Here is a 72089-nt window from a genome sequence, read left to right on the forward strand (position 1 = left end):
CTAATTGGAAACAGGTGAGTGTCATGATTTGGTATAAAAGGAGCATCCCCAAAACGCTCAGCCGTTCACAAGCAAAGATGGGGTGAGGATCACCACTTTGTGAACAACTGCATGAAAAAATAGTCCAACGGTTTAAGAACAATGTTTCTCAATATTCAATTGCAAGGAATTTAGGGATTCCATCATCTGCAGTCCATAATATAATCAGAAGATTCAGAGAATCTGGAGAACTTTATACACGTAAGCAGCAAGGCCGAAAACCAACATTGAATGCTCGTGACCTTTGATCCCTCAGGCACCACTGCAGTAAAAACCGACATCATTGTGTAAAGGATCTTACCACGTTGGCTCAGGAACACTTCAGAAAACCATTGTCAGTTAACACAGTTCGTCACTGCATCTATAAGTGCAAGTTAAAACTCTACTATGCGAAGCCATACATCAACATCCAGAAATGCTGCCGCCGGGGTGTGTTAGTGCCCATGGCATGGACAACTTACACATCTGTGATGGCACCATCAATGCTGAAAGGTACATCCAGGTTTTGGAGCAACACATGCTGCCATCCAAGCAACGTCTTTTTCAGGGACGTCCCTGCTTATTTCAGCAAGACAATGCCAAGCCACATTCTGCACGTGTTCCAACAGCGTGGCTTCGTAGTAAAAGGGTGCGGGTACTAGACTGGTCTGCCTGCAGTCCAGACCTGTCGCCCATTAAAAATGTGTGGTGCATTATGAAGCGCAAAATACGACAACGGAGACCCCGGACTGTTGAACAACTGAAGTCGTACATCAAGCAAGAATGGGAAAGAATTCCACCTACAAAGCTTCAACAATTAGTGTCCTCAGTTCCCAAACGCTTGTTGAGTGTTGTTACCACTGTCCCAGCTTTTTTGAAACATGTTGCAGGCATCCATTTCAAAATGAGCAAATATTTGCACAAAAACAATAAAGTTTATCAGTTTGAACATTAAATATCTTGTCTTTGTGGTGTATTCAATTGAATATAGGTTGAAGAGGATTTGAAAATCAGTTTATTTACATTTAGTAAACCTAGTTACAGCGCTGTAACTAGGTTTAAGGATATGATTCCTTCTTTATGTTCTCTAATGCCATATACCAACACAGTGCAGAGTAGCTACCTAAACTCTGTAAGTGAGATAGAGTATCTCATCAATAGTTTTACATCCTCATTGAAGACAACTTTGGATGCTGTACCTCCTCTGAAAAAGAGAGCTTTAAATCAGAAGTGCCTGACTCCGTGGTATAACTCTCAAACTCGCAGCTTAAAGCAGATAACCCAGAAGTTGGAGAGGAAATGGCGTCTCACTAATTTAGAAGATCTTCACTTAGCCTGTTGCTCTATAAAAAAGCCCTCCGTAAAGCTAGGACATCTTATTACTCATCACTAATTGAAGAAAAAATAAGAACAACCCCAGGTTTCTTTTCAGCACTGTAGCCAGGCTGACAGAGTCAGAGCTCTATTGAGCCGAGTATTCCTTTAACTTTAACTAGTGATGACTTCATGACTTTCTTTGCTAATAAAATTTTAACTATTAGAGAAAAAATTACTCATAACCATCCCAAAGACGTATCGTTATCTTTGGCTGCTTTCAGTGATGCCGGTATTTGGTTAGACTCTTTCTCTCCGATTGTTCTGTCTGAGTTATTTTCATTAGTTACTTCCTCCAAACCATCAACATGTCTATTAGACCCCATTCCTACCAGGCTGCTCAAGGAAGCCCTACCATTAATTAATGCTTTGATCTTAAATATGATCAGTCTATCTTTATTAGTTGGCTATGCACCACAGGCTTTTAAGGTGACAGTAATTAAACCATTACTTAAAAAGCCATCACTTGACCAGCTATCTTAGCTAATTATAGGCCAATCTCCAACCTTCCTTTTCTCTCAAAAATTCTCGAAAGGGTAGTTATAAAACAACTAACTGATCATCTGCAGAGGAATGGTCTATTTGAAGAGTTTCAGTCAGGTTTTAGAATTCATCATAGTACAGAAACAGCATTAGTGAAGGTTACAAATGATCTTCTTATGGCCTCGGACAGTGGACTCATCTCTGTGCTTGTTCTGTTAGACCTCAGTGCTGCTTTTGATACTGTTGACCATAAAATTTTATTAGAGATTAGAGCATGCCATAGGTATTAAAGGCACTGTGCTGTGGTGGTTTGAATCATATTTATCTAATAGATTACAATTTGTTCATGTAAATGGGAAATCTTTTTCACAGACTAAGGTTAATTATGGAGTTCCACAAGGTTCTGTGCTAGGACCAATTTTATTCACTTTATACATGTTTCCCTTAAGCAGTATTATTAGACGGCATTGCTTAAATTTTCATTGTTACGCAGATGTTACCCAGCTTTATCTATCCATGAAGCCAGAGGACACACACCAATTAGCTAAACTGCAGGATTGTCTTACAGACATAAAGACATGGATGACCTCTAATTTCCTGCTTTTAAACTCAGATAAAACTGAAGTTATTGTACTTGGCCCCACAAATCTTAGAAACATGGTGTCTAACCAGATCCTTACTCTGGATGGCATTACCCTGACCTCTAGTAATACTGTGAGAAATCTTGGAGTCATTTTTGATCAGGATATGTCATTCAATGCACATATTAAACAAATATGTAGGACTGCTTTTTTGCATTTGCGCAATATCTCTAAAATTAGAAAGGTCTTGTCTCAGAGTGATGCTGAAAAACTAATTCATGCATTTATTTCCTCTAGGCTGGACTATTGTAATTCATTATTATCAGGTTGTCCTAAAAGTTCCCTGAAAAGCCTTCAGTTAATTCAAAATGCTGCAGCTAGAGTGCTAACAGGGACTAGGAGAGAGCATATCTCACCCATATTGGCCTCTCTTCATTGGCTTCCTGTTAATTCTAGAATAGAATTTAAAATTCTTCTTCTTACTTATAAGGTTTTGAATAATCAGGTCCCATCTTATCTTAGGGACCTCATAGTACCATATCACCCCAATAGAGCGCTTTGCTCTCAGACTGCAGGCTTACTTGTAGTTCCTAGGGTTTGTAAGAGTAGAATGGGAGGCAGAGCCTTCAGCTTTCAGGCTCCTCTCCTGTGGAACCAGCTCCCAATTCAGATCAGGGAGACAGACACCCTCTCTACTTTTAAGATTAGGCTTAAAACTTTCGTTTTTGCTAAAGCTTATAGTTAGGGCTGGATCAGGTGACCCTGAACCATCCCTTAGTTATGCTGCTATAGACTTAGACTGCTGGGGGGGTTCCCATGATGCACTGAGTGTTTGTTTCTTTCTCTTTTTGCTCTGTATGCACCACTCTGCATTTAATCATTAGTGATTGATCTCTGCTCCCCTCCACAGCATGTCTTTTTCCTGGTTCTCTCCCTCAGCCCCAACCAGTCCCAGCAGAAGACTGCCCCTCCCTGAGCCTGGTTCTGCTGGAGGTTTCTTCCTGTTAAAAGCGAGTTTTTCCTTCCCACTGTCGCCAAGTGCTTGCTCACAGGGGGTCGTTTTGACCGTTGGGATTTTTCCGTAATTATTGTATAGCTTTGCCTTACAATATAAAGCGCCTTGGGGCAACTGTTTGTTGTGATTTGGCGCTATATAAATAAAATTGATTTGATTTTACACAACATCCCAACTTCATTGGAATTGTGTGTGTTCGCTGTAGTTTGGTTAATCTTGGCATTTTCCTCAGTCTTGCTTGGCATCAACATAAACTTCAGGGTCTCTGCAAGCAAAAAAGAAACATGAGTGATTAAGTTTGTAGTATTTAAGCGTCAAACCTAGTGTTTTAAATGTTGTATTTTTTTTTTTTTTTGGGACACTATTATATAATTAGTATGTGTGTGTCTGATGTTTATATGTAAGATTTGAATGCCATCTAAATGCTGTTTTGAGTTCACAGCAGTTGCTGGTCTGTTTGTCTTGCTTGTCTAATAACCAGTATTGTTTTCCAAGGATTGTCCACCATATGATAAAGGCGCATTTCGAATTGAGATCAACTTCCCTGCGGAGTACCCCTTTAAGCCACCCAAAATTACTTTCAAGACTAAAATCTACCATCCAAACATTGATGAGAAGGGCCAGGTCTGCCTACCTATAATCAGTGCGGAATCCTGGAAGCCAGCCACGAAAACGTACCAAGGTGTGTGAGATCTGGTTTTGTGTTGGTGTCATATATTTAAAAAAATAAACAACTGCCGTATCTGTGGGTTTTAGATATTTCATTAATGTATTGACACTAGCATTCAAGCAGCCTAGGGGAAATGGTTTTGCTGCAGGCTACTTGGGGAAATGCAGAGAATTGAATCACATCACTGACAATCTTTCGCTCTCTTGCTTGCTTTAACTGACTCTCTCTCACTCACACATCACTTCAGTCTGTCAAGAGTTTGACAGTGTATACCTTTTGGTATATATTTTAGACAAACTGCTTTAACCATTTTAATTTTCAATTGGGGGCCAAATAGGGGTCAATGAAGAATTGCGCAGTGGTCAAAATTAAAAAATGTTCCAATCATATTGAAAGCTATACCACATTGTGTCTGATCATAACAATTCCAAAAAGGTGTAGTTTGGACTATCTGTGACTGAATGTTATGGGGTAAAAACAGCAAGAATGGTGACAAAGGCCAATTTCAGTTTGTACAGGAGTCAAAAGTTAGTTACTCCAATTTTGTTAAAAAGTGGTGCAAATTATTGGTTATTAGGGTTTCAAGAAGGAATAGTTTGCACCATGTGTCATGCTTAGTTATCATGTTACGGGGTAACATATGTCAAATGGCATATAATCCAATGGTCAGCGACATTGTTTGACCCTTACTTTACAGACCAAGCATTGAACACAGTCAAAACTATTCAACTCCATAATATTCAGTCACAGATAGTCCAAGCTATACCCTTTTGGAATCTTCATGATCAGACAAATAATGTGGTATAGCTTTCAACATGATTGGAGCATTTTTAAATTTTGACCCCTGTGTAATTCTTCAATTGACCCCTACCTGGCTGCCTATTGGAAATTTGGGTAGCTAATATGCTATTACAAAAGAGTAATTTCTAAGGTGTATGTGTGCCAATTTTGGTGCTTTTTTCCAGAAATGAACAATTGCTACAGTTCTCTGCTCCACTATGGTAGGAATTGGTTTCTTTGTATACAGAGCATCTGGAAAATTTTCACAATGCTTCATTTTTTCCACATTTTATGTTACAGCCTTATTCCAAAATGATGAAATTATTATTTTTTTCCCTTAAAATTCTACACACAATACCCCGTTATGACAATGTGAAAAAAGATTCATTTGAGATTTTTGCAAATTTATTAAAAATAAATTTAAAAATCACATGTCCATAAGTATTCACAGTCTTTGCCATGAAGCTCAAAATTGAGCTCAGGTGCCTCCTGTTTCCATTGATCATCCTTGAGATGTTTCTGCAGCTTAATTGGAGTCCACCTGGGGTAAATTCATTTGATTGGACATGATTTTGAAAGACACACACACCTGTCTACATATAAGGTCCCACAGTTGACAGTCGGAGCACAAACCAAGCATGAAGTTAAAGGAATTGTCTGTAGACCTCTGAGACAGGATTGTCTGGAGGCACAAATCTGGGGAAGGGAACAGAAACATTTCTGCTGCTTTGAAGGTCCCAATGAGCACAGTGGCCACCATCATCTGTAAATGGAAGAAGTTCAGATCCACCAGGACTCTTCCTAGAGTTGGACGCCCGTCTAAACTGAGCGATCGGGGGAGAAGGACCTTAGGGAGGTGACCAAGAACCTGATGGTCACTCTGTCAGAGCTGCATCATTCCTCTGTGGAGAGAGGAGAACCTTCCAGAAGGACAACCATCTCTGCAGCAATCCACCAATCAGGCCTGTATGGTAGAGTGGCCAGACAGAAGCCACTCCTTAGTAAAAGGCACATGGCAGCCCACCTGGAGTTTGACAAGACACCTGAAGGACTCTCAGACCAGGAGAAACAAAATTCTCAGGTACGATGAGACAAAGATTGAACTCTTTGGCGTCATGTTTGGAGGAAACCAGGCACCATCCCTACTGTGAAGCATGGTGGTGGCAGCATCATGCTGTGGGGATGTTTTTCAGCAGCAGGAACTGGGAGACTAGTCAGGATTGAGGGAAAGATGAATGCAGCAATGTACAGAGACATCCTGGATGAAAACCTGTTCCAGAGCGCTCTTGACGTCAGACTGGGGCGACGGTTCATCTTTCAGCAGGACAATGACCCTAAGCACACAGCAAAGATATCAAAGGAGTGGCTTCAGGACAACTCTGTGAATGACCTTGAGTGGCCCAGCCAGAGCCCAGACCTGAATTTGACTGAACATCAACATGGGGAGGTGATGGTCTCGTGTTTAAAGCGTTGGGCTATTTAATAGCTGTTAAAGTTCAGCGTTCTCGCCTGCTTTTTGTGATCTGTGCGTCTGCACATCACCACAGCTTCTCCATGTCAGGGGTTTTGTTTTGTTTTGTTGTTTTTTTTTTTTTTTGTGGCTCAGTTCATTCATATATTCTCATTTTTAAATATGTTTTTAAAGCTATTTGACCATTTATTTCATCTCATGATCTCATAAATTCAGCATACGACGCGCACATGGTGTGAACAGGATGGTAACGGCAGAATCACACCTTTAGAGAAAGTTCAGAGAGAAGTAAGGCAGCTTCACGTTTTTTTTTTTTTTGTTTTTTTTTTTTTACTTGTTCACTCGGGTTAAAATCCTCTCTGCTCCGCGCTCGCTGCGCACTGATGGTTGTCAGACTCTCCTGAATGGAAGCATGACACGTTAATCTCCCTCACGCACCCCCTCCCTCCCAGCCTGCAGCCTGTTGAGTCCGCGCGCAGTGTGTGCGCGCTGTTACATCCACAATATAGCAGCACAAACTCATCTTTCTTCATCAGTCGCATATTTAGAGAACATTTCTTTATATTGATACTTAAACTGAATAATATTTGGACACCGCTTGAGTTCCTCCGTCACTTTATTCCACATTTTAGGGTCACAAATGGAGATACAGAAACCTTTTCCTGGTCGCCCGAGCGCCAGCAGTTTTAAAATAACAAGCCCCGTAGATTATATTTACCCCTCTGTCCGAGAAAAATTCTTGAATTCTAAAGGGTAGTTGCTTGTTTTTCACTTTATACATTAATTGAACCGTCTTAAATGCAATCATATCATGGAGTTTTAATATTTTAGATTTAATGAACAATGGATTAGTCTGATCTCGATAACCTTCATTATGACTTGTTCTGCTCTTTTTTTTTTTGAAAAATGAATAATGGTTGCAATGTAGTTTTATAATTGTTGCCCCAAACTTCAGCACAGTAAGTCAGGTAGGGTGAAACCAATGAACAATACAGAGTATGTAGTGTTTTGGAATCAAGAACATGCTTTGCTTTATTTAATACTGCAATACATGTTGATAGTTTCTTATGAATACGTCCTTTCAGTTTCTAAATGCTAATTGTTGCAGATTTTCTCCTGAACAAAACAGGTTTGTCTCGTCTGCAAAGAGAACTGCTTAAAACAAACCCAAAACTTTGCATAAATCATTGATGTACAAAATAATTTTGGTCCCAACACAGAACCCTGGGGAAGCCCACAAATGATGTCCAGATATGAAGAACAGTAGTCCCTCAGTTTAACAAACTGTTTCCAGTTTTGTAAGTAACTTTTAATCCAGTTCAGAGCCATCCCTCTGATCCCATACAGTTCCATCTTTTGAAGTAATATGTTGTGTCAAAAGCCTTTCTTAGGTCAATAAATAAACCTATTACTATTTCCTTTTGGTCCACGTTTATTGATTTTTTCTGTTGAATTGAACAGTGCCAATGCAGTGGATCTTTTCGCTCTAAAACCATATCGACTTTCATCAAGCAAGTTGTGGTGTTCTATAAATTCTTCCAATCTGTTGTTATAAGGTTTTTCCAATATCTTTAAAAATTGTGACAATAGAGACACAGGCCTGTAATTAGTAAAAAGATGTTTGCTACCAGATTTAAATAAAGGTATCACTTTTGCCACTTACATACTGTTTGGAACAGTTACAGTTTGAAATAATTTATTAAAAATATGTGATAATGGTTTTGCGATTTCAGCAATTATTTGCTTTACTAAAGTCATCATCGTTATAATCTGTAGACTTTTTACTTTTATATTTACTAATTACATTAATAATTTCTAGAACAAGAAATATTGTGTGTGGGTTTCTATTAATTAATTGCTGATCTTCCCATGGGCTGTGTGGAATTTCAGCTGCCAGATCTGGCCCAACATTACCAAAAAATTATTGAAACTATTCACTACTTGGCTGATGTTATATTCATCTTTGTTGTTATAAGTAAAGTATATAGGCTAGTTACTTGATTTGGGTTTATTCTGAATCCATATTGCTGTTCACTAAGTATATGATGGTTAGCAATAAAATCATTTAGCTTCTTTGCAAATGCCTTTTCCAAAATTTTTGAAAATTGTGGCAACAGTGAGATTGGCCTGTAGATTGAAAAAACATGTTTGTCACCAGATTTGAACAGCAGAATCACTTTAGCTTTTTCATTTTAGAAGGAAATTTCCCAGTCATTAATGACAAATTACAAATATAAGTTAAAGGTTTAACAATACAGTTAATAATCTTTTTATCAAAAACATGTCAAAATTATAAATGTCAGTTGTTTTACCTTTTTAATTTATTAACTGCGTTAATTATTTCTTTCATCTGTTTCTTAAACATTGAATCCAAACTGTATTGATTGTTTTGCTGTTATCCAAGGAACACATTTTAGGGGATACAATTGAATTAGCTACATTTTTACCCACATTAACAAAATAATCATTGAAGTGGTCAACTATGGGTTTATGTTCCTTAATGATTGTGTCTGTAGCTGTGTAAAAATAAGCTGGATAGTCTTTAACAACTTTTGTTTTTGATGATTTCATTTCAAAGCTTCCAAGTGCCTGTAATATTTTTTTTTTCGATTAAAGCTGTATATTTTAAGACTGTAACATAACAAAATGTGGAAAAAGTGAAGTGTTAAGTACTTTATGGATGCACTAGAAGGAGGTAAATCTGCCTCCAAACACAAGATTTCAGAAAATGACCTTTGATTTTTATTTAGTTTTAATACTTAAAATGTTATTCCCACAAAGCACCATACAAAAATTTAGCCTTTTGCCTATTGGTTTTTCAGGTATTTCGCTGTAAAAACAGTGGGTACAGAAAAAGATACCAAGTTCAATAAGTCATTACTTTTGAATTATTCGTGCTACCTGCATGAAAGTTTCAGGAGTTGTTCTTAATTGCTGTGTGTCATTTACTACTATGAAAGAAGAGCTGCAGTTGCATATTTGTCAGGTAATAGCCTACAGAAAACCTAAAAATTATAATTGTGCTTTGGAACAGTTTTGGTCCTATGTATTTCCACATTGAAGCACATCAGATCTTTCAAATTTGTGTTATACTATTTTAAGTCTCTTGATGATTTCTGATACAAGGTTTTGTTTTGTTTTTTTCCTGCAGTGATCGAGAATCTCGTTGCTATAGTAAACACCCCTCAGCCTGAACATCCTCTGAGGGCAGACCTGGCGGAGGAATACGCTAAAGACCGTGCAAAATTCCTGAAGACTGCAGAGGAGCACACAAAGAAATACAGTGAAAAGCGACCTGTAGACTGACAGCACTGACCCAGTCTAAGATGCTGGCCTTTGCTTTCCGTTTTCCTCTTTAAAGACCCTGTTGTGACTCTATTCTGGCTCCAAATCACACACAGATGCCCCGTTCTCGTATATGATTCTTGCATCGTTTTAGCACACTCCCATTACTCATTAGCAGAGGCTTGACTTTAATTTACTTTGCCAAAAAAAAAAGCAGGACTTTTTGGTGAACAGGCACATTCTTGCCTCTTGGTGTCACCTTTTGGTTAACTTCTTTCTACAGTGTTTTTTTTTTTTTTTTAAGGTAAAGTAAGACTTGTCAGGTATGGCATCATGATCTCTCTATATAAAAATTAGAAACAAAAAACAAATTTGCTGTTCTGCTTAGATAAAATTTCACTTGCCTCTCTAAACTACTGGTAATGTTAAGCAAACGCAGGCCTGTTTTCAACATTTGCCTCATGCACAGCAGCTAATTCAGACTGTAAAATGCCCTTTCATTTTGCTTTTTCTTTTCTCTAACAATAACCTCGGGACTAACCTGTTTCACTCTATGGAAATTGAAGTTGGTTACATAAACCAGATGTACAAGAAACTGAAAAGAAATTTACGCAAATGAAACAATGTGTTCTTGGAAGTGTTTGCATACTTTGACTTCATTTTAACTATTGGAGAAAAAAATTACTCATAACCATCCCAAAGACGTATCGTTATCTTTGGCTGCTTTCAGTGATGCCGGTATTTGGTTAGACTCTTTCTCTCCGATTGTTCTGTCTGAGTTATTTTCATTAGTTACTTCATCCAAACCATCAACATGTTTATTAGACCCCATTCCTACCAGGCTGCTCAAGGAAGCCCTACCATTATTTAATGCTTCGATCTTAAATATGATCAATCTATCTTTATTAGTTGGCTATGTACCACAGGCTTTTAAGGTGGCAGTAATTAAACCATTACTTAAAAAGCCATCACTTGACCCAGCTATCTTAGCTAATTATAGGCCAATCTCCAACCTTCCTTTTCTCTCAAAAATTCTTGAAAGGGTAGTTGTAAAACAGCTAACTGATCATCTGCAGAGGAATGGTCTATTTGAAGAGTTTCAGTCAGGTTTTAGAATTCATCATAGTACAGAAACAGCTTTAGTGAAGGTTACAAATGATCATCTTATGGCCTCGGACAGTGGACTCATCTCTGCTTGTTCTGTTAGACCTCAGTGCTGCTTTTGATACTGTTGACCATAAAATTTTATTACAGAGATTAGAGCATGCCATAGGTATTAAAGGCACTGCGCTGCGGTGGTTTGAATCATATTTGTCTAATAGATTACAATTTGTTCATGTAAATGGGGAATCTTCTTCACAGACTAAAGTTAATTATGGAGTTCCTCAAGGTTCTGTGCTAGGACCAATTTTATTCACTTTATACATGCTTCCCTTAGGCAGTATTATTAGACGGTATTGCTTAAATTTTCATTGTTACGCAGATGATACCCAGCTTTATCTATCCATGAAGCCAGAGGACACACACCAATTAGCTAAACTGCAGGATTGTCTTACAGACATAAAGACATGGATGACCTCTAATTTCCTGCTTTTAAACTCAGATAAAACTGAAGTTATTGTACTTGGCCCCACAAATCTTAGAAACATGGTGTCTAACCAGATCCTTACTCTGGATGGCATTACCCTGACCTCTAGTAATACTGTGAGAAATCTTGGAGTCATTTTTGATCAGGATATGTCATTCAAAGCGCATAATCAACAAATATGTAGGACTGCTTTTTTGCATTTACGCAATATCTCTAAAATCAGAAAGGTCTTGTCTCAGAGTGATGCTGAAAAACTAATTCATGCATTTATTTCCTCTAGGCTGGACTATTGTAATTCATTATTATCAGGTTGTCCTAAAAGTTCCCTAAAAAGCCTTCAGTTAATTCAAAATGCTGCAGCTAGAGTACTGACGGGGACTAGAAGGAGAGAGCATATCTCACCCATATTGGCCTCTCTTCATTGGCTTCCTGTTAATTCTAGAATAGAATTTAAAATTCTTCTTCTTACTTATAAGGTTTTGAATAATCAGGTCCCATCTTATCTTAGGGACCTCGTAGTACCATATCACCCCAATAGAGCGCTTCGCTCTCAGACTGCAGGCTTACTTGTAGTTCCTAGGGTTTGTAAGAGTAGAATGGGAGGCAGAGCCTTCAGCTTTCAGGCTCCTCTCCTGTGGAACCAGCTCCCAATTCAGATCAGGGAGACAGACACCCTCTCTACTTTTAAGATTAGGCTTAAAACTTTCCTTTTTGCTAAAGCTTATACTTAGGGCTGGATCAGGTGACCCTGAACCATCCCTTAGTTATGCTGCTATAGACGTAGACTGCTGGGGGGTTCCCATGATGCACTGTTTCTTTCTCTTTTTGCTCTGTATGCACCACTCTGCATTTAATCATTAGTGATTGATCTCTGCTCCCCTCCACAGCATGTCTTTTTCCTGGTTCTCTCCCTCAGCCCCAACCAGTCCCAGCAGAAGACTGCCCCTCCCTGAGCCTGGTTCTGCTGGAGGTTTCTTCCTGTTAAAAGGGAGTTTTTCCTTCCCACTGTAGCCAAGTGCTTGCTCACAGGGGGTCGTTTTGACCGTTGGGGTTTTACATAATTATTGTATGGCCTTGCCTTACAATATAAAGCACCTTGGGGCAACTGTTTGTTGTGATTTGGCGCTATATAAAAAAAAATTGATTGATTGATTGCTGGTGGGGTGGTAGTAACATCATGTGCATGTGTCAGTAATGTACACAGTTCTGTGAAATGTTTGACCACTTGAGGTTTTGAACATTTTATTTATTCATGTCAACAATGGGAAAAATTAGATTGTTAAAAACTTCTTTATATTAAAATTTCTAAAATTATGCCCTTTAAACTGTGTGAAAACAAATCTCTACATGACACATTCAGAATATCAAAGCCAAAGTGATGGCGTGCGTAAGTGTACCACTTTGGTAGAACGTGGCAAGTCGGGGGATGAATACATGAATGCTTCCAAGTCACTGAATGTGCCTTGAACTTCATTTTCATCAGTTACTAAGAAATGCAAACGGGATGGTACTATTTGGTGAATTTGTCTGGAGTAGGCAGTTCTCAAAACGTGTGTCAGGAGGCGCCGCCCATGACAACTGAAAGTTCCGTAGGGTTCTGTTTGGCGAAACAACAGTGCAGCTTTTGCTTCATGTTGGAGTGGAACAGAGAATTTTCTTGAATATACAACCCCTGGCAAAAATGATGGAATCACCGGCCTCGGAGGATGTTCATTCAGTTGTTCAATTTTGTAGAAAAAAAGCAGATCACAGACATGACACAAAACTAAAGTCATTTCAAATGGCAACTTTCTGGCTTTAAGAAACACTATAAGAAATCAGGAAAAAAAAATTGTGGCAGTCAGTAACGGTTACTTTTTTAGACCAAGCAGAGGGAAAAAAATATGGAATCAATTCTGAGGAAAAAATGATGGAATCATGAAAAACAAAAGAACGCTCCAACACATCACTAGTATTTTGTTGCACCACCTCTGGCTTTTATAACAGCTTGCAGTCTCTGAGGCATGGACTTAATGAGTGACAAACAGTACTCTTCATCAATCTGGCTCCAACTTTCTCTGATTGCTGTTGCCAGATCAGCTTTGCAGGTTGGAGCCTTGTCATGGACCATTTTCTTCAACTTCCACCAAAGATTTTCAATTGGATTAAGATCCGGACTATTTGCAGGCCATGACATTGACCCTATATGTCTTTTTGCAAGGAATGTTTTCACAGTTTTTGCTCTATGGCAAGATGCATTATCATCTTGAAAAATTATTTCATCATCCCCAAACATCCTTTCAATTGATGGGATAAGAAAAGTGTCCAAAATATCAACGTAAACTTGTGCATTTATTGATGATGTAATGACAGCCATCTCCCCAGTGCCTTTACCTGACATGCAGCCCCATATCATCAATGACTGTGGAAATTTACATGTTCTCTTCAGGCAGTCATCTTTTTAAATCTCATTGGAACGGCACCAAACAAAAGTTCCAGCATCATCACCTTGCCCAATGCAGATTTGAGATTCATCACTGAATATGACTTTCATCCACAGTCCACGATTGCTTTTCCTTAGCCCATTGTAACCTTGTTTTTTTCTGTTTAGGTGTTAATGATGGCTTTCGTTTAGCTTTTCTGTATGTAAATCCCAATTTCCTTTAGGCAGTTTCTTACAGTTCAGTCACAGACGTTGACTCCAGTTTCCTCCCATTCGTTCCTCATTTGTTTTGTTGTGCATTTTCGATTTTTGAGACATATTGCTTTAAGTTTTCTGTCTTGACGCTTTGATGTCTTCCTGGGGTCTACCAGTATGTTTGCCTTTAACAACCTTCCCATGTTGTTTGTATTTGGTCCAGAGTTTAGACACAGCTGACTGTGAACAACCAACATCTTTTGCAACATTGCATGATGATTTACTCTCTTAAGAGTTTGATAATCCTCTCCTTTGTTTCAATTGACATCTCTCGTGTTGGAGCCATGATTCATGTCATTCCACTTGGTGCAACAGCTCTCCAAGGTGTGATCACTCCTTTTTTAGATGCAGATTAACGAGCAGATCTGATTTGATGCAGGTGTTAGTTTTAGGGATGAAAATTTACAGGGTGATTCCATAATTTTTTCCTCAGAATTGAGTGATTCCATATTTTTTTTTTCCTCTGCTTGGTCTAAAAAAGTAACTGTTACTGACTGCCATTATTTTTTTTTTCCTGATTTTTTTTTTTTATAGTGTTTCTTAAAGCCAGAAAGTTGCCATTTGAAATGACTCTAGTTTTGTGTCATGTCTATGATCTGCTTTTTTTTCTACAAAATTAAACAACTGAATGAACATCCTCCGAGGCCGGTGATTCCATAATTATTGCCAGGGGTTGTATTTGCAATATCCATTTATTTGATGGGAGACTCGAGCGTAGATTTGTTCTGTTTTCTTTAAAGGGCACAAAGTAATTTTAATATAAAGAAGTCTGGATTCTCTCTTTTAATTTATTTAGTTTGGGTCGCAAACCTTTTCATAAATAATCAATTTTTTTATATAGCGCCAAATCACAACAAACAGTTGCCCCAAGGCGCTTTATATTGTAAGGCAAGGCCATACAATAATTATGTAAAACCCCAACGGTCAAAACGACCCCCTGTGAGCAAGCACTTGGCTACAGTGGGAAGGAAAAACTCCCTTTTAACAGGAAGAATCCTCCAGCAGAACCAGGCTCAGGGAGGGGCAGTCTTCTGCTGGGACTGGTTGGGGCTGAGGGGAGAGAATCAAGAAAAAGACATGCTGTGGAGGGGAGCAGAGATCGATCACTAATGATTAAATGCAGGGTGGTGCATACAGAGCAAAAAGAGAAAGAAACAGTGCATCATGGGAACCCCCCAGCAGTCTACGTCTATAGCAGCATAACTAAGGGATGGTTCAGGGTCACCTGATCCAGCCCTAACTATAAGCTTTAGCAAAAAGGAAAGTTTTAAGCCTAATCTTAAAAGTAGAGAGGGTGTCTGTCTCCCTGATCTGAATTGGGAGCTGGTTCCACAGGAGAGGAGCCTGAAAGCTGAAGGCTCTGCCTCCCATTCTACTCTTACAAACCCTAGGAACTACAAGTAAGCCTGCAGTCTGAGAGCGAAGCGCTCTATTGGGGTGATATGGTACTACAATGTCCCTAAGATAAGATGGGACCTGATTATTCAAAACCTTATAAGTAAGAAGAAGAATTTTAAATTCTATTCTAGAATTAACAGGAAGCCAATGAAGAGAGGCCAATATGGGTGAGATATGCTCTCTCCTTCTAGTCCCCGTCAGTACTCTAGCTGCAGCATTTTGAATTAACTGAAGGCTTTTCAGGGAACTTTTAGGACAACCTGATAATAATGAATTACAATAGTCCAGCCTAGAGGAAATAAATGCATGAATTAGTTTTTCAGCATCACTCTGAGACAAGACCTTTCTGATTATAGAGATATTGCGTAAATGCAAAAAAGCAGTCCTACATATTTGTTTAATATGCACTTTGAATGACATATCCTGATCAAAAATGACTCCAAGATTTCTCACAGTATTACTAGAGGTCAGGGTAATGCCATCCAGAGTAAGGATCTGGTTAGACATCATGTTTCTAAGATTTGTGGGGCCAAGTACAATAACTTCAGTTTTATCTGAGTTTAAAAGCAGGAAATTAGAGGTCATCCATGTCTTTATGTCTGTAAGACAATCCTGCAGTTTAGCTAATTGGTGTGTGTCCTCTGGCTTCATGGATAGATAGAGCTGGGTATCATCTGCGTAACAATGAAAATTTAAGCAATACCGTCTAATAATACTGCCTAAGGGAGGCATGTATAAAGTGAATAAAATTGGTCCTAGCACAGAACCTTGTGGAACTCCATAATTAACTTTAGTCTGTGAAGAAGATTCCCCATTTACATGAACAAATTGTAATCTATTAGACAAATATGATTCAAACCACCGCAGTGCCTTTAATACCTATGGCATGCTCTAATCTCTGTAATAAAATTTTATGGTCAACAGTATCAAAAGCAGCACTGAGGTCTAACAGAACAATCACAGCGATGAGTCCACTGTCCGAGGCCATAAGATCATCATTTGTAACCTTCACTAATGCTGTTTCTGTACTATGATGAATTCTAAAACCTGACTGAAACTCTTCAAATAGACCATTCCTCTGCAGATGATCAGTTAGCTGTTTTACAACTACCCTTTCAAGAATTTTTGAGAGAAAAGGAAGATTGGAGATTGGCCTATAATTAGCTAAGATAGCTGGGTCAAGTGATGGCTTTTTAAGTAATGGTTTAATTACTGCCACCTTAAAAGCCTGTGGTACATAGCCAACTAACAAAGATAGATTGATCATATTCCATTTCCTCTCCAACTTACGGGTTATCTGCTTTAAGCTACGAGTTTGTGAGTTATACCACGGAGTCAGACACTTCTGATTTAAAGCTCTCTTTTTTAGAGGAGCTACAGCATCCAAAGTTGTCTTCAATGAGGATGTAAAACTATTGACGAGATACTCTATCTCACTTAGAGTTTCGGTAGCTACTCTGCACTGTGTTGGTATATGGCATTAGAGAACATAAAGAAGGAATCATATCCTTAAACCTAGTTACAGCGCTTTCTGAAAGACTTCTAGTGTAATGAAACTTATTCCCCACTGCTGGGTAGTCCATCAGAGTAAATGTAAATGTTATTAAGAAATGATCAGACAGAAGGGAGCTTTCAGGGAATACTGTTAAGTCTTCTATTTCCATACCATAAGTCAGAACAAGATCTAAGATATGATTAAAGTGGTGGGTGGACTCATTTACTTTTTGAGCAAAGCCAATAGAGTCTAATAATAGATTAAATGCAGTGTTGAGGCTGTCATTCTCAGCATCTGTGTGGATGTTAAAATCGCCCACTATAATTATCTTATCTGAGCTAAGCACTAAGTCAGACAAAAGGTCTGAAAATTCACAGAGAAACTCACAGTAACGACCAGGTGGACGATAGATAATAACAAATAAAACTGGTTCTTGGGACTTCCAATTTGGATGGACAAGACTAAGAGTCAAGCTTTCAAATGAATTAAAGCTCTGTCTGGGTTTTTGATTAATTAATAAGCTGGAATGGAAGATTGCTGCTAATCCTCCGCCCCGGCCCGTGCTACGAGCATTCTGACAGTTAGTGTGACTCGGGGGTGTTGACTCATTTAAACTAACATATTCATCCTGCTGTAACCAGGTTTCTGTAAGGCAGAATAAATCAATATGTTGATCAATTATATCATTTACTAACAGGGACTTAGAAGAGAGAGACCTAATGTTTAATAGACCACATTTAACTGTTTTAGTCTGTGGTGCAGTTGAAGGTGCTATATTATTTTTTCTTTTTGAATTTTTATGCTTAAATAGATTTTTGCTGGTTATTGGTAGTCTGGGAGCAGGCACCGTCTCTACGGGGATGGGGTAATGAGGGGATGGCAGGGGGAGAGAAGCTGCAGAGAGGTGTGTAAGACTACAATTCTGCTTCCTGGTCTCAACCCTGGATAGTCACGGTTTGGAGGATTTAAGAAAATTGGCCACATTTCTAGAAATGAGAGCTTCTCCATCTAAAGTGGGATGGATGCCGTCTCTCCTAACAAGACCAGGTTTTCCCCAGAAGCTTTGCCAATTATCTATGAAGCCCACCTCATTTTTTGGACACCACTCAGACAGCCAGCAATTCAAGGAGAACATGCGGCTAAACATGTCACTCCCGGTCTGATTGGGGAGGGGCCCAGAGAAAACTACAGAGTCCGACATTGTTTTTGCAAAGTTACACACCGATTCAATGTTAATTTTAGTGACCTCCGATTGGCGTAACTGGGTGTCATTACTGCCGACGTGAATTACAATCTTACCAAATTTACGCTTAGCCTTAGCCAGCAGTTTCAAATTTCCTTCAATGTCGCCTGCTCTGGCCCCCGGAAGACAATTGACTATGGTTGCTGGTGTCGCTAACTTCACATTTCTCAAAACAGAGTCGCCAATAACCAGAGTTTGATCCTCGGCGGGTGTGTCGTCGAGTGGGGAAAAACGGTTCGAGATGTGAACGGGTTGGCGGTGTATACGGGGCTTCTGTTTAGGGCTACACTTCCTCCTCACAGTCACCCAGTCGGCCTGCTTTCCCGGCTGCTCGGGATCTGCCAGAGTGAAACTAACGGCAGCTAAGCTACCTTGGTCTGCACCGACTACAGGGGCCTGGCTAGCTGTAGAATTTTCCACGGTGCGGAGCCGAGTCTCCAATTCGCCCAGCCTGGCCTCCAAAGCTACGAATAAGCTACACTTATTACAAGTACCGTTACTGCTAAAGGAGGCCGAGGAATAACTAAACATTTCACAACCCAGAGCAGAAAAGTGCGGGAGAGACAGGAGAAGCCGCCATGCTAAATCGGCTAAGAGCTAGTAGCTGCGCTAAGCTAGCGGATTCCTAAAAACACGCAAAGTGAATAATGTGTAAATAATTTAGAGGCGATTCAGCAGAAGGAGTGCTTTAGTTAAGGCACGTAAAGATTACACTGGAAAACAAATCGTAATCTGGATAACTAGATCAATCTAACTGCGCAGATTAAACAGCTAACAGATACAGAAAAACACAGCTGTGCTCCGGAACAGGAAGTGATCAGAGAAATGAATTGAATATTCATTTAGTTCATTTCAGAAGATCCAGTTTTTGTTTTTTTGTTTGTTTTTTTTGATGCCTTGTGTACTTAAGCAAGCAGTCAAGTCAATTAATTCATCGTATATAGCGCCAAATCACCACAGTCGCCTCAAGGCGCTTCACACAAAATAATTGGGGAAAAAAAAAAAACATGAATTAAAAGATTAAAAAATATATATATAAGTAAAAAGCGTAGTAACATACTATGCCAGTATCCTAGTCATACGATAGGGAAAAGGAGTGCTTCTCACTGTTTTATTGACGCAGGGAGATCATTCCACAGAACAGGGGCACGATAAGAGAAAGCTCTGTGACCTGCAGACTTCTTATTCACCCGAGGGACCCAAAGTAGTTCTGCATCCTGAGAACAGAGCCCGGGCCGGTACGTAAGGTTTAATTAGGTCAGCTAGGTAGGGAGGTGCCAGTCTGTGGACAAATTTATAGGTTAGTAGCAGAACCTTAAAATCTGATCTCACTGGAACAGGAAGCCAGTGAAGAGACACCAAAATGGGTATAATGTGGTCAAACTTTCTACTTTGTGTTAAAAGTCTGGCTGCAGCATTTTGAACCAATTGGAGAGCCCTAATGCTGGACTGTGGTAAACCAGAAAATAGAACATTGCAGTAGTCCAATCTAGAAGAGATAAACACATGAATCAGGGTCTCAACATCAGCTATAGACAGGATGGGCCGAATCTTCACTATATTTCACAGATGCAAGAAAGCAGTCCTCGTAATATCTAATGTGGAGGTCAAAGGACAATGTAGGATCAAAAATTACCCCGAGGTTCCTCACTTTCTCAGTGTGATGTTTGACACACGAGCCAAGGCTAAGCATTAGCTGGATCTCAAAACATCAGCAAACAGCATCTTATCCTGAGTTTCACCTGGAGTAATATAACATAGGGTCTTTTGGACCAATCACTCAGATTTTGAGCAGGCATTTCAAAAATTCTGGGACCTGGTAAGTTCTACTGTAATGTAAGTACAGGGTGTCTCAAAAATCACTTGACTCCCAATTCTGCAACGGCTAATCTGACTTCTGTTTGTTCATTTTTTTTCTCTCCAACCATCAAGATATATGTGAGGAATTTCTTATAATGTAGTTTGAGATTGATCCAATGAGAATGGCGCTTACAATCGAGCAAAAAGGCAAACTGATGGAATTCTACTTTGAGGCGTCTTGTGAATGACAAAACTTGTACAGATGAAATTAGAAACACCAGAGATAAAATTCCCTGAGATGTACTTCAAGATGACATATGACGTGTGCATAGATTTTTTTATTTTGGCCCCTTTTTTTGGCCGGGGCGCCTTGAATCATTAATATTTGATTCCACCTCCCTTGGTTTCAGTAACTGCATCAAACCTGGTTGGTTGGTCTTTACAACTGACAAATTAGTCTGGCCAATAAAAATCTGTGCTTGAATTCAGACCCCTTAGCTTTGTTTAAATTACACAGATTTGATCAAGATTATTCATCACCAGCTTTATGTCTAATACTACTTGGAGAAAAGAATTTCTTGATTTTATTTTATTTTTCTCTTTCTCTCCTATTTTTATTTTGGTAACACGTCAAAGAAATCCAGACTAAAGCAACCTTCTCAATGAAGTTTAGGAAGTCGCTGGACAAATGTGTGGTGATGTCTGGAAGATGGCATCCTGGTGCTTCCAGATGGTCTCTCAACCAGTCAGACAGGAAGCACCGACTTGGGCCTTTGTTTTCCTCCAAAGACAGAGCACGTCTTTCCAGAACTTGATTATTCATTAGTGTCATCAGGGGTGTCTTGAGCCAGAAACAAACTGCCTAAAGAGGTGTCTCACAAAATCTAGAATCTTGAGGGAAAAAGTTCAATGTTTTTTATTACTGAAAATTGTAAGCACAAAAAGTATCTTAAAAAAAACACAATATTTCATAAGATCAATTAAACATTTAATTTCCTAAGATCAATTTTAAAAAAAATCAATTTAAAGGGATTTATACAGAAATTTAGAACTTTTGGAAAGTGTTCATTTATGTGCTGAATATTTGGGGTTCCTTTTGAATGAATTCCTGGATCAGTGCGGCGTGGTCCTGCTGAAGTGTTAGAGATGTCCAGGTTGCTTTGATTGCAGCCTTCAGCTCATCTGTGTTGTTGCGTCTGATGAGCTTCCTCTTGACAATACCTCACAGAAAATCAGGAATCGTCTTTGGGGCCAATCAAATAAAATACTGCAACAGTCAGTCAACTAGCTACCAGTAGATTTGGCGCTGTGGACAGGTGCTGTGTAACCCCAATACCAGAAAGACGGTATGACCACGGATACCGGAGCCTGTGGGTTTTGGCCTCCTGGTTGGAGCACCTGCTTCTCATGCTGGTAGATGATGATTTTGTGTCCTGAGTGGAGCTACAAAGGAGAAAAATGCACAACACAGATGTTGAACCAAGTCCTGGAAAAGGAAATCAGCCTCTCCACAAAGGTTGGCAGGAGCTGGAAGAATGAAATGCTCTGAAATCTGGTAGGTGCCTGTTAATTTTGGACTTTATAAAACAATGGACCAAATCCAGCAGATGACATGGTACCTCAAGTCATAACTGACTGGAAACTTCACACTGGACTTGAAGCAACGTCTGGCTCCAGTTTTGGTAAAAAGTGATTAGAATTATTCATGGAGTCGACGGGCTTTTAAAAAGGAACAGTTTGCACCATCTGTCATGCTGGGATTCTGTGCCTCTCCACGCTTCCTCCAGACTCAGTTAACTTTCATCTGAAAAGAGGACTTTGGGCCACTGAGTCCAGTTCTCTCCTCAGCCCAGGTGCCTCGGACTCTGGTTCCGCAGCTTGATTCTTGGAATGGGACACTTGCAGCCCATTTCCTGGACACGTCTGTGCTGTGGCTCTTGATGCACCGACTCCAGCCAGCCTTCGTCTACTCTTTGTGAAGTTAACCCAAGTTTTTGAATCAGCTTTGCTTACAATGTAATCAACATTATGATCATCCCTGTTGCTTCTGCATTTTTTCTGACCACACTTTTCCCTTCCAGTCAACTGCACAATGCTCTGGAAACAGTGCTTTCACCAGTCATCTTTTGTGTCTGACGCTCCTTGTGGGTATCAAAGAGTCTTCTGGACATGATTGTGGTTGTGTGTACCAAACCGGAGAGATTCATGGTGTCCTACAGAAATGAATTTCCTATAATTAGTTATGGTAATATATTGTGAAATTTTTATGGTAAATGGACTGCATTTAGATAGCGCCTTTCCATCTGCATAAGATACTCAAAGCGCTTTACAAATAATGCCTCACATTCACCCCGATGTCAGGATGCTGCAATACAAGGTGCATACATACACTCAACAAAAATATAAACGCAACACTTTTGGTTTTGCTCCCATTTTGTATGAGATGAACTCAAAGATCTAAAACTTTTTCCACATACACAATATCACCATTTCCCTCAAATATTGTTCACAAACCAGTCTAAATCTGTGATAGTGAGCACTTCTCCTTTGCTGAGATAATCCATCCCACCTCACAGGTGTGCCATATCAAGATGCTGATTAGACACCATGATTAGTGCACAGGTGTGCCTTAGACTGCCCACAATAAAAGGCCACTCTGAAAGGTGCAGTTTTATCACACAGCACAATGCCACAGATGTCGCAAGATTTGAGGGAGCGTGCAATTGACATGCTGACAGCAGGAATGTCAACCAGAGCTGTTGCTCGTGTATTGAATGTTCATTTCTCTACCATAAGCCGTCTCCAAAGGCGTTTCAGAGAATTTGGCAGTACATCCAACCAGCCTCACAACCGCAGACCACGTGTAACCACACCAGCCCAGGACCTCCACATCCAGCATGTTCACCTCCAAGATCGTCTGTGACCAGCCACTCGGACAGCTGCTGGAACAATCGGTTTGCATAACCAAAGAATTTCTGCACAAACTGTCAGAAACCGTCTCAGGGAAGCTCATCTGCATGCTCGTCGTCCTCATCGGGGTCTCGACCTGACTCCAGTTCGTCGTCGTAACCGACTTGAGTGGGCAAATGCCCACATTTGCTGGTGTTTGGCACGTTGGAGAGGTGTTCTCTTCACAGATGATGCGAAGGAGATGTGTTGCACTGCATGAGGCAAATGGTTGTCACACCAGATACTGACTGGTATCCCCCCCCAATAAAACAAAACTACACCTTTCAGAGTGGCCTTTTATTGTGGACAGTCTAAGGCACACCTGTGCACTAATCATGGTGTCTAATCAGCATCTTGATATGGCACACCTGTGAGGTGGGATGGATTATCTCAGCAAAGGAGAAGTGCTCACTATCACAGATTTAGACTGGTTTGTGAACAATATTTGAGGGAAATGGTGATATTGTGTATGTGGAAAAAGTTTTAGATCGTTGAGTTAATCTCATACAAAATGGGAGCAAAACCAAAAGTGTTGCGTTTATATTTTTGTTGAGTATACATACACACACACACACTTGTATGTAAAAGTTTTGGCCCCCCCTGATGATTTTGATGATTTTCCTTTATAAATCATTGGTTGGTTGGCTCAGCAATTTCAGTTAAATATATAGCAGACAAACACTGATGTTTGAGAAGTGAAATTAAGTTTATAGGATTTACAGAAAATGTGCAATAATTCTTTAAACAAAATTAGGCAGGTGCATAAATTTGGGCCCCCCACAGAAAAAATACATCAATGTTTAGTAGATCCTCCTTTTGCAGAAATAACAGCTTCTAAACGCTTCCTATAGCTTCCAATGAGTCTGGATTCTGGTTGAAGGTATTTTGGACCATTCTTCTTTACAAAACATCTCAGGTTTGTTGGTTTCCGAGCATGAACAGACCACTTAAAATCACACCACAGATTTTCAATAATATTCAGTTCTTAGTAGATTTTGAGCAGTGTTTAGGGTCATCTTGTTGAAAGATCCAGTCCTGGGGAAACTTCAGCTTTGTCACGGATTCTTGATTCTTGAACATTGTTGTAGAACCACCTCCAAATTTTACTGTAGGTAGCAAGTGTTTTTCTTGGAATGCTGTTCTTTTTCAGCCATACATACCGTCCCTTGTTATGTCCAAATAACTCAATTTTAGTTTCATCAGTCCACAGCACCTTATTTCAAACTGAAGCTGGCTTGTCCAAATGTGCTTTAGCATAACTGAAGTGACTCTGTGTGTGGCGTGTATGCAGAAAAGGCTTCCTCTGCATTACAGCATCATACAGCATCTCTTTGTACAAAGTGCGCTGTATAGCTGAACGATGCACAGAGACACTATCTGCAGCAAGATCATGTTGTAGGTCTTTGGAGCAGGCCTGTGGGTTGACTATGACTGTTCTCACCATCCTTCGCTTCAGCTTATCTGAGATTTTTCTTGGCCTGCCACTTTGGGCCTTAACTAGTACTGTGCCTGTGGTCTTCCATTTCCTCACTATGTTCTTCACAGTGGAAACTGACAGCTGAAATCTCTGAGATAGCTTTTTGTATCCTTCCCCTAAACCATGATGTTGAACAGTCTTTTCGGGTCATTTGAGAGTTGTTTAGAGGCTCCCATGTTGCCACTCATTAGAAGAGATGCAAAGAGGGGAACATTTGCAAATGGCCACCTTAAATACCCTTTCTCATGATTGGATTCACCTGTGTAAGGAGGTCAAGGGTCAGTGAGCTTATCAAACCAATTTTGTGCTCCAATAATTAGTGCTAAATGTATTTAAATTAATAAAATGACATGGGTGCCCAAATTTATGCACCTGCCTAATTTTGTTTAAATAATTATTGCACACTTTCTGTAAATACTAGAAACTTCATTTCACTTCTCAAATATCATTGTAGTTGTCTGCTATATGATATATTTAAGGGTGATTCTTAGACTACGGGCACTTATGTCCTTTGATCATATTGTATGAAAAACAGAAAAAAGGGGAAATTTCACACTTTTATAGTTATCTTTACAATGAAAGTGTGTTAAGAAATTTGTTCTAGTAATCTATGATGACTTTTTCACCTTTTTTCAGCATCATTATATGCAAATATTGCCGTTTTGTGCTTGTCCCACACCCAGACTTTTGATCTTCAATGATAAAAATGAATGGTAAAGAAACGTTTTTTCTAATGTTTTAAAATATCTCTGAATAAAATATCAGTAAAATAATCAAAACATAATTGGGGTATTCAATGTCATACAACTGTTGTGATTTTTTTTAAACAAAATGTAGTTGTCCCACACTATTGCTGTAATTTCCACCACAACACTGTAATGTCCCTTTAAACAGTTTGTATGAAAGATTGTTTGGGTAGTTTCTATGGAGATAAACAGTGACATCAGAGCACATGTATATATCACCAAATCACAACAAACAGTTGCCCCAAGGCGCATTATATTGTAAGGCAATGGTGTGGTGGAAATTACATTTACAAGGCCAATAGTGCACATAGTTAAAGAATCACCCACAAACTGTCTTATCAGAAAAAAAAAAAAGATCTCAGAGAGAACTCTGTTGATGAGGCCTCCTGTGCCTCCAATTATACCAAAATCAGATCTCCTCTGCAAAACATATTCCTGATTTGGACATTACATTTAAGGGCATATCACAGCACTGCTGGAAATGGCTTCATGACAGACGGTGCAGCTTTCAGCGAGGTTCTATGACAACTGTTTCCAAACTAACAGACCATCAGCATTGAGGATTAGACCCACTAACCTACCCACAAGATCAACTCAGGTTATTTATACAGAATTCATCTAAAAATGTGACACATGGGCAACATCTGTAGTCGACAGCTGACTCACCTCATCATTAAACAGAGCTGTCACACTTTGGAGCCAGAACGCAGAACATGATTCTGTTTGATCCTGATCCATGAAGCAAACATCTGACACCTTGGACTCACACATATTTTGGGCCCCATTGCTTCTGACCCAGTCACTACCAAACAGGACCATCTGTCCGTCCTCAGCATAAGTCCAGTCCTGTCACTGCCAGAGTCTTGAAATTCACTGGGAACATTCTTGGGACACAGACTTTGGACAAGTTCAAAGATGGCTAACCTTGACCTATTTTAAGAGGTCAAAAGGTCACATTTTGTTTCATTCTGTTCTGTTTTTTTTTTTTTAAATCAGAGTAGCAGCACTGTGACGTCAGTGGCTGGTCTCACCAGCTGCAAACTCTGTGCAAATATAACCTCTTTGTCATATGTTATGCAAAAGTTAGGAAGAAGTCAACACTTCTAAAACTGAAAATGTTTTTGTAACCTGACAACACCTTTGCAGTCATTTACAAGACATCTTGCAGACATCACCGTGCACGCTAACTCCCCCAAACATGAAGCTAACTTCTGCTCTTGTCGAAAGCTCATGCATGTACACACGCAGGCCCTCCTGTAGACGCCGTTAACACGGAAATAATGTTTATGATTGATAGATAGAGGGGCTTTATTGAACATTGAAATTATAAGTAACAGTAAATATAAGTGATAGTAAATTGAATTGAAATTATAAGTAAGACTAGGATCTTAATAATTTATATAAATGCATAATTAATTATATATATACTTTGTACTGGGATACCAATTAAACAATTGCAAATTATAAAGAAGAGAATTTGCTCATATGGCCATGGTTATTTTTTCTTCTTTTAGTCAGTCAAAAGAGGCACCTCAAAAAAAAGTTTGTGAAAAAGTTCAGGTTTTTTGGCAGTTATTTCTGAGAATAAAAATTATTTATTGTAGACTAATTACTTAGGAACTGAATTTTCAAGTTTTTTTTTTTTTTTTTAATTCTGATAATTATGGCAGACAGATTAAATAAAGAAATAAATAAATCACATTATTAGAATATTTAATTTAAAGTTTGAGTAACTATTTATGCAGTATAACACCATGAATCTTTCACTGTGGCTCAGGTCATACAACCACAACCACAAAGAAGACTGGTGACTTGACAGTTGTCCAGAAATAAATTTGCAAAAAATAAATAAATAACTTTTTCATGTTGTCATTATGGGGTGTTGTGAGTAGAACGGTGGGATGAATTTATGTATTTATTTTTGAACTTTTTTATGTATTTTTTTTTATTTTTGAACAAGACTGTAACATAACAAAATGTGGACAACGTGAAGTGCTGTGAATACTCTCTGGATACACTGTACCCGTCCACTGGGTTTCAAGGAAATGTGTTGCCACCAAATGGTTGCTGGTGGTATTGCTACAAGAGGTGACTAGACAATGACAAGTTTTCTGGATGACTAATTTACACAATATGATGTAACAAATTGTTTAGAGTTTGTGATATGTTAATGACTGAATGTGTCACCTGAGCCGCCACTGCAGCAGCTGCCCTCCAGTGAGAATCATATTAGGAGCCGCCACTGGATCTCAGTGAGCTTCTTGAAAAATTTACAAATAACATTTCATAAATCATTAGATTTAGTCAAAGCTAATAGGTTCAAAGTTAATAAAGATGATTTCACAGTTTTAACTAAAATGATTCATGGAATTTTTACATTCAGGTTGTAACTTGAAGATTTCAAACAGAAAATGGTTTCATAAATGCTTAAAGATTATTTGTTTTGCGTAAAAAGAAAAAAAAAATTTTTTGCTATAATTTCATGTGTTTGAGGTTTCACATTGTGCTGATGGAAACTGGGCTACTGCTGGGTGAAGAAGAAGAAGAAGAAGGTGGAAGTGAGAGTCTGGACTTTGAATGTTGGCAGTATGACTGGAAAATGGAGAGAACTGGCTGATATGATGGAGAGGAGAAAGGTAGATATATTGTGTGTGTAAGAGACCAAGTGGAAAGGAAGTAAGAGCAGGAGCATCAGTGGTATTGTATAAGGAAGTCTGGAGTGGCAGAGAAGTATGTTAGGGTAGTGCAGGACATGTACAAGAATAGTGTGACAGCGGTGAGATGCGCAGTCGGAATGACAGACTCATTCAAGGTGGAGGTGGGATTACACCAAGGATCAGCTCTGAGTCCTTTCTTGTTTGCAGTGGTGATGGACAGGTTGACAGATGAGATCAGACAGGAGTCCCCATGGACTATGATGTTTGCAGATGACATTGTGATCTGTAGTGAGAGTAGAGAGCAAGTTGAGTCTAGTCTGGAGAAGTGGAGATATGCTTTGGAGAGAAGGGGAATGAAAGTCAGTAGAAGCAAGACTGAGTACATGTGTGTGAACGAGAGGGAGCCCAGTGGAATAGTGCAGTTACAAGGAGTAGAAGTGGTGAAAGTAGATGAGTTTAAATATTTGGGGTCAACTGTTCAAAGTAATGGAGAGTGTGGTAGAGAGGTGAAGAAGAGAGTGCAGGCAGGGTGGAGTGGGTGGAGAAAGGTGGCAGGAGTGATTTGTGACCGAAGAATATCAGCAAGAGTGAAGGAGAAAGTTTACAAAACAGTAGTGAGACCAGCTATGTTGGACGGTTTAGAGACGGTGGCACTAACAAAGCTGGAGGTGGCAGAACTGAAGATGTTGAGATTCTCTTTGGGAGTGACAAGAATGGACAAGATTAGGAGGTGAGACTGAGATGGTTTGGACATGTGCAGAGGAGGGACCCAGAAGGATGCTGAGGATGGAGCCATCAGGCAGGAGCAGAAGGAGGACAAAGAGGAGGTTCATGGATGTGCTGAGGGAGGACATGCAGGTGGTTTGAGAGACAGAAGAAGACACAGAGGACGGGGTGAGATGGAAATGACTGATCTGCTGTGGCGCCCCCTAACGGGAGCAGCTGAAAGAAAAAGAAGAGTTTTCACATTAAACATGATCAAAGTCCAACAATTTCTATGAGTGATCACAAAAATGATGTTGCTGTAATCAAAATGAAACCAGACAGAGTTCGTTTTAGACTTCTGTGACATATGTAACAGGAAAAACCTCCACACCCTCAAAATGTCTTAATTCTTCTTCAGATTATTCAAAGACAGCTAGTGAAAAAAAGAATCACATGCCAATCTAAATTCTGTTTGATTTATTTCCTGCACATTTTGGACAGAGATCTTCCTCCACGTGCAAAAGCTTCAGTGTAAATTCTTCACAGGTGAGTTTGGGCTTCCATTGAACCAGCTCTCTGCTTTCTCAGCCACATAATGTGTTCAGCTCTCTGATATATCTGCAGAGCACATTTTTAAAGTCTATTTTTTTTATTTTATCTTGGCCCTGCAGGGTGTGGGCATCTGGACCACAGAGGAGGAAGCTGAACCCTTATTTCCTAAACTGTGAAATGGGAGGTGGAACTTTGATATCTTGATTATTCTCCAGCTTCTTCTCACAGTCGATCAGGTAGTGAACCCCATCAATCAATAACTGGACCAGCTCCACCTGAACACACAATAAGAGACAAACAGGAGCCTCACGGGTCAAATAATGTGGAAGTGGATCTGAATGTGAGACAGACGTGAAACAGGTTCAGTATCAGGAGTCTTCTGTTCTCTGCTCCAAACAAAACACATGAGCAACTAGATATTTGACAAATCACCTCAGATTTGCCCAAACGGTCGTTGTTGGAAATGTCAAAGACGTCTCCTGTAGCAGCCGTGTCGACCCCCCCGGTGCCTCGCTTCTGCAGTCTCAGGTTTTCAAGGATTTTGGGAAATCGTGTGTCCTACATAGTGATTATATATCAGCAGACTTTATATGTAAAATAATGGATGTATGCTGTGTGTGTGTGTGTGTGTGTGTGTGTGTGTGCATGCGTTTGTCACCTTGCTGAGTTTTGGCAGGCGCACGTGCACACCCGCCCTAAGACCAGTGCCCAGGTTGGACGGGCAAGTCAGGATGTAGCCCAGACGTTCATTCCACATGAATTCCCAGCCCCGCTGCTGGATCAGGTGCTCCACCTTCAGCATAGGACATGAGTTCAGAGGTCACACGAGTCAGAACTCATTCAACACTCAATAAGCAGTTGGAAAAATCTAGGCAACTACTCAGGGCTCTAAAGTTCAGGTGATCCCACACAGGCACGCATTTCTCATTCCTAAATAAAAGTGTTTTATCCAAACTGTGATTCAGAAACACGTTTTAAAAACTTTCATTCCATCACAGTACTTTTGATCTATTTTTCTTGTGTTCTGGGGCCTTTTATGAAGCTGTAACTTGCAGTCTTCTGCACCTGGTTTAAAAATCAGCGTCCAGAAAATACAAACATCCAAATTCTCAACCACTACAAAAGTAAGTTTCTTTGGCTTCTCCTTTTTCGTTTGGGGCCACCAAAGCACCGCGCAACATCGAACAATAAAATAATACACAGAATAATAACAGAACTGTTCCGCTGGCAGCAGCATGCAGCAGGTTTAATGCTCCAGTTTTGTTGTGGTGGGAAGAAAAGGAATTTAGGCCTTTTTTAATTTATTTATTTATTTATTTTTAGGGTAAAAGATAAATGAGCCATGTTCCAAAATATAACACACACTGCATATGTGGAAGCAACATGGCACGACTATAATATTAAAATATGACAGCGCCACCGACTGGCAAAAAAGAAAAAGATCCTTACATTTTCTTTGACGTTTGTTTCATTGCAGGCAGCATGAACATTTGTTAAGTACTACAGTACAGATTTACAATCACAAATGTCATTTAAAATGTTACTATGCAAAAAGAAAGAAAGAAAAAAGCCTTATGTTAACCCTGACCAGAAGGGTTAACATAAGGCATCTGGGTTGGACAACACACAGTGGAAATGTGTATTGTGGTCAGGCAAATCTGACCACAAATCCAAAGATGAAAAGTACCATCCAGTCAGTTAGCAACAACAAGTCCAAAAGTCAGGGTCTGTCGTGGTCTGGGATTGTGTCAGTGTCCCAAGAACAAAGATAATTTATACTTCTGTAATGTCAGCATTAATCCAGAGAATTACAGAGCATCCAGAAAGTATTCACAGCCCTTCACTTTTTCCACATTTTATTATTCCACAATGTAGTAAATGCATTTTCCCTCAAAATTCAACTCACAACACCCCATAATGACAACACAAAAAAGCTTCTTTTTAAAATTTTGTAAATGTATTAATAATAACAAAACTAATTAATCACATGTCCATAAATATTCACAGCTTTTGCTCAATACTTTGTTGATGCACCTTTGGCAGCAATTCCAGCCTCAAGTCTTCTTGAATATGGTGCCACAAGCTTGGTGTAACTATCTTTGGGCAGTTTGGTTCATTCCTCTTTGCAGCACCTCTCAAGCTCCATCAGGTTGGATGTGGAGCGTCGGTGCACAGACATTTTCAGATCTCTCCAGAGATGTTCAATCAGATTCAGGTCTGGGCTCTGGCTGGGCCACTCAAGGACATTCACAGAGTTGTCCTGAAGACACTCCTTTGATATCTTGGCTGTGTGCTCAGGGTCATTGTCCTGCTGAAAGATGAACCGTCGCCCCAGTCTGAGGTCCAGAGCGCTCTGGAGCAGGTTTTCATCCAGGATGTCTCTGTACATTGCTGCATTCATCTTTCCCTCAATCCTGACTGGTCTCCCAGTTCCTGCTGCTGAAAAACATCCTCCAGTGAAGCATGATGCTGCCACCACCATGCTTCACTGTAGGGATGGTGCCTGGTTTCCTCCAAACATGACGCCAAAGAGTTCAGTCTTTGTCTCATCAGACCAGAGAATTTTGTTTCTCCTGGTCTGAGAGTCCTTCAGGTGTCTTTTGTCAAACTCCAGGTGGGCTGCCATGTGCCTTTTACTAACGAGTGGCTTCCGTCTGGCCACTCTACCATACAGGCCTGATTGGTGGGTTGCTGCAGAGATGGTTGTCCTTCTGGAAGCTGAGCTCAATTTTGAGCTCAGCTTAGGGGAGGTTGTGGTCTAGTGGTTAAGCATTGGGCTCGAGACCAGAGGATCCTAACTTCTGGATATGGCCCTAAATGTTTCAAATCTGCAGTGATTAAACCATTATTTAAGAAATCTAATCTTGACCCTAGTGTATTGAAAAACTATAGGCTGATATCAAGTCTATCATTTTGCTCTAAAATTCTGTAAAAGTGGTTTCACAACAGCTTGTGGAAATGCAGTCCATTTCATTTACCATTCATGGCAAAGACTGTGAATACTTATGTACACATAATAAATTTACAAAAATCTCAAAACCTTTTTTCACATTGTCATTATGGGGTACTGTGTGTAGAATTTTCAGGAAAAAAATGAATTTCATCCATTTTGGAATAAGGCTGCAACATAACAAAATGTGGAAAAAGTGAAGTGCTGTGAATACTTTCTGGATGCTCTGTATGTGCTTAACTCGAACACTTAGAAACCACTATGAATTAAACATAGTGGGAGGGCGGTGGGTCATTCAGTGATCAGATGTCAAGGCTGCACAGAAACATATATTATGTAACTCAGAATCACATGACATTAATTTGCAGGTGTCAAACATGCGTGGTCCTTCTTATTATTTGATGTTTTGCAGGAGCTGTTGCTGTGTCTTGGATCCACAGTACCTGTTTGAGTCCTCTGCAGAATCGCTCAAACACTCTCTTCATGTTGCCTCCTTTCTCCATGGAGATGACTCTGGTGTGGTCCTCCTCATTCACCCAGATCAGGAAGGTTTTCTCATTGTTGTGCCTGAACAGAACCAGAACCAGAACCAGATCCAGGAACTAAATAAAGTGGCAGTGACTCATGCACATTGCCCACTATTTATGTGCTGTTAGAATTTTGCTTTGCATTAACATAAACATAGTGCAGACATGCAAGAAGTGTCAGTGAGATCACAGAAATGGATGTCACACTCTGAAGAGTCACCCAGCAGGCGTGCAGGACAGTGGAATGGACCCTACCAGATACCCCGGGCATCTGGCCAGTCTCTGGCCATGAAGGCACAAGTCAACAGTGGAGAGACGGGCTTGTCGAACAAGAAGTGGTCCTAAAGGTGGGCAAGGACAAGCAAGGGAAAAAAAAAACTGAAAGAGGAAACAGAAGAAGAACTTAAAGTGGTCATGATGAAGAAAAGTTTGTATGGAGGAGAAAATATGTTTTGACTGAACTTCACACGACAAAAATCAACATTATAAGAGGGTTTGTCCAATAAATTCAAGACATGAAGGAAGACGGTTTTAAGAAATTCTGACATTGTGCCCTTCAAATGACTGCAGAGGTCATTGTTTCCCAATCCTGGTCTGTGGGACCCAAAGTATGGCACATTTTCCATTTGTTCTGATCAGTCAGTCAGGTGTGTTCATTAGCTGAACACACCTGACTGGGCTGATACTTAGGAACCCAAAGTACTTACAAACTTTGGGTTCCAAGGACCAAGATTGAGAAACATTGTCATATATTATTTATACATTACAAACACAGATGAGCAGCCATGTAAAACCATGGTTCCCAACCCGGGGTCTGAGCCTAAAGAGGGCATCAGTGGGGTCTGAGACTCTGAGGTTGTCAAAATTAGAAGATCATTTATTAAATAAAGACATAATAACACACTTACCTGACAATCAAAAATAATTAACCTTCAAGCAATCAAGCCATGTTAGCAACTAATATGGTCAGATAATTTTTATAGCATCAAGTATAGTAGAACCGGTGACGAGCAAATATGCCAACAGTTTAACACAAATCTCAATGAACCCGTCGGTAATCTTTTGTGACAATCATGAGCTATTTTCATCCTCACTCTGGGCATCAAGAATCCGTCTCAGTGTTTGTGCAGCTGTAAATCTTGCTATTCTAGGTTTGTTGGTGTTGCTGCAACACGGTAAAATATAATGATTAGAGTTGGCAAATTAGAAAACCATCTGACTCTATAACGTTGAAAATCTCGTAGATATTCCCAGGGCCATAAGTGACCTGCACAAGTTTGGATTATAGTTGCCACACAGATTGGCTGATCCTTGCAAAATTCTATGAACAAATAGATTGACAAATTCATAGTAGGAAACTTATTTCTGATTAAAACTAGAAAAATGGTGCAGAAAAATATACACCCAGTGTCATAAATGACCCCACTTGGTCACTTGAGGATTAAAATATCATTTTCTTTGGATGAACAAAAGAGAAAATTAGTAAAAAGAATTATAATAGCAGTTGTGCCCCCCCCCCCTCCCCCCCCCAAAAAACACATTCAGAATGAATCACTTTTTTCTTTTGGGGTTTTGTGGCAGCCCTGGGGGTGGGGGGGCTGAGGCTTTGTTTGGTGTGTGTATGTGTGTGTATATCCCGGTTGGGGGGGGTGGTGGTTTGAGAACCACTAATGTAACAAACAACAACAACAAACAAAAAGAGCAGTCAGAGATTTCTGACGTCTACCAATCCAGATCCAGATCACCTCCACAATTTAATGACGTCTTCTACGACCTAATCTGTATCTGTGCTGAAAATTTGATGAGAATCCATGAAGTGGTTGTGATCCTTCAAAGCCTATATAAAGTGAAACTTGATCCAGAATCCGGATCTGGATCACCTCCAAAATTCAGTGGAGTCTTCTTTGATCTAACATCTATCTGTGGTGAAAAGTTCGTCAAAATCCATGCAGCAGTTTTGATGTAGTCCTGCTAACAGACAGAGACTTGGTGGACGTAGTAAAAGTTCCACAGCACAGAGGAAAGTCTGCGTCTGATGCTTTGTTCTGACTACTTTTTGTTGAGTCTTGCTCATGTTCTGTTTTTAAGCTCAAACCCCCCCCATCACCCTGCCACACCCACCCACAGGTTGGCACCATAGACAGCGTCACTATGAAGCAGGTGCACGAGCAGCACGCCACCGTGCCGTTACCAGAAGAGCAAATGAGTGCACATCAGTCCAGGGTCCTGTTCCAGAGCCACCAGGCACCTGTTTTGGACTTTGTGCTGTGGAGCAGTTTTTCCCTTAATGGGAAAACGCTCCTGTGGGTTGGATCTGAGTGTGTGAACGAGGCACGTATGTGGCTGTAAAGATTTTGAGGAGTTGTGCATTTTCTCGCCTGCTGTTGCGCACATCAATGAGCTGCTGCTGCTCCATCTCCGTCATCTCTCCCAGGCTGTAGTAGTGTCCAGACAGGTCGCCCTCGAGGCCCGCCAGGGCCGTCACAACCACCCGCTCCACCTCACGACGCTCAGCCCTGGAACACGCCGGTGGGAGGCTCAGACCGCGGATACTGCGGCCGGTCCGGACACGAGATGACAAAACGTACTTCTCATCAAACACACCGCGTGCTATCTGAAGGTTGAGAAGACAAAATGTCATCCCATCATGTGGAGCGTCGGAGGGGATTCACACAGATGTTTCGGCACAAACAAGCCACCTTGGAGTCATCCAGGTCAGTGGGATGTGTCATGGTTCTGGGGTTGTAACCATTGTGCCTATCTTTGATGACTGGGTCAAAGAGGTCAGCAAACACCTGGAGGGACACCACAGTACACTTCAGCTTCACTCAGCGGAGCGTCAGAAAAATACGAGACCGATGACCTCACTTACTTCATAGCTCTCCTCATCACCGGCCACACAGCCCACTGTCTTGATGAAAGGGTGACCAGGGTTGTCTACCCCAGTTTGGATGCACTGGTCTAAGGTCCAGTTGTTGGGAGTGACTTTGTCCCTCAGTTTGGCATAAATGGCCGGAGTGAGAGCCGAGGCCATGCAGTTGTTGTGTTTTCTCACATCAGGATAATCAGAGCTGCAGGACGGATGGAAACACTACTGTCAAGTTATTTTGTTTTCAGGAAAAGCACATTTCCTCTCATTCCTGGAAAACGGAGCGTGTAGCTCAGTGGATAAGGAGGTGGCCTGCCAGCATGTAGACCTGCGGTCAAATCCTGCTCACGTTAGCCTTCTGTGTCCTTGCACAAGATACTTTTGGCCTGAAATACTGGGATCCCAGATCATGAGTGCTACAGTGCACCCAGAAAATATGAAGTCAAAGGAATTGTTTGTAGACCTCCAAGACAGGATTATTTGGAGGCACAAATCTGGGGAAGGGTAGAGAGACATTTTTGCTGCTTTGAAGGTCCCAGTGAACACAGTGGCCTCCATCATCCATAAATGGAAGAAGTTCAGATCCACCAGAACTCTTCCTAGAGCTGTACACCCGTCTAAACTGAGCAATCGGGGGAGAAGGACCTTAGTCAGAGAGGTGACCAAGAACCTGATGGTCACTCTGTCAGAGCTCCAACATTCCTCTGTGGAGAGAGGAGAACCTTCCAGAAGGACAACCATCTCTGCAGCAATCCACCAATCAGGCCTGTATGGTAGCATGGCCAGACGGAAGCCACTCCTTAGTAAAAGGTACATGGCAGCCCACCTGGAGTTTGACAAAAGGCACCTGAAGGACTCTCAGACCAGGAGAAACAAAATGGTCTGATGAGGCTGTTATTTCTGCCAAAGGTGCATCAACAAAGTACTGAGCAAAGGCTGTGAATATTTAAAACGTGATTTCTATTTTTTTATTTTAATAAATTTGCAATAATAATAATAATAATAAAAAAATCCATGTTGTCATTATGGGGTGTTGTGAGTAGAATTTTGGAATCTGGACATAATCACCAGCACCAGCAGGGCTCCAGGCCTTCATAGGAAAAGAGTGGGTCTTTTTTTGTGTTCTCATGCTACATAGTTTCCAAAAGATTGGAGTTGAAGTTATTTTTTTTTGCATATATCCTTAATTTGATTGACCCAAGGACAGTGGTGGGCACAGATAACCAAAAAATGAACTTCGATAACAGATAATCAGATAAGCGTTGGGACCAGGAGGCAGAGTTGTAGTCTTACACACCTCTCTGCAGCTTCTCTCCCCCTGCCATCCCCTCATTACCCCATCCCCGTAGAGACGGTGCCTGCTCCCAGACCACCAATAACCAGCAAAAATCTATTTAAGCATAAAAATTCAAAAAGAAAAAATAATATAGTACCTTCAATTGCACCACAGACTAAAACAGTTAAATGTGGTCTATTAAACATTAGGTCTCTCTCTTCTAAGTCCCTGTTGGTAAATGATATAATAATTGATCAACGTATTGATTTATTCTGCCTTACAGAAACCTGGTTACAGCAGGATGAATATGTTAGTTTAAATGAGTCAACACCCCCGAGTCACACTAACTGTCAGAATGCTCGTAGCACGGGCCGGGGCGGAGGATTAGCAGCAATCTTCCATTCCAGCTTATTAATTAATCAAAAACCCAGACAGAGCTTTAATTCATTTGAAAGCTTGTCTCTTAGTCTTGTCCATCCAAATTGGAAGTCCCAAAAACCAGTTTTATTTGTTATTATCTATCGTCCACCTGGTCGTTACTGTGAGTTTCTCTGTGAATTTTCAGACCTTTTGTCTGACTTAGTGCTTAGCTCAGATAAGATAATTATAGTGGGCGATTTTAACATCCACACAGATGCTGAGAATGACAGCCTCAACACTGCATTTAATCTATTATTAGACTCTATCGGCTTTGCTCAAAAAGTAAATGAGTCCACCCACCACTTTAATCATATTTTAGATCTTGTTCTGACTTATGGTATGGAAATAGAAGACTTAACAGTATTCCCTGAAAACTCCCTTCTGTCTGATCATTTCTTAATAACATTTACATTTACCCTGATGGTCTACCCAGCAGTGGGGAATAAGTTTCATTACACTAGAAGTCTTTCAGAAAGCGCTGTAACTAGGTTTAAGGATATGATTCCTTCGTTATGTTCTCTAATGTCATATACCAACACAGAGCAGAGTAGCTACCTAAACTCTGTAAGGGAGTTAGAGTATCTCGTCAATAGTTTTACATCCTCTTTGAAGACAACTTTGGATGCCGTAGCTCCTCTGAAAAAGAGAGCTTTAAATCAGAAGTGTCTGACTCGGTGGTATAACTCACAAACTCGTAGCTTAAAGCAGATAACCCGTAAGTTGGAGAGGAAATGGCGTCTCACTAATTTAGAAGATCTTCACTTAGCCTGGAAAAAGAGTTTGTTGCTCTATAAAAAAGCCCTCCGTAAAGCTAGGACATCTTTCTACTCTAAATAAGAACAACCCCAGGTTTCTTTTCAGCACTGTAGCCAGGCTGACAAAGAGTCAGAGCTCTATTGAGCTGAGTATTCCATTAACTTTAACTAGTAATGACTTCATGACTTTCTTTGCTAACAAAATTTTGACTATTAGAGAAAAAATTACTCATAACCATCCCAAAGATGTATCGTTATCTTTGGCTGCTTTCAGTGATGCCGGTATTTGGTTAGACTCTTTCTCTCCGATTGTTCTGAGTTATTTTCATTAGTTACTTCATCCAAACCATCAACATGCTTATTAGACCCCATTCCTGCCAGGCTGCTCAAGGAAGTCCTACCATTATTTAATGCTTCAATCTTAAATATGATCAATCTATCTTTGTTAGTTGGCTATGTACCACACGCCTTTAAGGTGGCAGTAATTAAACCATTACTTAAAAAGCCATCACTTGACCCAGCTATCTTAGCTAATTATAGGCCAATCTCCAACCTTCCTTTTCTCTCAAAGATTCTTGAAAGGGTAGTTGTAAAACAGCTAACTGATCACCTGCAGAGGAATGGTCTATTTGAAGAGTTTCAGTCAGGTTTTAGAATTCATCATAGTACAGAAACAGCATTAGTGAAGGTTACAAATGATCTTCTTATGGCTTCGGACAGTGGACTTATCTCTGTGCTTGTTCTGTTGGACCTCAGTGCTGCTTTTGATACTGTTGACCATAAAATTTTATTACAGAGATTAGAGCATGTCATAGGTATTAAAGGCACTGCGCTGCGGTGGTTTGAATCATATTTGCCTAATAGATTACAGTTTGTTCATGTAAATGGGGAATCTTCTTCACAGACTAAAGTTAATTATGGAGTTCCACAAGGTTCTGTGCTAGGACCAATTTTATTCACTTTATACATGCTTCCCTTAGGCAGTATTATTAGACGGTTGTTGGGTAGTTTCTCCTCCAAACATTCTTAAAACCTTTTATAAGACAAACAGAGTCAAGAAACACCAGTGAGACAGAAAGTCAAATTAATCACGCGCGGAGTGCAGTCCAGGCTGTACACCAAGGCTACACTAAAGTCTGGCCTGTTCTCCCGCTCTTTTTATTAGAGAGGCCCTCATCACATAAAAAAACTTGTCCTAAGGGTGGGGGAAGGATGACGCAAGACAAGTTTCTTCCCGTAACCTAAACACATACGTCAATAAGTGCAGCTGTAAGGAAAAACAGTTTCTTTCTTTTACTCTTATCGTCGAAGGTCAGCACATCTCGTTCGTCTGTTGCAGTTATCAGCTGTTGTGCATCTGCCTGGAGTGTCCTGGTCTTCACACTAAGCATCACATCACAACAGTCAAAACAACCTTCAGGTCTATTACTCCCAGTTCATGACTGACCCCGTCATGCTTCACTCCCAGTCGTTAGCGGCTACAAAAACAAGTTGTATAATAATAATAAGTACATCCAGCTCTTCATTCCCAGTTCAGATTGACCCCAGCATGCTAAAACAAGGTTGAATAACACGTACATTCTTAGGGTTACTTTTAAGACAGGTGCATAACAGCACAATAACGTTTTCATAAGAAAGAAGACAAGGGTACAAATGTTTAACAGTGATAACATATATATATATATATAAAATCCTTAACATTTCCCACCTGTTTATCGCCTGTTAAACATATAGTAGTAGTTATCACCTAACTTAGCACTTCTTTCTTGAGATTTTCACTAAGAGGTTCATCATGGTACGTAAAGCATCTATTTCAGTGTTTTGAGCTGCTACTATTTTTTCAGTTACATTCATGAACAGACCCAATCGATAATTCAGTGTTTCAATCATTAATGAATTTTTTTCTTTTTTTTTTTTTTTCCCCACTCCTATCCAGGGGAACAATGAATGTGCTATTTTATCTCCTACAGACCACAATTTTTGGTCCTTTGGTACATCCGAGCCCCACATGTGATCATGTGGTAACACATCTGGGTATATCAATCTCCTCCGTCTGGTGCTGCCATTCTTCTCTGTGGAGGTCCTTGGCACTACCACATATGTATGGTCAGTCACCTGGGTAGGTGCACACACACCACCCCAATTTGGTGGGAGACTCATGTACAGTCTGGAACCACAAAGCCAATAGATGTCATCATACACCGGAGTACCATTTACAGGTGGTAGCAAAAACTTACTAACATAAGCACATGATTCATCCGTTCCCCATGGACAGGAGCCTGTATAATTACATCCCCGTCCAATGTGATGAAGATAAGTACCATCCACATATTATGTTTTGGTATATATGAGGGTGTCCATCTGTCTCATTCACATTATGAATAAACCTCTTCTGACGTTGCTTGCGTTGTTCTCTGGCTCGGTCCACAGTGAGCTGCAATTCTTGGGTCAACCACCAGGCCAGGAATCCGAGGAGCACGAAACACACTAAGATCACAACGCAACCGGCTGCCCTACCAACAGTCCGGCAGCGGCGGCGCTGAGCACGCCGCTCCGGGGTCTGCTGTAGTTCAGTCATGATTGCTAGGATACAGTGTTGTTAACCACCTCACCTAATAGTGCACGGATCTCCCTGCTTCACTGGCATTGAGACAATCTATTGCTAATTAAATAGACTCCCTTTGTAGCCAGACTTCCCCTTACACTGTGGAGGCAGCCAACACACGCTGTATCTTACAGTGATGTATCCACGTTGATCTCTCCGCTATCTTTACTGCAGTTGGTGTTGTTAACAGCACTTGGTATAGACCTTCCCAACGAGGACTGGACCAGTTCTTCCTCTTAATCACTCTGATGAACACCCAGTCTCCTGGCTAGACTACTGGAAGGCCGTCCTGTGGAAGATCAAAATTATTTGGCAGTAAATGTGTTTAAGTTATCTCTTTCTGTGTTAATGTCTTTTTCATAAAATTTGCTAATGTTTGTTCCTCATCTGCTGTTTTAGTATCCATGTCAAAATTGGTAGACGATATGGTCGTCCATAAAGTATCTCAAATGGTGTTAACCCTGATGGTGTTGGTGTTATTCTCATATACAATTTTACTAGGTCCAAACATTCAATCCAGGTTCGTTTTCTCTTCTATACATTTCCTTAATCTTATTTTTATTGTGCCCTTTGTCCTTTCCACTAATCCTGCACTGTGTGGATGATGAGCACAATGATTTTTGAGATTAATCTGTAGCGCTTCTCCTACGTATTGCACTATTGTATTAACAAAATGCGCTCCATTATCTGAATAGACTGTTTCTGGTATTCCAAATCGTGGAATGATGTCTTTGCACAATGCTTTTAGCCACTGTAAGTGCATCTGCATGTTTTGTAGGGAACAATTCTACCCATTTTGAGAACGCATCAATTATGACTAAACAAAATTCTTTTCCTTCATGTTTACTCAGCTGTATATAATCCATATACTTGAAAGGGATATTGTGGTGTTGGAAATTTGCCTCTTTGGGGTCTCAAATTGCCTTGTGAATTGTGTTTTGCACATGTCATGCATGCTCTACAATGCTGTTTTGCATATGCATCGAACCCATAAAGACAAAAAATAGATTGTCTATCATACCCCCTGATGAGACATGCGTCACGCCATGGCTCATAATAGCCGCCCATTTAAACATATTTCTTGGCAATATGGGTTTCTTCTGTGGTCACACGTACAAATCATTTGCATATGTAGCCCCTTTAGTTATCCACATTTGTTTTTCTCTGTCAGTTGCCTGCTGTTGCATGTCAGCAAGCAGTGTACGACCTAAATGCAAATCTGGAGTGGTGTCCTGTACAACAAAAATAGAAGAAGCCGCTGCTGCCTCTTTTGCTGCTCTGTCAGCAAAATCATTTCCTTTTGAAACACTGTCAGAGCCTTTGGTGTGAGCCGCACATTTGCATATAGCAATTTGTTGAGGCAATTTCACAGCTTGCAGTAGTGCAGTTAGGAGAGTGGCATGAGTCACCGGCCTTCCAGATGATGTCACCATCCCACGCTCTTCCCACAGTTTTGCAAACACATGCACTGTGCTGAAAGCGTACTGGCTGTCTGTATAAATTGATACAGCCGTACCTTTAAACAGATAGCAAGCTGCAGTTAAAGCAACTAATTCAGCTGCTTGTGCTGAAAATGATGATGGCAATGAAGCAGAATCCAATACTTCTGAATTTGTGACAACAGCATATCCAGATTGTGTTTGTCCATAAGCATTTTTAGTGGAAGAACCATCCACATACACAATTGTACTGTTTGGGATGGGTGTGTCCCGGAGGTCTGGGCGTGCTTTTGTACAGACCGTAGCTACATCAAGACAATTGTGCGGCTCACCATCCTCAGGTAAAGGTATCAATGTGGATGGATTCAATGTTGTACAGCGCTCTACCGTAAGGTGTGGTTGTGATAATAGCAAGGACATGCACGAAAGATGTCTTGCTGGGGACAAAAGGCTCATGTTTGTCTGCAACAGAAGTGCAGAAACTGCATGTGGAACTTTCAGTGTCAACTGATGGAATAGAACAACATTACTGCTACTTTGAACAGCCATAGAGGCTGCAACAACAGCCTGTACGCATGGTGGTAGAGCACTTGCCACTGCATCCAATTTAGATGAGTAGTAGGCAACTGGCCTCAATTTTGAGCCATACACTTGAACCAAAACACTAGTCATGAACTTATTCTTACAATCAACTGTTTGAATGAACGGTTTACTATAATCTGGTAGTGCCAAAACTGTGGATGACACTAATGTTTGTTTTACTTTTACAAAAGCTTCCTCAGCATCTCTGTTCCATTCCAACACGGTTGACATTGAAATATCATCCTTGTACATCAAATCAGAAAGTGGACTAGTCAATTCTGCATAACAGGGAATCCATGCCCTGCAGTAATTTGTCAGTCCAAGAAATGACATCATCTGCTTTTTGGTTTGTGGTTTTGGAGCGTGCAAAATTGCTTCCTTCCTGTCAGACAGGATCGTGCGCCCTGTGGCTGATAATTCATGTCCTAAATATTTTACTTTATCCCTACACAACTGAACTTTGTTTCTACTCACTTTGTGGCCATTATCAAATAAGAAACATAATAATGCTACTGTGTCAGTTATGCAGTTTTCTCGTGTGTCAGAGGCAATCAAAATGTCATCAACATACACTAACAGTTGGCTATCTGCCGGTGGAACGAAATTGGCTAAACATGCTGACATGACTTGAGAATAAATAGTTGGGCTCTCTGCGTAACCCTGCGGTAATCTGGTAAATGTATATCGTTGTCCTTTAAAGGTAAAAGCAAACCAGAATTGACTATCTGGATGTACTGGCACAGAGAAAAATGCATTACTTATGTCAATTACTGAGAAACTATTAGAATTTGGTCTCAGCGAATTTAACAAGGTGTGTGGATCTGGAACACATGGTGCTCTTTTAATCACAGCAGCATTTACTGCCTGCAGATCTTGAATCATTCTCCACCCCACTGAGGGCGGAGCCTTTTTTACAGGAAATATGGGTGTGTTACATGGTGAATCTGGACATGGCACTATTACTCCTGCTGCTAATAAATCCTCTATTACTGGCCTGATTCCGTCAATTGCATCAGGTTTCAATGGATACTGTCTTACACATGGTCTGTATTCTGTTTTTGGTCTTATAACTACAGGTTGTGCATTTTTTATCAGTCCTACGTCTGAAGGACCTGTTGTCCACAATCCTGATGGTACCGAAGAGAGAAGATCATCTTCGTCAGGACTCAACTGAAACACTCAGGATTGTGAAGTGGACACATCAATATGTGTTCCAGCTGTCAGCACCAATGAGACATTAACTGGCACTTTATACAATTTAGTTGATGGACTGAACTCCGTTCGTGGTCCAACTCTGCTCCAATCAGTGGCTGACAAAGCTGTTATGACTGTCAGTCCCAATTCTTGCCATTCTGTCAAATATGGTTTACAAAGTGACACATGTAATGGCATACCTGTGAATCTCAATTTTGAAACATCTTCAGTGGCACCTGTTACTGTTATGACGGCTGTTGAGTTGCCATCATGAATCAAATCGGTCATTGTCAGCTTCACAGGTGAAACATTTTTCAATTTGTTTTCATAGTCACCATCCGGACCTGGAGGATCTTTATGCCACATTGTGACATGCAGGTCAGGTGGTGACATCTTTTGTTCAGGATTTTTTAGTAGGGCTGTCGCTTGCAAGACGACATCTTTACCCCATCTTGCAGCATCTTCTTCTGAAATGTCAAATGTATAGTAATAGTGGAATGTGGGGTCATTGCTTTCTTCTCTTACCATGTTAACGCCTCCTGTGCGTTCAACAACTAATTTCCCTTGTTCCACAATTATGGACAAGCCCAATGCAGTCAATCCGTCTCGTCCTAAAAGGTTAACTGGACATTGTGGCATGTTCAACACTGACATAGTACATGTCAGGCCAAATGGATCTGTCAACGTTATGGGTTTGGTGATAGGGACGTCTGATGTTTGTCCATTTGCAGAGCGAACCCTAAAGATTTCGTTGCTTAATTGATGGACAGGTATGTTGTCATTACATGTGGTTCTACATGCTCCTGTATCACAAAGGAATGTCACTGGTCGTCCATTTACCAACAAAGTCACTTCTGGTTTTGGTACCGGATTTCCCAGTAAGGCACACAGATCCATATCACAATCAGACTGCCTATCTGATGTGGAATCATGGATTATGGATTCTAGTCATTGTGGATACTGTGGCTGCGGAGGATTATTCCGTTGTGGAATTCCTCCTGCTGCTCCCTCAGTAGGTGGATTCGGACAATTTCTATACATATGTCCCTCTCTCCCACAGTTCCAACAAATCAGGGGACCACGTGGTGGCCCTCCCTGCTGTTGTGGTTGCCATGGTCCTTGACGTTGTGGCTGTCCACCTTGTCTATTTTGCCATGGCTTTTTGGGGCGTTTGCACTGCTTCTGCTGTCTTAAGTTACCCTGTTGGTAACATATTTCATCATCTCCATGTGCTACATACACTCCTTTGTTGCTGTTTCTTGTCTTTTTCTGCTTTAAGACTCCTTCTGCATGACAGCAGTGTGTATGTGTTTCTTCCAATGTGCCTGTAGGCAATCCAATCCAATGTTTCTGTATCCAAGCTTTTATATCCATATTGGAATGTTGGATCAGAGCGTTTTTCAATTGTTGTTCATACACTGGTGTTCCTGGCAATATGCCACTATGGACCCTAAATACACTCTCAAATCTGCATCTAAACTCTGTCCATGGTTCTCCTTCTTTCTGTGTTGTCCTGGTAATTTCAGTATAATTTATCTTTGGTCCTAACACACCTTTTGCACGTGTAATCATAGCTTCCACTCTTGTTTTCAAGACTGGATCATCATGTGGCAACGGTACGCCATCCTGGTCTGCAGGATTCCAGTCTCCGCGTATCTGACTCCATTTAGGGCCACATGCTTTCATCCACACCTGTTGGACTTCAGGTCCACTAAGGTGGTAAGAACTTCTAATGTTTTCTATATCCTGCATAAATCCCTCGATGTCGACATGTGGCGATGGTATCATGTCGACTGCTGCTTTGATATCATCAGCATTCCATGTTCGATATACGAGCATGGTTGATCGATGTCCTGCTGTTCCTGCACGAGGATTTGGTACTTCTATCATAGGATAGGCACCTCCCTGGTCACTGTGTTCCACCATGGGAGGGGCTGTAGGCACTTTCGCTTGACTGCGTGTTTGTGGTTTTTCTGGTTTTTCTGGTTTTTCACTTTTTACCTTAGGTTTTACTGCTAAATCATACTGTGGTGGCGGTACATCGTCATCCTCTGGTAGAGGAGATAAGGGTGTTGTTGTCACCGACGATCCAGCCGGCGGTGGTTGCTGAGGCTGTTCTGGTTCTCTGTGCTGAATTATCACATCTTCTTCTGCCTTACCTACAGCTTTCTTTTTCCTTGCTTTCTCTAATCGTCGCTTCTCTGCTCCCTTCTGTCTGTTCTCTGCTTCCTCCTCCCAAAATGCCACTAAATCTGCCCCTACTTTCTGCATCTTTTTCTCATCACCTTTATGTTCCTGTTCTAACTCCTTCTTTAGCTTCTGTATACTGATCAGGTTCAGTCGTCCGTCAAAGTCATGTTTATTTATCCAGGTCTCCAATTTCTTTGTTGCTTTTGGATTTTTTGCTTCCATAAATTTCCAGTCGTCAGTTGATAAATTTTCCTTATTTTTAGACGTCTTACCCCCCATTTTTATTATCCCTTGTTATAATTTGGACTTCAGACGGGGGCACACCTAGGGTGTTCTAAATCTGAAGTTTTCACACTTTCTTTGGACGTGACAATTAATTTGCCGTCGTGTGGTTGATTCCTTTCACCTCCCCGTAGGAAGCGGAATCACTTGCCTCCGCATCCACACACACGGTTGCCACTAACGTTGTCCAAAGTATTACACTTTCACACAGTTATTTACACTTACACAAAACACTATTTACACATAGAAACACTTTTAATAATCGTACGCGTATTCTTATGCCAGGGGAGCTCGCCCTCCCGTGAAATTTAACTAATGTCCTGCATTAGGGGACTCCGCCGTCCCTGCCAGATTTAACTGCTTTTTTACAGTGCACGTATTTCTACCCGGGATTTCCTTTACGTATTAAAACAGAGGAGTCCGTACCCTCCTTCCGGAATTTAACTACGGGCGTCCCTCGCAACCGTAGAGGAGTCCGCCCTCCTCGCGGATTTTAACTGCTTTGCATTAACAGACGATTCCACGCCATCGCTTACGGAGTTTAACTGTTTTATGTGATCTGATCACCACTCACTCAGTACTGTTACAAAGAAATTCTACTCACTGACTCGACTTCCTGTCTGTCTTCTTCGGGAAAATCTCGTCAACCAGACGATGCCAACGGTGGTCGACAATTGCAGACACGATCAATCGATCGGACCTTGGCCAAGGATTTACGTCTGGACTTGGCGACCCCCGCTGGACACCTCCGGTGTTGTTGAGCTCCCGGACGTAGCCCCCAGTCAATGTTGGGTATTTTCTCCTCCAAACATTCTTAAAACCTTTTATAAGACAAACAGAGTCAAGAAACACCAGTGAGACAGAAAGTCAAATTAATCACGCGCGGAGTGCAGTCCAGGCTGTACACCAAGGCTACACTAAAGTCTGGCCTGTTCTCCCGCTCTTTTTATTAGAGATGCCCTCATCACATAAAAAAACTTGTCCTAAGGGTGGGGGAAGGATGACGCAAGACAAGTTTCTTCCCGTAACCTAAACACATACGTCAATAAGTGCAGCTGTAAGGAAAAACAGTTTCTTTCTTTTACTCTTATCGTCGAAGGTCAGCACATCTCGTTCGTCTGTTGCAGTTATCAGCTGTTGTGCATCTGCCTGGAGTGTCCTGGTCTTCACACTAAGCATCACATCACAACAGTCAAAACAACCTTCAGGTCTATTACTCCCAGTTCATGACTGACCCCGTCATGCTTCACTCCCAGTCGTTAGCGGCTACAAAAACAAGTTGTATAATAATAATAAGTACATCCAGCTCTTCATTCCCAGTTCAGATTGACCCCAGCATGTTAAACAAGGTTGAATAACACGTACATTCTTAGGGTTACTTTTAAGACAGGTGCATAACAGCACAATAACGTTTTCATAAGAAAGAAGACAAGGGTACAAATGTTTAACAGTGATAACATATATATATATATATATATAAAATCCTTAACAACGGTATTGCTTAAATTTTCATTGTTACGCAGATGATACCCAGCTTTATCTATCCATGAAGCCAGAGGATACACACCAATTAGCTAAACTGCAGGATTGTCTTACAGACATAAAGACATGGATGACCTCTAATTTCCTGCTTTTAAACTCAGATAAAACTGAAGTTATTGTACTTGGCCCCACAAATCTTAGAAGCATGGTGTCTAACCAGATCGTTACTCTGGATGGCATTACCCTGATCTCTAGTAATACTGTGAGAAATCTTGGAGTCATTTTTGATCAGGATATGTCATTCAAAGCGCATATTAAACAAATATGTAGGACTGCTTTTTTGCATTTACGCAATATCTCTAAAATCAGAAAGGTCTTGTCTCAGAGTGATGCTGAAAAACTAATTCATGCATTTATTTCCTCTAGGCTGGACTATTGTAATTCATTATTATCAGGTTGTCCTAAAAGTTCCCTAAAAAGCCTTCAGTTGGTTCAGAATGCTGCAGCTAGAGTACTGACAGGGACTAGAAGGAGAGAGCATATCTCACCCATATTGGCCTCTCTTCATTGGCTTCCTGTTAATTCTAGAATAGAATTTAAAATTCTTCTTCTTACTTATAAGGTTTTGAATAATCAGGTCCCATCTTATCTTAGGGACCTCATAGTACCATATCACCCCAATAGAGCGCTTCGCTCTCAGACTGCAGGCTTACTTGTAGTTCCTAGGGTTTGTAAGAGTAGAATGGGAGGCAGAGCCTTCAGCTTTCAGGCTCCTCTCCTGTGGAACCAGCTCCCAATTCAGATCAGGGAGACAGACACCCTCTCTACTTTTAAGATTAGGCTTAAAACTTTCCTTTTCGCTAAGGCTTATAGTTAGGGCTGGATCGGGTGACCCTGGACCATCCCTTGGTTATGCTGCTTTAGACGTAGATTGTGGGGGGTTCCCATGATGCACTGTTTCTTTCTCTTTTTGCCCCGTATGCATCACTCTGCATTTAATCATTAGTGATTGATCTCTGCTCCCCTCCACAGCATGTCTTTTTCCTGGTTTTTTCCCTCAGCCCCAACCAGTCCCAGCAGAAGACTGCCCCTCCCTGAGCCTGGTTCTGCTGGAGGTTTCTTCCTGTTAAAAGGGAGTTTTTCCTTCCCACTGTAGCCAAGTGCTTGCTCACAGGGGGTCGTTTTGACCGTTGGGGTTTTACATAATTATTGTATGGCCTTGCCTTACAATATAAAGCGCCTTGGGGCAACTGTTTGTTGTGATTTGGCGCTATATAAAAAAATTGATTGATTGATTGATGTGTACAGTGATGATGATTATGATGTGTGTGGTGATGATGATATGTACAGTGATGATTATGATGTGCACGGTGATGATGATGATATGTACAGTGATGATTATGATGTGCGCGGGGGTCGTTTTGACCGTTGGGGTTTTTCGTAATTGTTGTATGGCCTTGCCTTACAATGTGGAGTGCCTTGGGGCAACTATTTGTTGTGATTTGGCGCTATATAAGAAAAAAGTTGATTGATTAATTGATTAATTGATAAGTGAAAAGTTATCTTTGATAAAGATGAAATGATAAATCACCCAAAAATATATCGGAAGTTACAGATAACCGATAAATTCCGGTATTGTCTCCGGTACACTTACAACTACTAACAAGCTGATTTTGAGTTTTAACACCACAATCACTTTTGGAAGCATCAAAAGCAACAACAGACCCAAATAATGAGTCAGCACTTCTGCCTTTGAGCATCCTGCCCCCTGCTGGAATCTCCTATTTACTACATGACTTCCAGCACAGAAGCAACTGAGAAGAGCCACAAAGCTCAACTCTCTACTTAATCACCGGGCTGCCGTCAGGCCGAGGTCTTGGAAAATAAAGCAGTGCTGAGTTATGGTTTGGTGTATAAATAAAATGTATATTGATAGAATAACTCCATTAATGTCAATTCTGTCATTTGTGCAAAGTTAAAATATAACATATCTTTTAATGTTGAATAATGCACTAATTCTGAAGTTTTGTAACAAACATAGACAGATGGCATTCTGGGTAAAATGTGCCTCTGCTCACACTGATTGGATGATTCATTCTATGTAAACCAACACGTTAATGTGACATGTGTCATGTGCTGGTGTTTACAGATAAATGTGCTTTTGTAAAATATGCCGTTTTATTTGTAAAAAAGGCATTTTCAAAAAAAAAAAAAAAAAGAGCCAAATTGTAATTAGATAACCGTCTGATATAACCGGTGTCAAAATAAATAGTACACTGCCATTCGCCCTATTGACGTATCCCATAATCCCTTGCGCGCCAGAGAGTCGCTGCAGTCAAACAACATATAGAGAATCAACACGATGACAGTTGTAAATTAATATTATACTACAAAAATATATTTTTTATGCTTTTCGTCACGTTAATAAGAGACTGCTGCATGATATCCTGAAAACTTGCTAAAACAATTATAACAAATAATCCGTGTCTGTTACATTTAATATGTGTGGAATTTAATAAACGCAAACTGAATTTCAGACATATTATATATATTAGTCTGGAACAAAGAGGACAAACAGTGTTGTAAAGAACAATAATCAAGACGTTAAAGAGCAAACTTCACTTTCCCCAGAACGACATGATCAGGAAGCGATTGTAGCTCACAGCAGCTCCCACTGAAAATAACAGAGAGACAGACTGTGATTCTCACGTTTACATAAAACAAACACAATAACAACGTCTATAAACCCAGAGAATATATTCACGAGAATTTTAGGCACAATATAAAAATAGTTTTATGTTGCAATGTTAATGGTGTTGTCTGTGTGCAGCGGTTAAAGTGCAGCTTTTGTAAATTAAGTTTGAAAAAAAAGATTCTGTTTATGTTTTGCTTCTGGAAACACGAGTCCAACGTGTGGTTTTTGAATGTACAATGAGTACAGTGATTGAAAATATCAGCCCAGCTTCAGTCTGAATACTGCCATGAACACTACTGGCCAGTAGATGGCAGTAGAGACCTTGAAAACTTGCAAACACAAAATTCCAGATAATCTGTGTTGCTACTTGCTACTTTTAAGATGCATGGAATTTAATAAAAGCAAACACAATAACGTCTATAAACCCAGAGAATATATTCACATGAGTTTTAGGGACTAGAGTTTAATGATAGTGTCCTGATCAGAGCCTGTTCCTGTCATGAACGTACTGAGATTACCGCCCTGAGATTACCCTATCACCCATAATGCACCTGTTCACAGCATGTCCACACTAAAACCTTAAAAATTAGTGCATTACTTTAAAACTAAAAAATATATCTGACATTTTCACTTTATAAAACTTCAGAAGTGACGTTAATTTAAATAACTTGTCCGAAATAAGTTTGGTTAAAATTTGATCCATAAGTTAAAAATGTATGCCTCTGGATGCCTTGGGTGATATTGGCCACGTATCAGTATGGGGTTAAAAAAATTTTTGACCAGTTGTCCTTTGACTACAGAGGACAGCGCGGCTTCTAGAAGAAGCCGCGCTGTCCTCTGTTTGCAGAGGTTAGAACTCTACATCTGTTCACTTTTGCTTACCATGTTAATTGTCTAAAAGTTATTGGACAAAAAAATTATTGGAAGATAGTTAGTTCGATAATGGTTTTCAGAGTTATCTGAAAACATAATCCAATAATGAAAACTTTATCTTCGATAATTATTGGTTATCGGATTATCGGAACTGTGCCCACCACTGCCCAAGGACAGTAAAATATTAAGTACAAACCTGTGAGGCACTCAGATTCCCTGGACATTTTTAAGACTAAAATGTGTTTTTACTCCTTTTGTTATAAATTGTTTTTATTTTTTTTTTAATCTGTTTTATTATTTTACTTGTCTTAATTGTGTATTTTAATCTTTTAACTTACTCACTTATTTTAAATTTGATTTTGAACTATTTTGTGTGAGGCACCTTGAGGCAACTTTTGTTGTGATTTGGCGCGTTATAAATTGATTAAATTATAATTAAATGATGCGCCCACCAGGGTGGTTTGATTCAGAGACTGAAATGTAAACTTCATCTTCACCAACAAAACTATCACCTCCCACCCGTCCTGGATACCAGAGAACTACTATAGCAGTAGCCCCTATAGGGCAGGAGTAAAGCTGCCTCAAGGAGAGGAAACTGTTATTACTCCTTCTCCTCCTCCTACTGAAGTGCTCAACAGTTTGTGTTACTCCTTGTATGTCGAAGTATATGTGAGCCAATTCTGAGGTGCTGTTTGGACAGGAGAGGGACATACAGCTGTCTCTTAGTATATAGATGATTTAAATGGTTCATGTTAATATTTGCCACCTGAAAGTATGTAAGTAAGAATGTGAATGCACTTAAACGTACTTTAAAATGCATATTTTCACAATTATTATACATTCTGTTCCCCTGCCTTTAAACAATCATTGCCATACTGGACAAAACAACAACAAAAAGTTTGCAGACGTGCCACTGGTCCAACGCCACTTTGGTTCTTTTACAAAATTGGCAAAAATGTGTTAATTTTGTATTAATGTCTTGATGTGCTGCTTACTGTTCTCATCCATCACCTGCTCACGTTCCTACTGAATGTGAGCTGTTCAGGTTTACTGGGACTAGTTGCCACTTGCCTGGGAGGATACAGCTTCTTTCTCATCTCTGCAGACAAAAAGCTGTTTTCACTGAAGAAGAAGCCAGTCGCCATGGTTCCCATGCCCAAACTGGCCAAAAGTACCGGCCGTTTGGACATGAGACGCATGAAAGAGCTCGCCATCTCTCCACTGGCTGAGTTATTTGAGCAGTGGTTGGAAAAGAACTGCAAAAAAAAAAAGAGTAGAAGAGAAACAAAAACAGCAATGATAAAGCCACTACAGATCCTGCACTTTGAGCCAGATTGTTGACCTATGAACCTTGTCTTTGTTCTTGATTTTTGATCTTGACTTTTGATCCTGATTATTTGTCTTTAATTGCTGATCTTTGAACTTTGCCAAGGAATTAATAGGATTAAGAAATGAAATAGTTTTGACTGTGTTGAATGTTTGGTCTCCAAAGTAAAGGTCAAACAAGGTCAATGTCCATTGGATTCTATGACATGTGACATATGTTACCCTATAACATGCCAACTAAACATGACACATGGTCCAAACTGTGCCTTTTTAAAAACCCTATTAACTCGACCAGTAATTTGAATCACTTTTTTTTTAACCAAAATTGGAGTAACTTTTGACCCCTGTACAAAGTGAAACTGACCTTTGTCACCATTTTTGCTGCTTGTATCTCCATAATTCCTGAATATTCAGTCACAGATAGTCCAAACTATACCTTTTTGTAATCTTTGTGATCACACAAATAATGTGGAATAGTTTCAATATAATTAGAGCATTTTTCAAGTTTGACCCCTGTGTAATCCTTCATTGACCCCTACTTGGCCAGCAATTGATAAATCAAGTGGACACTCTGCTTTTTCAAAAGACTCATGTCAAAGGAGTATTTGTGCTGAATTTGGTGCTTGTTTCACCATTTGCAGGATTCTTCTGTAAATATTCGGTTTTCTGCTGCACTAATATGTAATATTTTGTTTGAAAAGTAATTTTATTTTCTAAATATGAATGTTTTTCTGTTGAAGCAACTGTGTGTGATGTTTGATCATATTTTTTACTTTATAGTTAGTAGGTGGTGATGAGGCAGCGTGTGTGTGTGTGTGTGTCTCGAACCCGTCTGATATATCACCCTAAGCTCCGGCTGTTCTGGGTTCTGGCCCTGCTGTGTCCTTCTCACAGGGTGGGTCGTCTTCATGGGTCTTAATATAGAAGGACATTAATCCTGCTCAGAGCTAAAACACAGAGCACGTCCAAGTGTGCCACTGCAGCATGAAGAAAGGAAGCCAAGAAACTCAGGCTGCACTTTTCCCTCTGTGTGTGTGTGTGTGTGTGTGTGTGTGTGTGTGTGTGTGTGTGTGTGTGTGTGTGTGTGTGTGTGTGTGTGCAGGTTTGGGTCAGTGCTGCTAGTGTTAATGCTAGCTGAATGTGCTGCTGTGATCCGGTGCCAAGAACCGAGACGTCACTGACATTCTGAACTGGTCATGAGACCAGAAAGACAGACACGAGGCCAAGTCAGTGACGGGTCGAGGAAAGAGTGACCAGGAAGTGAACGGAACCATCAGGATCAGGATGTCAGCACTTTGAGGTCACACAGACTGTAAGAGGCCTCAGGAACATTTTCAGCTCCACGTCTGTCGTATGACTTTGTAAAGAAATAAATTAATGAAGTTGCTCAGAGGAACATTAAAAGTTAGAAGGCTGCAAACTTTTCTTGTTTTTTTGTTTAACTTACTGTGTTCACCTTGAAGATTTCATCACTTTGACTCTAAATTATTTACTCTTACATATCACTATGAACAAGTTAAAGCCGACAACGAAGCTGAAATATTAAAGTATTTTTCATGTTCAGTGATAGAAAATCAAACAGCAGATACTCCACCTGCAGGAAGGCTGCTGGCTCTCTGAAGGTTTCCTGATAAATGTTCACGGCTCTTCAGTCCAGGCTCTGGGCTCTGGCTGTGACCCCCCCACCCGGTGTGTGTGTGTGTGTGTGGGGGGGGGGGCACAGGACAGGGCCAATCATAAATCCACAACAGCTCTCTCAACCAATAACAGCACACATATATTTATCTGTGACCACGGTGCGACTGTGTGGTTTGACCTTGATGTTTCCTGTCCACTGGTCTCTCGCTGCTTTACAGTCGTGGCCAGAAGTACTTGGACAGTGATCCTTTGTGTGTGTGTCATTTTGCCCCTGTGAAACACCACAGTGGAGTAAAAATGAAATATTACTGTACAGCAAACCTCTCTGAAGTCGCCACCTCACAAAAACCAAGTGATTGTGCCATAAGGGGTGAGGGAAGCCACAAAGAAACAACTCTAAAGAAATGATAGGCTTCTGTGACTGTGATTGGAGAAACCAAACATTCTACAGCTTTTGTATTGATCACCTTAGTTTCATGGTGAAGTGGCACAGAGGAGGACTTCAACAAAGGAAGACGGATTAAATCAAGTCCCCTCACGACTTCTGGCAAAGTGTAACTGAAACTTCATGTCCTCTTTTGAAGAAAACCCTTCTGTGTTCCAGTCTGAGAACTGCCACCAGCAGATTTTCTAAATAACTGATGACGTGAGTGGGAGTGAGATTGCATCAGAATTTTGGCTCTCTGTTGGGACTGTTTACACAGAGACTGCTACCTGCTGCTTTGGACTTTGAACTAACAGTCTTTTTCAAGACTTTTTTACTTTTTTACCTTTTTACTTTTTTTTTAACTTTTTTACTGTGCTCCAACGCCTAAGGAAGACCTCTAACGGTCGAAACATCGCGACGGAGCACTTTTATCAGCTAACTTTCATCAGCGTTGGCAAGCTAACTAGCTTGCTAACGCTTTCGTTTTTATTTTTTTTTTAATTTTTTTAGCACCGTTGTCGTGCGTTCGCTGTTGTCGTGCGTTATCTGTGCTGCTTCATGGCCTGTTTGGTGCCTTGATTGGGGCACTCCTTCTGCTGAATCACCTTTAAATTATTTACACATTATTCACTTTGTGTGTTTTTAGGAATCCGCTAGGTTGCGTAGCTACTAGCTCTTAGCCGATTTAGCATGGCGGCTTCTCCTGTCTCTCCCGCACTTTTCTGCTCTGGGTGTGAAATGTTTAGTTATTCCTCGGCCTCCTTTAGCAGTAACGGTACTTGTAATAAGTGCAGCTTATTCGTAGCTTTGGAGGCCAGGCTGGGCGAATTGGAGACTCGGCTCCGCACCGTGGAAAATTCTACAGCTAGCCAGGCCCCTGTAGTCGGTGCGGACCAAGGTAGCTTAGCCGCCGCTAGTTCCCCCCTGGCAGATCCCGGGCAGTCGGGAAAGCAGGCTGACTGGGTGACTGTGAGGAGGAAGCGTAGCCCTAAACAGAAGCCCCGTGTACACCGTCAACCCGTTCACATCTCTAACCGTTTTTCCCCACTCGACGATACACTCGCCGAGGATCAAACTCTGGTTATTGGCGACTCTGTTTTGAGAAATGTGAAGTTAGCGACACCAGCAACCATTGTCAATTGTCTTCCGGGGGCCAGAGCAGGCGACATCGAAGGACATTTGAAACTGCTGGCTAAGGCTAAGCGTAAATTTGGTAAGATTGTAATTCACGTCGGCAGTAATGACACTCGGTTACGCCAATCGGAGGTCACTAAAATTAACATTAAATCGGTGTGTAACTTTGCAAAAACAATGTCGGACTCTGTAGTTTTCTCTGGGCCCCTCCCCAATCAGACCGGGAGTGACATGTTTAGCCGCATGTTCTCCTTGAATTGCTGGCTGTCTGAGTGGTGTCCAAAAAATGAGGTGGGCTTCATTGATAATTGGCAAAGCTTCTGGGGAAAACCTGGTCTTGTTGGGAGAGACGGCATCCATCCCACTTTGGATGGAGCAGCTCTCATTTCTAGAAATCTGGCCAATTTTCTTGGATCCTCCAAACTGTGACTGTCCAGCGTTGGGACCAGGAGGCAGAGCTGTGGTCTTATACACCTCTCTGCAGCTTCTCTCCCCCTGCCGTCCCTTCGTTGCCCCATCCCCGTAGAGACGGTGCCTGCTCCCAGACCACCAATAACCAGCAAAAATCTATTTAAGCATAAAAATTCAAAAAGAAAAAATAATATAGCACCTTCAACTGCACCACAGACTAAAACAGTTAAATGTGGTCTATTAAACATTAGGTCTCTCTCTTCTAAGTCCCTGTTGGTAAATGATATAATAATTGATCAACATATTGATTTATTCTGCCTTACAGAAACCTGGTTACAGCAGGATGAATATGTTAGTTTAAATGAGTCAACACCCCCGAGTCACACTAACTGTCAGAATGCTCGTAGCACGGGCCGAGGAGGAGGATTAGCAGCAATCTTCCATTCCAGCTTATTAATTAATCAAAAACCTAGACAGAGCTTTAATTCATTTGAAAGCTTGTCTCTTAGTCTTGTCCATCCAAATTGGAAGTCCCAAAAACCAGTTTTATTTGTTATTATCTATCATCCACCTGGTCGTTACTGTGAGTTTCTCTGTGAATTTTCAGACCTTTTGTCTGACTTAGTGCTTAGCTCAGATAAGATAATTATAGTGGGCGATTTTAACATCCACACAGATGCTGAGAATGACAGCCTCAGCACTGCATTTAATCTATTATTAGACTCAATTGGCTTTGCTCAAAAAGTAAATGAGTCCACCCACCACTTTAATCATATCTTAGATCTTGTTCTGACTTATGGTATGGAAATTGAAGACTTAACAGTATTCCCTGAAAACTCCCTTCTGTCTGATCATTTCTTAATAACATTTACATTTACTCTGATGGACTACCCAGCAGTGGGGAATAAGTTTCATTACACTAGAAGTCTTTCAGAAAGCGCTGTAACTAGGTTTAAGGATATGATTCCTTCTTTATGTTCTCTAATGCCATATACCAACACAGTGCAGAGTAGCTACCTAAACTCTGTAAGTGAGATTGAGTATCTCGTCAATAGTTTTACATCCTCATTGAAGACAACTTTGGATGCTGTAGCTCCTCTGAAAAAGAGAGCTTTAAATTAGAAGTGCCTGACTCCGTGGTATAACTCACAAACTCGCAGCTTAAAGCAGATAACCCGTAAGTTGGAGAGGAAATGGCGTCTCACTAATTTAGAAGATCTTCACTTAGCCTGGAAAAAGAGTCTGTTGCTCTATAAAAAAGCCCTCCGTAAAGCTAGGACATCTTACTACGCATCACTAATTGAAGAAAATAAGAACAACCCCAGGTTTCTTTTCAGCACTGTAGCCAGGCTGACACAGAGTCAGAGCTCTATTGAGCCGAGTATTCCTTTAACTTTAACTAGTAATGACTTCATGACTTTCTTTGCTAATAAAATTTTAACTATTAGAGAAAAAATTACTCATAACCATCCCAAAGACGTATCGTTATCTTTGGCTGCTTTCAGTGATGCCGGTATTTGGTTAGTCTCTTTCTCTCAGATTGTTCTGTCTGAGTTATTTTCATTAGTTACTTCATCCAAACCATCAACATGTCTATTAGACCCCATTCCTACCAGGCTGCTCAAGGAAGCCCTACCATTATTTAATGCTTTGATCTTAAATATGATCAATCTATCTTTATTAGTTGTTGGCTATGTATCATTGACCCAGCTATCTTAGCTAATTATAGGCCAACCTCCAACCTTCCTTTTCTCTCAAAAATTCTTGAAAGGGTAGTTGTAAAACAGCTAACTGATCATCTGCAGAGGAATGGTCTATTTGAAGAGTTTCAGTCAGGTTTTAGAATTCATCATAGTACAGAAACAGCATTAGTGAAGGTTACAAATGATCTTCTTATGGCCTCAGACAGTGGACTCATCTCTGTGCTTGTTCTGTTAGACCTCAGTGCTGCTTTTGATACTGTTGACCATAAAATTTTATTACAGAGATTAGAGCATGCCATAGGTATTAAAGGCACTGCGCTGCGGTGGTTTGAATCATATTTATCTAATAGATTACAATTTGTTCATGTAAATGGGGAATCTTCTTCACAGACTAAGGTTAATTATGGAGTTCCACAAGGTTCTGTGCTAGGACCAATTTTATTCACTTCATACATGCTTCCCTTAGGCAGTATTATTAGACGGTATTGCTTAAATTTTCATTGTTACGCAGATGATACCCAGCTTTATCTATTCATGAAGCCAGAGGACACACACCAATTAGCTAAACTGCAGGATTGTCTTACAGACATAAAGACATGGATGACCTCTAATTTCCTGCTTTTAAACTCAGATAAAACTGAAGTTATTGTACTTGGCCCCACAAATCTTAGAAACATGGTGTCTAACCAGATCCTTACTCTGGATGGCATTACCCTGACCTCTAGTAATACTGTGAGAAATCTTGGAGTCATTTTTGATCAGGATATGTCATTCAAAGCGCATATTAAACAAATATGTAAGACTGCTTTTTTGCATTTACGCAATATCTCTAAAATTAGAAAGGTCTTGTCTCAGAGTGATGCTGAAAAACTAATTCATGCATTTATTTCCTCTAGGCTGGACTATTGTAATTCATTATTATCAGGTTGTCCTAAAAGTTCCCTGAAAAGCCTTCAGTTAATTCAAAATGCTGCAGCTAGAGTACTGACGGGGACTAGAAGGAGAGAGCATATCTCACCCATATTGGCCTCTCTTCATTGGCTTCCTGTTAATTCTAGAATAGAATTTAAAATTCTTCTTCTTACTTATAAGGTTTTGAATAATCAGGTCCCATCTTATCTTAGGGACCTCATAGTACCATATCACCCCAATAGAGCGCTTCGCTCTCAGACTGCAGGCTTACTTGTAGTTCCTAGGGTTTGTAAGAGTAGAATGGGAGGCAGAGCCTTCAGCTTTCAGGCTCCTCTCCTGTGGAACCAGCTCCCAATTCAGATCAGGGAGACAGACACCCTCTCTACTTTTAAGATTAGGCTTAAAACTTTCCTTTTTGCTAAAGCTTATAGTTAGGGCTGGATCGGGTGACCCTGAACCATCCCTTAGTTATGCTGCTATAGACTTAGACTGCTGGGGGGTTCCCATGATGCACTGAGTGTTTCTTTCTCTTTTTGCTCTGTATGCACCACTCTGCATTTAATCATTAGTGATTGATCTCTGCTCCCCTCCACAGCATGTCTTTTTCCTGGTTCTCTCCCTCAGCCCCAACCAGTCCCAGCAGAAGACTGCCCCTCCCTGAGCCTGGTTCTGCTAGAGGTTTCTTCCTGTTAAAAGGGAGTTTTTCCTTCCCACTGTCGCCAAGTGCTTGCTCACAGGGGGTCGTTTTGACCATTGGGGTTTTTACATAATTATTGTATGGCCTTGCCTTACAATATAAAGCGCCTTGGGGCAACTGTTTGTTGTGATTTGGCACTATATAAATAAAATTGATTGATTGAATATGACTTTCATCCACAGTCCACGATTGCTTTTCCTTAGCCCATTGTAACCTTGTTTTTTTCTGTTTAGGTGTTAATGATGGCTTTCGTTTAGCTTTTCTGTATGTAAATCCCATTTCCTTTAGGCAGTTTCTTACAGTTCGGTCACAGACGTTGACTCCAGTTTCCTCCCATTCGTTCCTCATTTGTTTTGTTGTACATTTTTCGATTTTTGAGACATATTGCTTTAAGTTTTCTGTCTTGACGCTTTGATGTCTTCCTTGGTCTACCAGTATGTTTGCCTTTAACAACCTTCCCATGTTGTTTGTATTTGGTCCAGAGTTTAGACACAGCTGACTGTGAACAACCAACATCTTTTGCAACATTGTGTGATGATTTACTCTCTTTTAAGAGTTTGATAATCCTCTCCTTTGTTTCAATTGACATCTCTCGTGTTGGAGCCATGATTCATGTCAGTCCACTTGGTGCAACAGCTCTCCAAGGTGTGATCACTCCTTTTTAGATGCAGACTAACGAGCAGATCTGATATGATGCAGGTGTTAGTTTTGGGAATGAAAATTTACAGGGTGATTCCATAATTTTTTCCTCAGAATTGAGTGATTCCATATTTTTTTCCTCTGCTTGGTCTAAAAAAGTAACCGTTACTGACTGCCACAATTATTTTTCTTTCTTGATTTGTTATAGTGTTTCTTAAAGCCAGAAAGTTGCCATTTGAAATGACTTTAGTTTTGTGTCATGTCTGTGATCTGCTTTTTTTCCTACAAAATTAAACAACTGAATGAACATCCTCCGAGGCCGGTGATTCCATAATTTTTGCCAGGGGTTGTATATCCAGCAGAATATATGACACTAGATACAAGCAGAAAGAAGGTTCTGTAATATTGCACATGAGTGTTCATGTGGTACACAAGTGTACAAGTATTACTGCACAGAATGTGTAGTAATACTGCAAATGGCTGACAAATGATTATCATAATGATCTGAGTGACCTGAGTGGGAGCAGTGTAGGTTGTGGAGTCTGACAGCAGCAGGAAGGACCTGCGGCGTTGCTCCTTCACGCACAGTCAGGGTGTCACTCATGGAGTGGGAGGTGTTCTCCAGCAGGGTTAACAGCTTAGCCATCATCCTCCTTTCTCCCACCTCCTGCACTGAGTCCAGGGGACCTTCCAGGGCAGATCTGGCTTTCCTAATCACTTTGTCAAGTGTCCTCTCAACACTTGTGATCCTGTTGCTCCAGCAGACCACTCTGTAGAAAACAGCTGATGCCACCAGAGTCAATGCTGCAGCACGGGCCCCTCTCATCTTCCTTAGGTCTCGGGGGATGTCAGGTCTCTCATGGCACAGACCTGCTGCCTTATGGAGTGCCAACAGCTGATCCAATGGGGCCATGGTTGTGTACACGATCTCTGAGCATGGATTTAGTCTCCATCACGAATGTCCATGAAAAAAAAAAATATATGTGTGAAAGAATTAAAAAAAAAAAAAAAAAAAAACCTAGACAGTAACACTGAAAGCATGAGAGCATGAGGCCCTAAAAAACTTTGACCTTCATTTTCCAGCATCACCAAACAACTTTGTCCCAGGACCTCAAAACTCCATAAACTCTTCCCAAAGGCCAAGGTCCCACAGACACTTACATAAAGTCAAATGGATCTTTCAACAAGTTACACAAACATACAAGATCACTGAATCCATGAAGTCAATGAAAGCCTGGGTTTTTGATGTGATCCAGGACAAAAGCAAACCCAGATACTCCAACTCCTCACTCACCTTCTTAAGTGCTGCACTGAAGGTGTCCACACAAAGATCACAGCATCACCTGGAAAGTCACGGCCTTTAAAACATTCCACACCACCTAAATCACTGATCTTCAGCACCAAACCAAAACCAAAGTCCGCAGAAGTAGTGAAAGTAGGGTGGGGGAAAATTAAATATAAAATGATTTGGATTTTTTCCCATAGCCTCCCTGAGAGTGCCGTCTCCCCGATGATGGCCTGATGTGCTGGTCCAACTCGGACAGCTTCTGGGTGTCTGCTGTTCGCCCTCCAGTCCCCTGCATCTCCCATCGAGATTTTGAGTTTTTTTTTTTTTTAATGTTGGATTTTAAATTGACCATTTATTTTTCACTGATTTCCTGCACTAAGTTGGTACCTGAGTTGCAACATGTGTCCTATATTGATTGACTCGCCGGACTCGGTTTAATTACTTTAGAAGACAGACACACTAGAAGTGATTTAAAATATACAAAATCTTACATGGACATGAAAATATTATTTTGAATTTTTCTTAATTTTCTGAAATGAGAACATATGCTGGCATTAGAGGCCATGTGCTGAGCTTTGAGGTTGAAAAGAAAATATATAAATACAATGAAAGTGTTGTGTGGGCCGCTGAAGAGGAGGTACTGCTGGCCCACCACCACCAGAGGGCGCCCTGCTTGAAGTGCGGGCTTCAAGCAGGAGAGGGAGTCGGAGCAACAGAGAGTGACAGCTGTCACTCATCAACAGCACCAGCTGTCACTCATTCTACCATCACCATAAAAGCCGGACTGCAACTCCAAATCAGCTACCACTCAGGTAACCTTCTCTGCTGTAAATTTCCAAGACTAAATATTGTTCTGTGTGCAGCCGTTCATCCTGTGGATACAGTCTGTAGCTGGATTGGCGGATAGTGTGAGTTGCGACGTCTTCGCCTCTCACTCCTTCCAGAGAAGTGACTGACAGGAGCTGCACAGGTGTTCCTATTTTGGAGGTGGAGGTTCTCCCTCCCGGAGGAACTGAGTACTGAGAGATTACTGGGTGTGTATTCACTCACTCACCATTAACTGTTTCTGTTTCTGCCAGCAGTACCAGGTCTGACAGCTGGAGACGGTGGCCACCTGGGGACCCAGGACTTGGCAGCTCCGGTGTTCTTCAGATCCATTGGCGGTGGAAGCCGTGTGGGATCCGGCTCTTCTCTGGACAGAAGTCTTCTGTCCTCGAGCCTGCCCACACGTCACCTTTTGTACGACTGACTGTACTTCTCAACTGCAATTGTCTGTATTCCATTGTGCAATTCACTACATTCAATTGTTACTTTTTGGCTTATCCATTGTCCGTTCATTACCGCCCCCTGTTGTGGGTCCGTGTCACTACACTTTCACAACAGAAAGTATAAATATAAAATATGAGGATATTTGTTTGTTTGTTTGTGAACAGCCTGGAGTCCACAATTTTTCATATACCATCATGACCTTTTTTTTTTTTTTTTTTTTACTGAAGATTCATATCCTGAAGGCAAGAACTGATTAAATTTTCAAGGTCATAGGTCAAAGGTCAAAGTCAGCAAAAATCCTTATCCTTTAACATTGAACAACTTTTCAAAAAATCATAACTCTGTTAATAAAGATCAAATTTCTTTAATATCTGAGAGTGATGTAGAAAGTGTTGGGAAAGTGTAGGAACACAGACCCACAACAGGGGGCGCAAATGAACGGACAATGGAGTAAGTCAAATAACAACGCTTTACTGTTGTGAATGTGCACAACGAATACAACCAATCACAGAAATGGACAACAGTCAATTTACAAAAGTGTCGTGTGGGCAGGCTCGAAGATAGGAGACGCCTCTCCAAGGTAAGACCGGTACCACACGGCTTCCTCCGCCACAGGACCCCGGGTATACTGGAGCCGCCAAGTCCCGAACTCCCAGGTGGCCACTGCCTCCGCGTGTCGGACCTGGTACTGCTGGCGAGGAACAAAAACACAATTAAAGGTGGGCGCGTTTGCACCCAGTAATCCACACGGCAGGAAAGCTACCTCCACCTCTCGTTGGAAAAAAGGTCTGTTATCACTCACAAAAGTCACAAAAGGTTACTGTCAAGCAGTCAGCTGAGAATATTACCTTCCAGGTAGAACGATATCTCGGCAATGAGGTGGAGATGCCGTCCTGCTGATATACCCCACTGATGATTGCCGTCAGCTGTCTCAGGTGATGGGTGACAGCTGTCACCGAGGCTGCTCCCGTGAGGCGGCGGCGCCCTCTGGTGCCTGGAGCCCGCACTCCAGGCAGGGCGCCCTCTGGTGGTGGTGGGCCAGCAGTACCTCCTCTTCAGCGGCCCACACAACAGAAAGCCCTACATAAATAGTTATTATAATAATTATTATTAATAGTGAACCAATTTTTAGAGTATAGGTTGCATCAGTATAAGAAGCAGGGCCTCCCAAACTATAAAAAAAAAACCCACAACTTATATTCCAGAAAATATGTTAAGTCTGAAACCAAACCACCCCGGCTTTCACTTAAAATAAAATTACTAATGAGGATTTGTTGAGTTAATCAGTTTGAGGTAATCAGTTGCCTCAAATATTGTAGTTGGAGTAACTTATCAGGTTTCATAGTTCCAAAGTCAAAACTGTACCTCTAAAGAAATAAGAAAACCTGTGTATGTTCCATATACATCAGTCTATTTACTGGATGCAGACAGCAGATAACTGAAGAGAAGAAGGCACATTTCCACCTGAGATTCCTGAGCAAAAAACTGCTTTATTTAATACGTACATCTATGTGAGTAAAAGAAGTGTGTGTTTGTGTTCTGTTTGCTTCCCGTGTTGTTTTTGTAACCTGGAAAACCTGCGTCTATGTGTGTGTGTCATGTTATCAGCCAGGGGGTACACGTGGTTCGATTTTCAGTGAGAGCTCGTACAGGGTGTCTTCATCCATCACCAGCGTCTTGTCCAGCAGAAACTGAGTCACCTGGATGAGAGAAAACAAATTGCTGCTGAGCTTTTACATGTTTTTCTTATTGTTTTATAACAACAACAACAACAACAAAAACAGGCTTCTTGATACAAAACTATGAAAGACTGCTAGAAGGCACAAAGGAGGTTCGAGCTGAGATTTCACTTGTTTTCTATTTAAAAGTTTCTTTTTTTGTTGTTTTTGTGCCAATCTTCAGTCATCTGGAAACAAGCCCCTGCTCACCTTTGTCACATGATTTATACGTGTTGAAATGTGTCAAATGTGTTCAGGAATAAAACAGTGCAGCCATCCAGGGAGTTAGAAAATCCATCGTCCACTCAAACCACAGATTGTACAGTGGACACACACCGGACAGAGCCTGTGTGACGCCATCCAATGGTTTTCTATAGAAAAGCTGAAATGTCCCCCTTTTCTGGGTGTTACCATGTTGAGAGCCCCGCCCACACTGATCATAAACCACTCTTCTGCTGTGGTGCTCCATCTGAGTCTCCTTGTGTTTTGTGGTTCCATGTGAAGAAAAGGGGACATGTGCTCTTCCTCTTTCCTGGTGTTCAAACATTGGACTAGATGTGGGTGGACTGTGTGCTTACTACCAAGTGTTATGTACCAAAACTTGCTTTCTTGAATTTGACAGGTCTGAAGGGCGGAATAGGCTGGACGCAAATGCAGGACTCTGACAAAAAGCTCTGTAAGACACAGCAGTTTACTGAAACAGTAAACGAGGTTCGGTACACGGAAAGGCAGTCCAACAAGAGTAATACAAACAGAAACATCAGGCAGTAGGCGTGGTCGAGGATACAGGCAGGTAGTTGTAACACACGTGAAGCAGGCAGGACAAGAATACAATACAGAGCTGGAGAGTAGGCACAAGGCGCAACAATCTGGCGAAGAAATGAGGCAAACAAAGGAGCTTATGTACACCCAGGTGATGAGGTACAGATTGAGAGCAGGTGTGTGTGTGGAACGCCCCAGAAAGAAGGAGTGGCCAGGGAGAAGGACACACCCACCACCAGAAAACACAGACAGACAACACAGAAAGCGACAGACAGATCCAGACAGGAAAACCCCCCCCAGCAAGAGACAAAACAATATAAGCAAACCAAAACCAGGAAAGCAGCAAACAGGACCCAAAGCCTGACAGTACCCCCCCTCAAGGGCTGACCCCAGACGGCCCAGGAGCCACAGGATGAGCCGCATGAAAGGCATGAATAAGACCGGGGTCCAACACAAAACGGGAGGGAACCCAGGACTGCTCCTCAGGACCGTAACCCTCCCAGTCCACCAAATACTGGAGACCACGACCCCGGCGGCGCGAAACAAGCAACCGCCGAACCGTAAAAACCGCACCCCCATCCACACACCGGGCGTCAGGAGGGGGAACGGCCGGAGGGCACAGTGGACTGGACCGATAAGGCTTAACATGGCTAACATGAAACGTGGGGTGGATGCGCATGGAAGCAGGTAACTGAAGACGAACCGAAACAGGATTGATGACTTTAGCTATGGGGAAGGGACCAACGAACCTGGGTGCTAATTTACGAGGAACCCCACGGAGCGGGAGGTGACGTGTCGACAACCACACTTTCTGACCAACAGTATAGGCCGGAGCGTCTGTCCGCCTGCAATCGGCCGCCGCTTTATAAAGAGCCGAAGAATGGATGAGCGCCCGCCGAGCCCGCTCCCAGGTCCGTTGGCACCGAACAATCAAACTGAGGGCAGACGGAACCGGAGATTGCAGATCATCGGGGGTAAACAAAGAAGGTTGATGACCGAAAAGCACATGAAAAGGCGAATACCCAGAAGAAGCTGACGGTAAACTGTTATGTGCTAATTCAATCCATGACAATTGTAAGGACCAGGTGGATGGATGTTGTGAGCACAGAATACGCAAACCTTTCTCCAATTCCTGATAACACCGTTCTGACTGACTGTTTGCTTGCGGATGGTACCCGGAAGTGAGACTGGAGGTGGCCCCTAGGAGACGGCAGAATTCCCTCCAAAATCCCGAGATGAACTGTGGACCTCGGTCGGAGACTATGTCCTGCGGAAACCCATGGAGACGAAAAACATGTTGGAGCATTAGTTCTGCTAACTCCTTGGCAGAAGGCAATTTCGGCAAAGGCACAAAATGACACATTTTGGAAAACCTATCAACAACAGTGAGAATTACTGTGTGTCCCCTTGAAGGGGGTAGTCCAGTAACAAAGTCCAGGGAGATATGAGTCCAGGGCTGTCTAGGAATTGACAGAGGCAGTAATGACCCAGAAGGAGGACGAGTGGAGGACTTGTGCATGGCACAAGCCTGACAGGCATTAACAAATTCAGTAACATCCCTACTCATACAAGGCCACCAGAACCACTGTTGCAGAAAAAACATAGTCTTTTTAATACCTGGATGGCAGGAAAAGCAACTGCTATGGCCCCACTCGATAACCGCCCCCCTAAGAGGAACCGGAACAAACAATCGATCGGCAGGACATTCGGTAGGTATGTTTTCATTCTCAAGTGCGGCCTTTATGCGTGATTCAATGTCCCAAGTGATCGCAGAAACAAAGCATGTGGATGGCAAAATATTACCGGGATCTGTTGGAGCATTGGGATCATCAAACTGTCTGGACAAGGCGTTTGGTTTACCATTCTTTGACCCGGGCCAGTAAGTGATCACGAAGTTGAATCGGCTGAAAAATATTGCCCAGCGATCCTGGCGAGCGTTTAATCGCTTTGCGGAATGTAAATAAGCCAAATTCTTATGATCAGTATAGACTAAGAATGGTATCTGTGCCCCCTCAAGCCAGTGTCGCCACTCCTCCAAGGCCACCTTGACCACAAGCAGCTCCCGATCGCCGATGCAATAATTACATTCTGCGGCAGACAACTTACGGGAAAGAAAGGCACATGGATGTAATCGTATGTCTGTGGGACACATCTGAGACAGAATTGCTCCCAGGCCTACATCTGATGCATCAACCTCAACAACGAACTGCCGTGCGGGGTCAGGAAGGAGTAGCACTGGGGCGGTAGTGAACCATTGCTTTAGGATCTTAAAGGACCTCGTCACATTCCGGTGTCCACTTGAACACGTAGCGATGACGTTACATTATGAAGTGGCGCAGTGACCGAACTGAAATTTCGGCTGAACTTGCGATAGAAACTTGCAAATCCCAAAAACCTCTGAACTTCTTTACGGCAACTGGGCACCGCCCAATCACGTACTGCAGCCACCTTTTCAGGATCCATCTGAATCTTGCCCTCCGAAATAACAAAACCCAGAAAGGATACAGTAGGCTTATGGAATTCACATTTCTCCTCTTTGACATACAACCCGTTCCTTAAAAGGGTTTGTAACATGGTCCGTACATGCCGGGTGTGCGTTTCTAGGTCAGGGGAGAAAATCAGTATATCATCCAAATATACGAACACAAACTTATTCAAGAACTCCCATAGTACATCATTAACTAGGTTCTGGAAGACAGCCGGCGTGTTAGTAAGCCCAAATGGCATCACCAAATACTCGTAGTGACCGGAGGGGGTGTTAAACGCCGTCTTCCATTCGTCGCCCTCTCTAATCCTGACCAAATGATAAGCATTACGGAGATCTAATTTGGTGAATACTTTAGCCCCCTCCAGTGATTCAAAAGCGGACAACATCAAAGGTAAGGGATAACGGTTCTTCACAGTTAACCCTCGATAATCTATGCAAGGCCGAAGCGTCTTATCCTTTTTCTCCACAAAGAAAAATCCTGCCCCTGCAGGGGACGATGAGGGCCGTATTAATCCTGCATCCAACGATTCCTGTATGTATGCCTACATGGCGGTACGTTCAGGGGTGGACAGCGAGTATAATTTCCCTCGGGGAGGACTGGCCCCAGGCAACAAGTCAATGGCGCAATCGTACATACGATGAGGTGGGAGTGATTTAGCGTTAGATTTACTAAACACTGTTGCAAGGTCATGATAACAAGGCGGGACCCCGGCCAGGTCCGTCTGAATGAGCGTAGGCATTAGCTTATGGCTGATTAAATATTTTCCGGGGCACGAAGGCCCCCATCCAGTTATCGTACCCTTAGTCCAATCAAAATTGGGACTGTGCCGTTGCAGCCAGGGATGCCCCAGAATGACGGAGTGAGTCATTTTATCCAGCACTAAAAAACTGATTGTTTCCACATGGTTCTCACTGATAATTAGTCGGACGGACTGAGTGCGATTCTCCCAAGCTCATGTCCGTCCACTGCCCTGACTGCCAGAGGTCGTGAGATGCAAAACAATTTAAGGTGCAAGGACTTGGCGAGGGAGAGTAATATTAAATTGGCATCAGACCCAGAATTTACGAGGGCATGCACCATTTCTGAATTGTGATCAGATTGTAATTGAGCATTCAAATGACCTGGTTTACCGCAATAGAAACATAGTCCCTCGTCACATCTCCGCTGTCGTTCCTCCTGCGACAGATGCGTGCGTCCATGCTGCGTCGGCTCGTTAGTCCCAGGCCGTTTGACGTCAGAGTGAAGAGCCGTGGTGGGATTCGGGTGCGAGGCGAAGGCGCGCCGGGGCAGACGATGCGGCTCGCGGCGAGATAGTTCCGCCAAACGTCGGGCGATCCGGATTGCCAGTGCAATCAACTCCTCCAACTCCTCGGGTAATTCGGCGGCGATCAGCTTATCACGAATCTCGGCGGACAGTCCCTGGAAGAACACATCCTGAAGTGCAACTGGATTCCACTCGCTCTTGGTGGCCAGGATGCAGAAGTCCACAGCGTAATCCGCCACTCTGCGAGTGCCCTGCTTGAGCCTCAGTAGGGAGCGCGCTGCCTCGCATCCCGGCGGTGTGTGCTGGAATACCTGCTCGAGCGCCGTGGTGAAAGCTTGAGGGGAGGAGCAAGATGGTGACTGACGGCTCCACTCCGCAGTAGCCCACGCCGCAGCCTGGCCCGAAAAATGGGAGATATGCTATCTTCGTCCGATCGGGCGGGAACATACAGGGCATCAGTTCAAAATGCAACTCACATTGCGTGATAAAGGGCATGACGTCACCAGTTTCCCCGGAGAATCGTTCAGGGCGGGAAAGCTGAGTACAGATGGCTGCTTCCGGTGCAAAGGTCGTCATGGCGGCGGGCGGAAGTGGCACCGGGGAGCAGATGTTGCTTCTTGCTGGGTCCAGGCTGGCCTGAATATGAAGTTTTGACAGGAGCTGTTCCAACTGGGAGCTCACGGACGTCATGAAAGCGTCCTGTCGCTGAGCTAACTCACCAAGACCGGTGCTAAGAGCGGTGAGCTGATCCTCTTGCTGGGCAAGTTGCTTACTGTGGTGACGTACCGCAAGCTGGAAAGTCGTAGAGTCCGCTGCGTCCATTGTTGGCCAGATTGTTCTGACAGGTCTGAAGGGGGGAATAGGCTGGACGCAAATGCAGGACTCTGACAACAAGCTCTGTAAGACACAGCAGTTTACTGAAACAGTAAACGAGGTTCGGTACACGGAAAGGCAGTCCAACAAGAGTAATACAAACAGAAACATCAGGCAGTAGGCGTGGTCGAGGATACAGGCAGGTAGTCGTAACACACGTGAAGCAGGCAGGACAAGAATACAATACAGAGCTGGAGAGTAGGCACAAGGCGCAACAATCTGGCGAAGAAATGAGGCAAACAAAGGAGCTTATGTACACCTAGGTGATGAGGTACAGATTGAGAGCAGGTGTGTGTGGAACGCTCAGAAAGAAGGAGTGGCCAGGGAGAAGGACACACCCACCACCAGAAAACACAGACAGACAACAGAGAAAGCGACAGACAGATCCAGCAGGAAAAACCCCCCAGCAAGAGACAAAACAATATAAGCAAACCAAAACCAGGAAAGCAGCAAACAGGACCCAAAGCCTGACAGAATTGACAGCATTCGCTGGCACTTAGATGCTGTTGTGCATGTACCATCTGCACACTTTTATGTCCAACGTGTGGCCTGGTTTCCTGCTATAATTTCACCTCGACTGTCCAAACAGGTAGCACTTATTACGTTGAACTGCTCAGTGTGGCCGAGCCACAATCTGTCCCAATGTCATGACTTTGTGGAACATTTTCACAACTTGACAATGGGCTACAACACTCTGCAATGTCAGTACTACCACAGACTACTCACAATAACATGCCCCGACTGCGTATTCAATTTCACCACTATAGTAAACACAGATCTCTCATACATCTATCATCTCCTGCAATTGCCAACAAGTCTACCTACAACCCCTGGCAAAAATTATAGAATCACCGGCCTCGGAGGATGTTCATTCAGTTGTTTAATTTTGCAGAAAAAAAGCAGATCACAGACATGACACAAAACTAAAGTCATTTCAAATGGCAACTTTCTGGCTTTAAGAAACACTATAAGAAATCAAGAAAAAAATTGTCGCAGTCAGTAACGGTTACTTTTTTAGACCAAGCAGAGGGAAAAAAAATATGGAATCACTCAATTCTGAGGAATAAATTATGGAATGATCCTGTAAATTTTCATCCCCAAAACTAACACCTGCATCAAATCAGATCTGCCCGTTAGTCTGCATCTAAAAAGGAGTGATCACACCTTGGAGAGCTGTTGCACCAAGTGGACTGACATGAATCATGGCTCCAACACGAGAGATGTCAACTGAAACAAAGGAGAGGATTATCAAACTCTTAAAAGAGAGTAAATCATCACACAATGTTGCAAAAGATGTTGGTTGTTCACAGTCAGCTGTGTCTAAACTCTGGACCAAATACAAACAACATGGGAAGGTTGTTAAAGGCAAACATACTGGTAGACCAAGGAAGACATCAAAGCATCAAGACAGAAAGCTTAAAGCAATATGTCTCAAAAATCGAAAATGCACAACAAAACAAATGAGGAACGAATGGGAGGAAACTGGAGTCAACGTCTGTGACTGAACTGTAAGAAACCGCCTAAAGGAAATGGGATTTACATACAGAAAAGCTAAACGAAAGCCATCATTAACACCTAAACAGAAAAAAACAAGGTTACAATGGGCTAAGGAAAAGCAATCGTGGACTGTGGATGATTGGATGAAAGTCATATTCAGTGATGAATCTCGAATCTGCATTGGGCAAGGTGATGATGCTGGAACTTTTGTTTGGTGCCGTTCCAATGAGATTTCTAAAGATGACTGCCTGAAGAGAACATGTAAATTTCCACAGTCATTGATGATATGGGGCTGCATGTGAGGTAAAGGCACTGGGGAGATGGCTGTCATTACATCATCAATAAATGCACAAGTTTACATTGATATTTTGGACACTTTTCTTATCCCATCAATTGAAAGGATGTTTGGGGATGATGAAATAATTTTTCAAGATGATAATGCATCTTGCCATAGAGCAAAAACTGTGAAAACATTCCTTGCAAAAAGACACATAGGGTCAATGTCATGGCCTGCAAATAGTCCGGATCTTAATCCAATTGAAAATCTTTGGTGGAAGTTGAAGAAAATGGTCCATGACAAGGCTCCAACCTGCAAAGCTGATCTGGCAACAGCAATCAGAGAAAGTTGGAGCCAGATTGATGAAGAGTACTGTTTGTCACTCATTAAGTCCATGCCTCAGAGACTGCAAGCTGTTATAAAAGCCGAAGGTGGTGCAACAAAATACTAGTGATGTGTTGGAGCGTTCTTTTGTTTTTCATGATTCCATCATTTTTTCCTCAGAATTGAGTGATTCCATAACAATTTTTTTTTCCTGATTTCTTATAGTGTTTCTTAAAGCCAGAAAGCTGCCATTTGAAATGACTTTAGTTTTGTGTCATGTCTGTGATCTGCTTTTTTTCTACAACATTAAACAACTGAATGAACATCCTCCAACAGGG

The 72089-nt window shown here is 41.5% G+C and overlaps 3 protein-coding genes across 3 annotated transcripts in view; 1 reads left to right on the forward strand and 2 right to left on the reverse strand.

Annotated features, from left to right (window-relative positions):
• Positions 1–9980, forward strand: part of ube2l3a (ubiquitin-conjugating enzyme E2L 3a) — a 30650-nt gene extending 20670 nt beyond the window's left edge. The window contains exons 3-4 of the mRNA XM_034192657.1: positions 3967–4153; positions 9544–9980. Coding sequence (XP_034048548.1) covers positions 3967–4153; positions 9544–9698 — 342 coding nt within the window. The 3' untranslated portion in view covers positions 9699–9980. The remainder of the gene's footprint in view (positions 1–3966; positions 4154–9543) is intronic.
• Positions 9981–29084: 19104 nt separating this feature from the next.
• Positions 29085–54044, reverse strand: ckmt2a (creatine kinase, mitochondrial 2a (sarcomeric)). The gene is made up of 10 exons (XM_034192628.1): positions 54024–54044; positions 52175–52359; positions 35314–35512; positions 35141–35236; positions 34834–35055; positions 32697–32782; positions 32358–32481; positions 29623–29757; positions 29397–29522; positions 29085–29239 (listed from the first exon to the last, which is right to left on the reverse strand). Exons 2-10 carry the CDS (start codon positions 52315–52317, stop codon positions 29123–29125), a joined length of 1248 nt encoding a protein of 415 aa, XP_034048519.1. The 5' UTR covers positions 52318–52359; positions 54024–54044; the 3' UTR covers positions 29085–29122.
• Positions 54045–63811: 9767 nt separating this feature from the next.
• Positions 63812–72089, reverse strand: part of rasgrf2a (Ras protein-specific guanine nucleotide-releasing factor 2a) — a 117609-nt gene continuing 109331 nt past the window's right edge. Inside the window, exon 28 of the mRNA XM_034192770.1 lies at positions 63812–64247. Coding sequence (XP_034048661.1) covers positions 64152–64247 — 96 coding nt within the window. The 3' untranslated portion in view covers positions 63812–64151. The remainder of the gene's footprint in view (positions 64248–72089) is intronic.

This window comes from Thalassophryne amazonica, chromosome 17, assembly GCF_902500255.1.
Source record: "Thalassophryne amazonica chromosome 17, fThaAma1.1, whole genome shotgun sequence".
NCBI lineage: Eukaryota > Metazoa > Chordata > Actinopteri > Batrachoidiformes > Batrachoididae > Thalassophryne > Thalassophryne amazonica.

What these genes read in the sequence shown, in the direction of transcription:
- ckmt2a (XM_034192628.1), bottom strand. Translation starts at nt 52,317, where the DNA reads ATGGCGAGCTCTTTCATGCGTCTCATGTCCAAACGGCCGGTACTTTTG. An exon ending in AGCAGCAGCAGCTCATTGAT is followed by an intron (nt 32,783 to 34,833) that starts GTGCGCAACAGC and finishes GCCCACCTTTAG; the next exon opens with GACCACTTCTTGTTCGACAA. An exon ending in ACCGTTTGGGCAAATCTGAG is followed by an intron (nt 29,240 to 29,396) that starts GTGATTTGTCAA and finishes TTGTGTGTTCAG; the next exon opens with GTGGAGCTGGTCCAGTTATT.